At 39.4% G+C, this 72,089-nt stretch overlaps 1 long non-coding RNA gene, 1 other non-coding gene and 1 pseudogene across 4 annotated transcripts; 2 read left to right on the top strand and 1 right to left on the bottom strand.

Annotated features, from left to right (window-relative positions):
- Window positions 1–33,107: 33,107 nt before the first annotated feature.
- LOC132044409 (small nucleolar RNA R71) lies at window positions 33,108–33,213 on the top strand. The gene has a single exon (XR_009412178.1). It is a non-coding gene; the product is annotated as a small nucleolar RNA R71 (small nucleolar RNA).
- Window positions 33,214–37,868: 4,655 nt separating this feature from the next.
- On the top strand, window positions 37,869–42,774 carry LOC132044408 (uncharacterized). Of its 3 annotated transcripts, XR_009412177.1 has the most exons (7): window positions 37,872–38,190; window positions 38,652–38,689; window positions 39,190–39,312; window positions 39,716–40,232; window positions 40,912–41,148; window positions 41,623–41,722; window positions 42,388–42,774. It is a non-coding gene; the product is annotated as an uncharacterized LOC132044408 (long non-coding RNA). The 3 variants fall into 3 exon arrangements; XR_009412175.1 differs by having other exon boundaries at window positions 37,870–38,190; window positions 39,716–41,148; XR_009412176.1 differs by lacking the exon at window positions 38,652–38,689 and having other exon boundaries at window positions 37,869–38,190; window positions 39,716–41,148.
- A 6,295-nt stretch (window positions 42,775–49,069) lies between these two features.
- On the bottom strand, window positions 49,070–61,610 carry LOC132044407 (transcriptional corepressor LEUNIG-like; annotated as a pseudogene).
- Between the last annotated feature and the right edge of the window lie 10,479 nt (window positions 61,611–72,089).

Here is a 72,089-nt window from a genome sequence, read left to right as displayed (position 1 = left end):
CAAAAAAGAATAATCAATGGCACCTCCGGAAAATGGAGTGCTCTCAAATTAGCTACTAGCTCCTATGGGTCCAGACGTGCCTCCCCGCCAACCGGTGGGCATGAACACGGCGTCCAAAGAAAACGGACGTCAGTACGAATATTGTACTGAGTATGTAAGGCGTGAATGAAATGAACATAATAGAGGATTCATAAGACATAAGATGAAGTCATAACCTTTGAATAGATACATTTTATACTTATACCATACGTAACATATCATATGAATTACCATAGCGTGTACATCATCATACCATTCATACATCATCATACCAGTCATACATCATCATCGTTCACCCGCGTCCGGGTAACCATCATATGCAGCCCACTAGTGGTGTCATGCCCGGCCCTCTAAGCTCGGTGTAAACATAGCATCCCCCTTTAGCGGTGACATGCCCGCCCATCTAGGCGCGGTGTAATCGTATGCAACCCGCCGTAGCGGTGACATGCCCGGCCATCTAGGCGCGGTGTAATCGTATTATCGTACATATCATATACTTATCATTATTAGTCATCTCATAGGCATATCATGGTTTTATCATAATTTAACATCATTACACATTTATCATCAAAACATACATTAGAACTTGAAGGCAACTATAGCTATATCGGGGTGACATAAGGTCGTAACCCCGATTACGTTATGGAGTAATCATAGTCATTATATCTCACCTTGGAGGGACTACATTTTAAGGTGAGTGTACATGAGGAAAACATCAATGCATCGTAGTCAACATCATTAACCTTGTAGGTACATCATATCGTAATCTCTAGAATCCTTAGGCTTGAACTTAGCATTATCATTATCGCACTCGTAGCGTATTTCTTATCTCATATGACTATTCATGGACATAGGCTCTTAGTCTTTCAAAACATAGGAAATTCATGAAGAAAGAGGAAAATCATGCATAGGATTCATGCCTTAGGAAGAAAGGTCGAGCCTTACATACCTTTGTCGTTTAACTACTCTATTGCTTGCTCGTTCTCCTTTAATGCACTCATTTATACCTTCAAGGGAATTCGTATCGACATTAGCTAAACAATCATAAGAACGTACTTACTAAAGCTAGAGAAAATTGGGCAGCATTTCCTTTGTTTATACGACTTCCTCCATATTCCATATCAACTCCCAAACATTCATAATAACAATTACCATATCGTATACAATAATCATCATTCACTTGCATTTTTCACATTTCACGATTCCACTCCAATTCTCCATAATCATGACCGAAGTCCATTATCACGTTCTTTCTCATACAATACATATTCCACGTTCTAAATGTCATTTATAATGTGTTTATAATCTCAACATATCCATTTTCATGATTTATTTAACTACTACTCAACATTGATACTATTCACCCATTTATGACCCATTTTCTCTACTATTCTACAATCCGAGTGTTTCAACCTATAAATACTTCAAACAACATGGAAAGATCATGAAACTCACCTTAGATGATGGAGGAATAAGCCTTGAATGGTAATACACCTCTTACACCAAAACCCTATTTCACCTTTCTTGGGATTTCTTGACTTGGATGACTTTAATGGGTTTCACACTCTTGATTCTTGTTGGTTTGATGAAGTTGATCATCAATTTCCTTGGTGTTCTTATGGATGAAGTGTATGGAGTGTTCTAGATATTTCTTGAGTTGTGGAGATGAAAGAGGAAATGAATTAAAATGAGGGAGAGGTCCCTTATATTAATCCCAAACCTGTCCCGACCAAGATCTACGGACCAACATACGGTCAGTATGTTTTCTACTGGCCGTATGTCTGGCCGTAGATCTGGTCCAATGAGACATGTTATACTGGGCTGAATCTACGGTTGGACATACGGTCTGTAGATTTTATACGCGCATGTCCGGCCGTATGTTTGCCCGACTTTTCCGAGACTTGTTCTCGTCAACTCGTTTGATCTCTGATCCGTATGGAACCTTCTTAACACTTGTTTAACATCTCAATACCAATCTAAAGGACGTTATAACTCTTCCTCAAAGCATCATTAAAACATCATTAACTCGATACTCGTAAATCATGTCCGACACACGGCATGTGACTTGCTTTCCTTAACAACTTCCTCCCCTTATCTTGAATGTCTTTGGAAATCTTAATTAGGACCCTCAAATGCTATTTCTTGCTTATCGAAACACCGTATTCATCATAATCTTCGATGGCCTATTCACTGTACGCTAACGAGGAATTTTCCAAGGTGTAACATTCTTCCCCCCTTTTGGAACATTCGTCCTCGAATGTTAAGTCGTCTGGGATTCTAGGAAAATTTCGCCAGAGTTTCCCCTATAATATGGCGCTACCATCCTGTCACAACAACCCATAATAACATTGCCTCACAGGGACACAACACAATAACAATATAAATTGGCCACACACGACCCATATGCATAAAAGAAAAGCATACATACCTCATAATCTCGATGTCTCATCATAGATCTCTCCCGGGGGCTGAAATAATTGCGGATATGCGGATTTCATCTTCTCTTCCGCTTCCTAAGTCATGTCTTCTCGATTGTTATTTTGCCACAAGACTTTGACTGAAACTACTTCCTTATTCCGAAGTTTCCGTACTTGCCTATCTAGCATGGCAATAGGCACCTCTTCATAGGCTAACTTTTCTGTGATCTGAACATCGTCGACTAGTACAATCCTTGTAGGATCTCCAACACATTTGCAGAGCATTGAGACATGGAAAACTGGATGGACTAGTTCAAGCTCTGAAGGCAAGTCCAATTCATAGGCTACTTGACCCACCTTGCGAATAATCTTATAGGGTCCAATATATCGAGGACTTAGCTTTCCTTTCTTACCAAATCTCATCACCCCTTTCATTGGCGACACTTTTAAAAATACCCAATAATCAACTTGAAATTCTATATCTCACCGGCGGTTGTCCGCATAAGATTTTTGGCGACTTTGGGCTGTCAACAACCGATCTCGGATCACCTTAACTTTTTCTACAGCTTGTTGAATCAGCTCGGGGCCTATTAATTGCACTTCTCCGACTTCAAACCATCCAATTGGAGATCTGCACTTCCTTCCATATAAGGCTTCATACGGAGCCATTTGGATACTGGAATGATAGCTATTATTATATGCAAACTCGATTAGGGGCAAGTGGTCATCCCAACTACCCCTAAAATCTAGTACGCATGCTCGTAGCATATCCTCCAAAGTCTGAATGGTACGCTTGGCTTGTCCATCCGTTTGCGGATGAAATGCCGTGCTAAGCCTTACTTGAGTACCTAGACCTTCCTGAAAAGATCTCCAAAACTTGGCTGTGAATTGTGCTCCTCTGTCTGTAATAATGGATATCGGAATACCATGGAGTCTCACAATCTCCTTGATATACAACCTTGCATAATCTTCTGCTGAGTAGGTGGTTCTGACCGGAAGAAAATGAGCTGCTTTCGTCAATCTATCCACAACTATCCATATAGAATCATATTTGCCTCTAGAACGAGGTAGTCCCACAATAAAATCCATATTGATCACTTCCCATTTTCATGTAGGAATTTCCATCGCTTGTAATAATCCTCCTTGCTTTTGATGTTCTATCTTCACTTGCTGGCAATTTGGACATTGGGTTACAAATTTTGCTATGTCTCTTTTCATGCCATCCCACCAATACATCATCTTAAGGTCGTGATACATCTTTGTCGTTCCTAGATGAATAGTACCGAGAACAATGAGCTTCCTCTAGAATTCGGCGTCGTAACTCGCAACATTCGGAACACATAACTTTGCCGGTATCTAAGAATCCCATCTATAGAAGTTTCAAATGGAGACTCCTCCTTTGCATGAAACATATCTCTATAATGATTCAATTGGGGATCTTCATACTGTCGCTCTTTCACTTCCGTATTCAAGGATGAGACTGTAGGATTATTAATACTAACTCCTGCATTGCCTGAATCAATTAGACGTACTCCAAGATGAGCTAGCTGATGGAGTTCATGAATCATTTCTTTCTTCTCCGAGGGGACTTCACTTAAGCTACCCATTGATCGGCGGCTAAGCGCATCGGCTACTACATTTGCTTTTTCGGGGTGGTATAAGATATTCACATCATAATCCTTCAATAATTCTAACCACCGCTCTCGTGCATTCAACTCCTTCTGTTTGAAAATATATTGGAGACTCTTGTGATCTGTATAGATATCAACATGCACACCATACAAATAATGTCTCCACATTTTTAATGCATGAATAACTGCAGCCAATTCGAGATCATGGGTTGGGTAGTTCTTTTCATGTTTCCGCAATTGTCTCGAAGCATAAGCGATGACTTTACCGTGCTGCATCAATACACATCCTAACCCCACGCCAGAAGCATACTCATAAACATGCTGGCCCTTAAATCATGACATAAGCACATAATGAAAAAATTTCGGAAAACAAACATGTTGTTCATCTTTTTCAAAATCAAATAAAATCTGCAATAGTATGAAATCTGTAATCTAATGGATAATGATATATCGACCCACTTAGCCGCGTACAAACTGATATCATACACTCGACTCTGTCTGCAAAGTCTCTAACATGACCCAAAGTACCACAACTCTAACATTCGACTCGGCAAAGCACTTCGGGAGAAAATGGAGCTCGCCAATTCCATTTGGAACATCTTCACTCATCCGTATACACGTGCGGCATGAAACGCAGCCCCGAAGAAAGGGGGTCATGTACGAAATATGTCCGAATATGTGCGGGGAATAAATGATAACCATCGCACAATTTAGGAAAGAAGGAATCATAACCAACCCAATACCTGACCCATTCCGGAAGAAATGTAAATATGTACACAAAATCTCAAGCAAAGCTTCAAGTAAATAATTACAATCTAACTAACATTTTCAAAATAAATAATGTAATCTAACACACCTCCTTTAAGTGAATAATGCAATGCAACACACGTGCCGCTTCCGGCAAATTAATGATGGCTCCTTCGGCAGCCGGCTCGCAAAAACTCATATCAATAATGGCCCCTTCGGGGCCCGCTTCCGCTCTATATCAATAATGTCCCCTTCGGGCATGAATGCAAATATGCAATGTATGGAAATCTCTTTTAAAGAAAATCCATAACATAAACTAAGGCCATGTGTCACCTAGCACACTCAGACATAAACTGAGGCCATAGCACACTCAGGCATAAGCTGAGGCCATAGCACACTCAGGTATAAGCTGAGGCCATATATTATATAGCACACTTAGTCACGTCATGAAATCACCTAATAGCTTAGGCTCGAAAATCTCGCACCCCCTTCAGAGGGGTTTGGAAGTCTAAATAATAAAATCTCGCACTCCCTTCGGAGTGGTTTTGAAAATCGACTTTATGTTTCCTTTAGTACAAAACTAGTTTTCTTGAAATCATTAGTAAATCACAAAAACGTTTCAAGTAAATCCGGGTTAGTCTACGAAAGTTACGAGCTGTTGAAGTACGGAACCTAAAAACATTTCATAAGCCATATTTCGAAATTCAAGTATCATTCATATTAGGAAACTTCCGAATAATGATATGGACCAAATCAAATAGGGACTTTAAGATCATATTTACGTATCAAAATATTCATCAAAGACTTTAGCCATATCGATTTTCTTTCGAACAACATTCGGAAATATACCAACTAAAATCTTTGAACGTCATGTATATACATATCAAACCACATGGAGTATTTATGGAAATCAAAGACATCGGCCATCCTAGTGGCGCTAAGAATAAAATTTTCCTTAGAATCATACATATACGTTATTTGTTCATTTCATAAAGGTCATGCCAAAAGAAGGAAAGGTAGGCTCTACATACCTTATCCGCTCCAAGCTAACCGTAAATCAGATCCAGGGTTTCCCAATCTACAACAACATTATTGATATCAAGTGTTAACTATGGCGCGCTCAAAATCCAAAGCCTAAGCTAGCACGTTACTTAACAAAATTCGGGCAGCATTTCCCCTGAAAACTTAATAATCCTCGAGATTCCAATTCAGCCCAAACATTAATCAAAATACCAACAACAACAATACCAACAATTTCATATCAAACTAGAATTAAATCCATTCTTAAATCACTTCCAAAACAGCCTGATATAAATTCCTATACCGATGCTTGTATATACTTCTTTATTTTCGTATATACGTAGTATAACAACAAACACAACGACAACAACTACAACAACTTATACGATTTGCGGCATAATTTTCGTAGTTCTCATCCCACAATTAAGCTATGACTTGGGCGAAATTAAATATATCTAGGAGAGAGGATTTCTTGTTCACATTGCTACAACCACTCTGTTACCATGACTTGGCTCTCCAAGCAACATTACAAATAGGGATGTCTATGTGGTGTACTGTCTGCTTAAGAAATATCGAATCAATTAGGCAACGTGATTCATGGAGTACATGCTTGAGAGTGCTGAGGACACTTCCCCCACTGCGAGTCTTCTCTATGGTATGATCATATCTTGTATCTTAAAGGACCAGTTAGTGGATCTCATTGATTTTCCCGCAGTAGAGGTTAATTCAACTTATGATAATTGTTCTTTTGCAAGTATGAATTTTGTGTTCTCTAACAATGAATGGACCAAGAAGGATCTTTGCTTTCAAGGTGAAAACTGAACCAGATCAAGCCACTACTCCAATTCCAAATGTGACACAGGATATTGCTGAGGTGAAGCAACGTCGTCTTTGTAGTGGAAGAAAGCCTACAGAAGATTCAAGGCACTCTTGAGAAGGTGTTGAGCACATCCAAAGAAGTGGGTAGTGATGTTGGAAAGCTACGAGTCAGCATGGAAGGATTTCAAAGGTAAGGAGTAAGGACTGTGACCAGGCTGATAGAGTGAGTCGACTCTCTATCCAGAAGAGCTACAACCTCCAACACTGACCTAGCCATGGCTGTTCAGAACTCCTATTCAACTCTCTCTAGGGACATTGAAAGGTCCTACAATTCCTTCTCTGACAGAGTCATCAACACCCTCAAATACTTTTGGAAATGCTTCTCTTAAAACCCTATGTTTTGGGATGTACTTTTGGACTGATATTTGAACTTGTTGTGTTGTTTTTGCTACTGCTGAGGACTATGTATGTCCTCAAAACTCTGTTTTATTGTTATGTTGCTACTATTACGAACTGTTTGTGTCCTCGAAATCTATGTGCTTAGGACAGTGTTTAGTGTTACTATTTTTTTTTTTGCATATGTTGCTTGTTTCTTGTTTTTTGATGATGCCAAAAGGGGAGAAGTCAGAGTAGTACCAGCACAGGCTCAAGGGGAGGAACACATTTTTCAGGGAAGTAAAGTGTCACATTCCTTTTTGGTTGTTATCATCAAAAAGGGGGAGATTGTTAGCTTTAGTAAAGTCAAGTTATTGGAAGTGTTTTAATGATGACCTTCTTAATGTGCAAATAACCCAAAAAGGAAGAAGATGTATTCAAGAAAGCATCATACGAAAGGGGGAAAACCCCTAAAATGCAAACAACATCAAGGAATACCAAAAGAAGAAGTATACAAGGCAACTCTAGCAGGCAAGAAAATAAGTCAAATTCGCATCAAGAGTACAGAAGGAAAAGATACACAAGACAACTCCAAAAGGAAAGAAAATAAATCAAGTCCACCGAAGGTTCAATCATCAGGCTGGTGAACTGAAGGATGCAGATCAATCAAGAAGATTTTACACCATTCATAGCTAAGGAAAGGAAATCAAGACAACTCACTAAAGAGTCAAGCGGCGTCAACTACAAAAGGAATGAAGAAGCAAGATCAATCAGCGAATACTTAAAATCCCTGATTGAGAAAAAACTCCCTTAGGTTACCTTAGAGCAAGCAAATCAGAATCAATCGAATGGATAGATTGATTCATCACAACCTGTCATGATTTGGAAGCACTGAAAGCATTAAGTATAAATACAGCCCTTGCAAGCCGAAGATACTTACACCTTCACTTGAGCAATATTCCTATTCACTCTTGATCTTGTAACAAAGCACTATATTCATATAAGTTTATCAGTGTTAGAAAAAAGAAAGAGAGAGTAGGTCACTATACAAGTTGAGGCTGTCAACTCAGAATTCAAGAGAAAGGATACTCGGTTCATGCTTGAACCAACTCTGTAATCAAGTTACTCAAAAGGCTCTAAGGAAACCCTTGTAACCCAAGGGGACTGGATTAGGCACCACAACGGTGATCTGAACCAGTATAATAATCTATTTCATTTTATTCTGCATTACTTTACTTATCTTTATTTGTTTACTAATCAGTTTCTTCCAGACATACAGGGCAATCGACAATCAAAACTACAAGTCGACTCAGTAAAATTTAAAAGGATACCCCTCCCTCTTGTGTTTCAATAATATTCTCACCCTAATTCAACATTCAAGAAGCTAATTGTTTGGTACCATTCAAAAAGAAAATTTGGATCGTGTGTCATCCATATACAAATAAAAAAAAATTGCAAGAAGACTAACAAAATGCAAGTACCACCGTGCTGATAATTTTTTTTTTTTTTTTTTATCAAGACTACTAATAAATATTACTCTACTATACTACAGTTCTGCGTTAAATCCTTCTCGCCAAACACTTTCTTGACTCAAATTCAACAACGCAAAGAAAAGCAAACAGACGCTAATTCCACTAAATTTAAGAAAGTTAAACCTAATCACGGCATTTCCAAGAACCAACCTAATTCATTATAAACTAGAACCAACCTAATTCATTATAAACTATGAAAAATTGACTTCATCCGTTTCAATTTATGTGAATCTATTTGACTAGGCACGAAATTTAAAAAAGAAAAGAAGACTTTAGACTTGTGGTGTTAAATGAATCACATATATTTTATGTGGCTATAAATCATTGCATAAATGTAAAGTGTTTACAAATATAGAAAGGGTCATTCTTTTTTTACACGAACTAAAAAAAAAAATAGGTTCATATAAATTAAAACGGAGGAAGTATATGTTTACAAAGACTAATAAAGTGAAAACAAGAAAAAAATTATTTATGAAAAGTAAAAAACAGAATGGGTGGTGAAAAAGACCTCAGAGGGGAATTGGGCACAGAGGCGTTCGCACATGAAAATGGCGTTGCGGTGCATAAAGTGCCGCCGGCTGTTTTGCACGCACTCACTTAGTATGCTTTCCATTGATACTTGGACGGACTCCAATTCAAAGGATCTATATCTATATCTATTTATATAGAATAGGAGAGGCAAACGCATGATAGGATGACAAGTGTCATCACAAGATAAATTCTATTTTAAAAAAATTAAAGAATTAAAATAAAAAGACAAAAACAGAAAGAAAAAAATAATAAGAAAAACTATCAATTCAGTTTTTTATAACAATGTGTGACTTCAACTTTTGATAGTTTTTTTCATCAACCAATTGCCAGTATTTTTATGATAGTATTCAATTTTGCCATTACGTGTAGGTGTAAGTTTGAGGCTTATCTCTTTGCATTTTTCAAAAGGAGAAAGCTTCAATACCTTTGGATTTATTGAATGTGGATGGTCTCCTAAAGTCACAAAGCAAAACAAATTGATCGGTTTCCACTAGTAATGTCAGGTACTACACAATATTTTTTTTGCAAGTATATCTGCACGTTCAATTCATTGTTGAGAATAACAATGGAGTTTGACGTTTTCTTTATTCTTCTTTTATTTTCTCTTACCTTCGGTTTAATTTTCTCCCACTTCTATTATGTTAATTTACAAAGAGTTCTTCAGTACTAGGTTTTATGCAAGTTTATCTGCATATGATTCAGTCCGTTAATTGTTTCCTCAGTTAGAAAATAAGATTTATTGAGAAAATTTGGAGAACAGAATAATGACTTACCAAAGTAAAAATTGAATAATGACGACGTAACAAATGGTGGGAAAAAAAGGACGTAGCAAAAGTTAAACATGAAAGATTATTTAGGTGAAAGGTTCTGTCACGACCCAACTAGTGGGCCATGACGGATACCCGGAGCTGGCTACGGAGCACCTCTCATCATGCTATCTATCATACTTAACCTGGACATATGTCATTTTCAACATAAAAGTTGTCATAAACCAATTTCTAAATCTCCCCGAAACATGTATATATGCATAAGCCCACGAGGCCACAAAATATACACTGAAGAAGTCTCATAACATCTACAACCCACACACAGGTATCTACGAGCCTCTAACTGAAGTACTGAAGTCATAATGACGGGACAGGACCCCGCCATGCGCCAAATATGTGCACAAAAGAATATATCAATATGTAGCACCTCCGGAGTAGTGGAGTGCTCCTATGTAGCTGCTGGTAGGCTCCTATGAATTTGTACCGCCTCCCTGTCTACCTGTGGGCATGAACACAGTGTCCATAAAAGAAAGAACGATACGAACAATGTCGAGTGCCCATGTAAGGCATATATGATAACATGATAAGGAATTATAGAAAACATAAGAAGAAAGTATAACTGCAATTGCTTACCTCTTGAGGCGGAATCATGCATGCTCATTTTTACCTTTAAAACATAGCACACATACATATGTAAGCTGTATGAATCAATCACATCATTTGCCCGCGTCCAGGCCTCCCGCGTCCGAGGTAATCATTTCACGCCTCCCACTAGTGGTGTCTTCCCATGCCATATAGACACGGTGCAATAAGCTGCCGCCTTAGCGGTGCTGCCCGGCCATCTAGGCACAGTGTAATCATCATTATACGTTCAACATGAAGCATGGATAAGGGCTCAAGTAAAAGTTGTAACTCTATCGGAGTGACGTAAGGTCGATAACCTCCGATTATCTTATAGGACCATCATATTCATCATGTCTCGCCTTGAAGGAACTAGCATTATGAGGTGAGACTATCAATAATGAATAACAATCAAGGAAATCATACATCTAGATCATTGATCCCATAATAGCATCCTGCCATAAGCTTTAGAATCTCTAGACATAGAATCATCATTATCATTATCGTTATCATAATGCATCTCTATCTTTATCTCAGGACGGGCTCTTAATGATCATAGACTTGTAGCTTTCGGGATGTAAGAAAGTCATGGAAAAGGAGGGGAAATCATGCTGTAAGAGTCATGCCTTAGATAGAAGAGGGAATAGCCTTACATACCATTACGTCTCTTTAACTTTATCGACTAACACTTTCCTTCCAAGCTCACAATTCTACATACAAGAGAGTTCGTACTAAGGTTAGATCATAGAAAATACACTTAAGTTCAATTTAGAGCAACTAAAGGCTAATGGAATTTGGGCAGCATTTCCCCTATTTCTCTAACTTTCACCATATCATAAAACAACTCCCAAAGCATACTATTAACATACATAATATCATATTCGAGTAATTGTATTCGATTTAACATCAACTCCCATCAAAATCCCCTTTTTAAGTTGCACCATAGTCATCTTCCTCACTACAACACCCATGGCTTCTCCACTTTAATTCTTTTCCTTTCTAGGGGATCGCTAAACCTTTACATCCATCCAACCATATAAATAAGATGAAAAACACACCGTATATTCAAGGAATCTCGCCCAGCTCAATCCCCTTCAAGATCAAGTTCACTCCAACTTTGCAAGGAATCAAGAACAATCACTTTCCTTGGATTACCTTGGGGTGTAAATGATGATTCCCTCTTTAGATGGTTATGGAAAGGTGTAAAGTGGTATGGAACCTTCAATAAATCCTTGTAAATGTCCAGAGAGGTGGAGAAATAAATGGGAGGAGTTAGAAATGAACTTAGGGTAATTTGGGATTTAAAAAGGTGGCATTTTCGCCCCCCGACCGAGTTAGCGGAGAGTATGCGACCTTGCACACTAAGTGTGCGGTCGCACACTCTCCCCTCCACTTAGGGGAGGTTCTGGGCAGTGATATCTCCAATTTTGAAGAGTTGGCGCACAGTGTGCGGCTCAGCAGACTCAGTATGCGGGCGCACACTGCCCTATTTTGCCCGGTTTCGCGAAATCGTGCTCTCTTTGATTCGTTTGACCTCCAATCCTTATGAAACCTTCTTGGCACTTATATAAAACTTCATTAACCATCCAAGGGGCTCTATATATCTTCCTCAAGATGATGCTAAGCAATGCTTAACTCAAATGATGTGAAATTCTCCCAAACAAGACTCTGCCTTAACTTTCTTTGACGAACTTGTCCGCTTTTGCCTCAAATGTCTTTGGAATTTTAATTAGAAGTATTAAGTATCCTTTATTACTTGTAGGGACTTCAAGTACACCTTAACTTGCGTTAGTCTAATCACCTCACGACAACCTGAAGTTCCGAGGTGTAACAGGTTCCATGAAAACCCACTTTCATAATTTTCTTAGTGGAGAGTATGTGATATTAGTGCTCAAGTAGGAGAAAAATGAAAATGATTCAGATCCTGTTTGATAACCAAAATTCAAAGTTACAGACTAAAATGTGATCTATCTATCCCATATGAAAAAGCTGAATACTAAAGAATTAAATGATCTATCAGGTCTAAGAAAGGAGACAAGAGGAAAAGAATACTGGTTGTGAATAAAACTTCTTAATCACTCATTTTTTAGACTTTACAATTTATAATATATTAAAATTCTTCTTTCATTCTCAGAATTATTACAGTAATATAATATAAGGATTTGATTTATAAAAAGAAATGGAGATTTCGATTTCGATTTATTTTCAAATCAACACCTTATGATTATGACTCCTCCAGTTGCAAATAAGAGTCCCCTTGGCCTTTTTTATACCCATTAAGAAAATACTAATTCCTAGAATTAAATAGTTATTTTGAAAAAATTACCCTTAATTAAATACTACCTAATTAATATAGTTTTCTTAATACATAAAACCTCAGTTATCTAAATAGGGTTCATTTGGAAGAAAATAATTAATTTCATCTTGATTATATAAGTGCACACTTATTTTGAACCAAAATAAAAAGACTAAATTGACACTTATTATGAACCAGAGGAAGTAATTAACAAATGGCTTCTTATCGATTCATCTTGATAAACAAGATGTGATTTATCTGTATTTGTTGAGAGGTATTGAAACAGATTGTATAGAAGATTTTTATGAAATTTAACTCGGAATGACATAGCTATTGTTTTTTTCATTTTTTAAATTTAAAAAATGCAACAATTATAATTGCAAACCTGACCAAATGGGTAAAAAGAAAATTCTCCATAGAGAAATCTAAGTTATATTTATTATTTACCCCTATTAGGAAGCTGATCTTGAAAATAATTTTTCGCATATATAATTGGAAAATGAGTTGAAATCATAATTAGGTGATTTAAATTTAAAATAACTAATGAACTTTTTGTAAGTAATAAAATTTTCAAAGAATACTCTGGCGTTTGCTTAGCTACTAGCCTAGTATAAAAGAAATTGTAAGAAATACAAATTTAAAGACATGTGAGCATGTCGACAATTAGCTGATCTCAAGAAAAAAAAATGGACCATTGAATCAATGGTGGAAGTGTTGCACAATGATAAATATGAGTATAATCGAAGGTTATTCATGATGGACTCTTTTTATGTATATTTTAATTTTAATTTTATAATAATTTATTCTTAATTTTTGTCCAATATAAATTAATAAAAATAAAGATTTGCCTTAATAAAATTTCAATAGATTCTTTATAAAATTAATATTGTAGGTATCATAGCCAAACTATAAAGAATGTTTTAATATCTAAGAAAGCAAACTTATGAATTTTCATAGAGAAACTTGGTTGATGTTGAAGGGGAGCTTTGGCGTAACTAGTAAAGTTGCTGCCATGTGACCAGGAGGTCACGGGTTCGAGCCGTGGAAACAGCCTCTTGCAGAAATGCAAGGTAAGGCTGCGCATAAAAGACCGTTGTGGTTGTTTACCCCGAAATCGGATAATCAATTGAATTTGTAAGTGGGTATAAGATATGTGCTTGGATCTTGGTACGTATGAAATGGAGAGAGTAAATATTCAAGAGTTCTTTAGTGAAAAGGCTAATAGTGGCGATTTGTTTGTGAATATAGTCGCGTACGGACGGTATGGAATACTTGATGGATTAAATCACACTATAAACTTGAGCGAAACGACGCCGAATTAATCGAGGGAAAGATTGTATATATATGATCTATTTTATTACAAGTATTCTTTTAGAACACCAGAGCCAACGGCCTCCAAAGGAGGATGCCTATTTATAGTGTTGCCTCCATGGGCTTTGTACAATGTGAACTAATAAAATAATAATAACAAGGACAGCTTACGAGCGGATTTGGTGTGGGATTAGACCGACGGCGCCGTCGACACACGCATGGTTGGTGGGCGACCATGGCGGCGAGAGGCTACGGACGCGTGGATCTCGCACCCGCTATTCGGACTAACGGTCACTCGGGACGCTGACTATCCGGATCGACGGCTACGGACTCCCGAGAAGCGGTCTCGGCCATTTCAATAACGAAGAAGAGAGGCTCATTTCGAGACCCTTCCCCGGAAAGGATCGGGTAGCATCCGGTATGTCCCTACTTCTTCTTTATCCCCGGTTTGGGCCATATCCGGTTTTCACCGTATACAGATAGCCCCTCACTTCCCGTCATGCCGATCCATCGGAATAACGGGGAGTGAATAACTTTCGAAACCGGAGATTCGGCCATCTCGTTCTTATCTCTTCATTTTGGCGGGAGCCAACACGTAACGTTTCCCCTTTTATTGGCCACGCGTCCTTTCCCGAATGGTCGGCTCCCGTCAACCGCCTTTTGCCAGTCGTTTCGAGTCGCGTCTCATTAATAACGGGGCACGTGGCGAAATCTGGTTGGTCGCCCTCGGTAACCGTTCCTCTTTTATGCTTCGTTTTACCACTTTTATGCTTCGTTTTTCTCTAACTCCTCCTCATTTCTGCGTTCTTTTGTTTTCTCCATAAACAATCGATTTGCCGCTCGATCCATCGCTTCATATTTTGTGAAAAAAGAATCGATTTTGCCATCGTCTTCTCAAGCATTTTGGTTCGAGCATTGCCTTCTGACGTTCGCCGACTTGCCGATCCCGCTCTTCACTTCCTCAAGTTCTACATTCGATGCTCTTCTTTCATGTTTCCAAGATGTCACGGCTTCGGAATCTCACTTCCCTGATGCTCCACCGATGTCACCGGGTTCCGACTGTGGATGGGACACCCGCCCGGTAAGGGTTTTTGCACCGGGCCCGGACGAATCTATCACCGAGCACCGAGAGGGTTCTTGTTCGTATACCTACCCTTTTACTCTCAAAATCGATCCTCCGATTGATCCGGTCATTCTCGACATGTGCCGGACCTACGGTGTGACTTTGGCACGGATTGGTCGATCGTTTGGAGGGTCGTTGCACATCTCCGGTTTTTAGCCAACAACGAATGAATTCGTATTTGCCGTCACTTGATACGCCCCTCGTACCCCCGAGGGTTTTCGGGCGGTGTAATAAAACTTGTTAAGCGCAGCCGGAACCCGTTCTTTTCGAAGATGGACGAAGACCGGGACAGGGGCTGGTTAGAGCGATATGTCCGAGTGAAAACCGAGGATATCATCCCCGCCGGCTACATGCCCTTCCCGGAGAAATGGAACGATAAGCGTAAGTCCGAATCTTTTGGGCAATCGTTTTTACGCATTTAGCCCTTCTCTTGCCCTTCTTCGATCTCGTTGCCTTACTGCTTTCTCTTTGCTTTTATTCAGCCAACGGATACGTTCCTCCCGTTATTCGCGATCTGAGCGAATGGGTCACTGCGCTCCTCTGCCAGCACCCCTATGAGAATCGAACATGGGCTCACCTATCCCGCGGCCGGTGGGTGGCGCAAAATCATGGTAATACTTTTATTCCCTTTTATGCTTTGATGTGTTTTGCCCTGCCCTTGGCCCCTCCGAACTCACAACCTTCGCTCGTTTTGTCTTTCGGGTCGCCGAGGTTCGGTGGCCGAGGCTCGAATCGGGAACCGTCATTCCGTACCGCCATCCGAGTTTGACACGGCGGGTTCTTCTCGTGTCCTTGACGATGCTCAAAAAGGAAAAGGACCCACGAAAAGTTACCAACACCAAAAAGGAAGAGGACAGGAGCGTTGCCCTCGCCGGCGGGGAGAGGCCGAGCCCGATATAATCATTCGAGTCCGCTCGGTCCCTCCGTAGCCCCTATACCGGAGGGCGGTCCCCATTCCGCCCCTTCCTTCTATCGGCGAAGGTCCGTTTGTTCCTTCTCCACATTCGTGTGTGTGGAAGAAATACTTTCGCCGGTTCCTCTTCGGTCGATTGACTTTGTCGACATTTCAGGCGAAACTTCTTCGGAAGATGCTCCCTTGCAAAGGAAAAGATCCCGGAGAACGGCTCGAGCCGGGGCCGAGGCCGGAAAAGGGCGACTCGAGAACCGGAGATCGAAGCCCCTGCACGGGCGTTGGTCCGTCTCCCGGCATGAGCCGCGGGCCGTGGGTCGCGGAGCCACGGCCTTTGTCGAAAATATTGAGGCTGCCCAAGTTCGTCCATCCACCGGCCTCGCGTGCAGATGACTTCGACGATATGTTCTCGGGGACTCCTCCCGCCACCGCCGAAGCGGCGGGCCGGCTTCGATCATCTTCCTATTCCTCGGGCCACGAGATCGGCCGATCGGGCCTCCGAGTCTGGCGCCAGGGATAGTTTGGTGAACATTTTCCCGGCCCCGAGCGTGGAGCCAAGGAGAACCCGATCAGCAGTAGTCACCGTCCCCGAGGACTGTAGCTTCTTATCTCGTCCGGTGGGCGTGGCGAGCTATTTGCGTCCCCTCGCCTCAGATTCGGACAGACGCAAAATGGTCGGAGTCTCTTGGCAGTGCCTTATTAACGAGGGTATGCACGCGGGCAACCGGGTAAGATTTTTAGCCACTTCTGCTCATTTTACTCTCAAAATACCATCTTTTCTTCACCTAAGTTTTTCGGTTTGTTTCATCCGCAGAGCGTGGTGCTGGTTAACGAGGCCTTCACCCGTGCCCAACATGAGATAGACGATCTCCGGGGCCAACTCGATGCCCAGGGCCGAGAGACAGAGAAATATAGACACCTTCTTCGGGAGAAGGAGGGAGAAATAAAACGGGTGGCCGAGCTGGCCAACCTTCGCCCCGAGCTTGATGCGGTCAAGGAAGAAAACCGTCGTTTGAAGAATGATCTCTTGCCATGACCGATTACAATCGGAACCTCGAGGCCGACAAGATCTCTCTTAGCCGGGATAAAACCCAATTCTCCGTGCGGTTGGATGAACTCGAGGCCACGGTTTCCAACTTCGGGGGCCGGATTCGGTGAAGGTCGATGCTACGGGTTTGTCCGAGAGGAACCGGTACGCGAATCCGAGGTCGTTTTGTTCAAAGAGCGCAAGAGGGTTTTCGAGGAGAAAGCCGAGGAGCGGGCCCGGATGTGAGGTATTAGGACCTAACTCGAGGGGACGATTAAAGCAAATGGACCTTCAAGGCCGAGCCGGGATGCGGCCAACCATAGAGATGACCCGAGGAATCCGGGCTCGCTTGGAAGCCAACCGACTAAGGCCGAGGCCGATTTGGAGAATCTTGGAAGAGAGTGGAGGCGGCCGAGACTCATACCGCTATTGTCGCCGAGTACGAGAAGTGGAAGTCTCGGCGTCTCCCTTGACGAAGTTGAGAATGGCATCGAGGATCTTCCGCCCGATACCGGAGGCCAAAGGGATGGAGGATAGGGCTAACCGTGCACTCGGGTCCCGAGTCGACGACTCCCGATGGACGAGTCCGAACATTCATCCTCTCCGGTCGTATGGGATGGTTGTGGCCGTACTTTGGCATCTATCTTTTTATTTTTTGTCTTCATGGGACTTTTATTTTTCTTTTGATGTAAAGAACTTCCGTTGTATAAATGAAATTTGCATCTTTCCTGCTTCTTTGTTCGAATGTTTGTCATTATTTTTGCTGCGATCGTTGGTCCGTTTTCGGGACAAGTGACTCGTGGTCATTGATTCATCATGCCCATTTGGATTTTGTCCGATTCTTCGAGGGTTCGGTTGTTTTCGACCCCGAGGACCGTTTTATTAGGATCGACATTTTCCTTGGCTCTCTTTCGGGGCGGCGTCTTTTCGGCCTTGGCTAACAAAAGTGGCGCCCCGTTTGGGGTCTTATCGAGTTTTTGGTCGATTGCCTTTGCTATCTTGTAGAAGTACAATTTAACGGGAAGTTGCGACTTTGTGACTTTTGACAATTTTCCTTTTGTAAAACGTTTGTATATATGAGAGTTTTTGACTCTTTTCTTCCTTGCTGCAAGGGTGGCAAGTGTAAAGAATGGGACACGATTCGTTGTAATCGTTTTGGTCCTTACATTGGGAGGTCGTGGCCGGTGGCCGGGCCTTATTTTGCCGTAGCAAATTTTGGATGGGACACGATTCATTATGATCGTTTGGTCGCTACATTTGAGGCTATGGCCGGTGGCGGGTATTTTGCCGTAGCAAATGTTGGGTCTTCCGTCTCGCTTTGATTGGTGCCATCTTCGGCGTGGGCATGGTACTCCCCCAGCACTGATCCGAGCCTTGAGGTCGGGTGAGTGCTGTTACGTTTTTCGCATTTGTTCAGTAACACGTTGTACTTGTTGCCTCATTAAAAACCTTGTCGGAAAACCCATTTCGGGACAAAACCGTACTAAGGAAAAGACGACACGGTTTTCAGATCTAGATCCTAATTTGCCCCGCTCTTGACTTTACTCAAAGAGAAAAAGAAAAAGTTAACAAGAGACCATGGGGAGGCCATACCTTAGCAAGTAGTATCTCTTTAGATGGGCCACGTTCCAGTTATTGCGCAGTGACTCGGCCATCGACGTCTAATTTCTGGCGTACGATCCTTTGCACGTTATACCGGTTACCTTGTACGGGCTCTCCCGGTTCGGACCCTAGCTTTCCTTCGTTGGGGTTCTTAGTGTGCAAGGTAACCTTTCGAAGCCTTAAGTCCCCGACTTGGAAGTGCCGAAAGCTCGATCTCGGTTGTAGTATCTTTCGAACTGCTCTTTGGGCCGCTACGCGGATAGACGCGCATTCGCGTAGCTCATCCGCGAGGTCAAGCTTCACGACCATGGCTTCCTCGTTCGACTCCCCGGTGGTATACCGAACGGAGAGTCGGTTCACCGACTTCTACGGGGATAAGGCTTCGGCCCCGTAAACCAACGAAAATGGAGTTTCACCGGTGCTTGATTTGGATGTGGTTGTAAGCCCACGCACCTCGGCAATACGTCTCTCCAATGGTGCTTCGATGCTTCAAGCCTTTTCCTCAGATTTTGGATTATTGCTTTGTTCGTGGATTCTGCCTGTCTGTTTGCGCATGGGTGATACGGGGTTGATACGATTTTCTTGATCTTCAAACCTTCGAGGAAACTGTTGACCTTGCTGCCTGACTTGAGGGCCGTTATCACAAGTTATCTCGGCGGGGATGCCGAAACGGCGGAAGATGTGATCCCATATGAAGTTGATGACTTCTTTTTCTCTCGATTTTTTCAAAACTGTCAACCCACTTAGAGAAATAGTCACCATAAACAAAATAAAACGGGCCTTTACCTGGTGCCGGTGGTAACGGGCCCACGATGTTCATTCCCCGTTCATGAATAGCGAGGGTGGCGAGACCACCGGGTGCTGTAACCGGCCGGGATCAAGGGGTTGGGGCGCCGCCACAGGGACGAAATTCTTAGAGTCTTCATCCATCCGATTCTAATAACAGGCCCCGATGATTTTTTGGACGCAGCTTCGGCCGGAGTGGTTGCACGGGGTTCCTTCGTGGACCTCTCTCAATACGTATTCCGTTTCGCCGGGGCCCAAGCATTTAGCCGTGGGGCGAGAAAAAGATCGTCGATACAATTGACCATCTACCAAGCAAAATCGGTTGCCTTCGTCCTTAATGACCGCGATTCCTTTGGGTCGTTCGGGAGCTTGCCATCACTCAAGTAGTCGATGTACCTGTTGCGCCAATCCCAAGTCAGGCCCATTGTGTTTATCTCGGCATGTCCGTTTCCTATGGCCGTGTTTGATAGGTGCACTGTGGTACCGGAGTCGATCTCCTCCCCGTCAACCGAGGATCCCAAATTTGCCAAGGCGTCGGCCTCGGACAGCTCCGGTTTGTGCATGATATTTTTCAAAGGGTAAGTGGTCACTACACGTATAGGATGGCATTGAAAATAAGGTTTGAGTTTTCTGGAGGCGCATACCAATGCTAATGCCAACTTTTCCAAATGAGGATACGGCTTCCGCATCCCCCAAAGTTCTACTCACATAATAGGCAGGGAATTGCGTGCTCCGATTCTTCTCGGACAAAACGCCGCTTACCGCTACTTTGGAGACAACAGGTAGAGGAAAAGCGGCTCGTCGGCCCGGTGCGTGCAGCAACGGGGCCAGTCAAATACCTTTTCAACTCGCGAGCCTTCTTGACACTCCTATGTCCAAACGAAGTCGTTCTTCTTTCGAGCAAGGAGAAGAAACGGTGACACTTGCTCTGGAGGACCTCGATATGAAGCGACTCGGCGCCGCCATTCTTCCGGTGAGCCTTTGCACCCCTTTATGTTGTTCACAACCTCGATGTCCTCGATGGCTTTGATTTTGTCCGGTTGATTTCGATTCCCGTTTGACACCATGAAGCCCAAAAATTTGCCGGACCTTACCCCCGAAGGCACATTTTTCCGCGTTAAGCTTCATGTTGTATTCCGCGGAGCACATCGAAGGTTTCCCCTCAAATGCTTTAAATCGGTCCTCTTCCGGGGACTTAACAACCATATCATCAATATAAACTTCCATCGTTTTTCCCTATTTGTTCTTCGAACATTTTGTTAACTAGGCGTTGGTAAGTTGCACCGGCATTTTTTAATCCGAAAGGCATGACGTTATAACGTAAGTCCCATAACGGGTAACGAAGGATGTTTTCTGATCCTCCGGTGCATCCGGATTTGGTTATACCCGGAGTAAGCGTCGAGAAAACTTAACACTTCAACCTCGCCGTGGCATCGATCATTCGATCGATATGCGGCAACGGAAATGAATCCTTCGGGCACGCCTTGTTTAAATCTTTATAATCGACACACATCCGAAGTTTATTACCTTTTTTGGGCACCATCACCACGTTAGCAAGCCAATCCGGGTATTTTACCTCTCGGATGGAACCTATGTTTAAAAGCTTTGTTACCTCGTCTTTGATGAAGGCGTGTTTTGTCTCCGCCATGGGCCTCCTTTTTTGCTTTACCGGGGAGAACTTCTCGTCCAAGCTGAGTCTGTGCGACGCTATTTCTGGTGATATACCTGTCGTATCTACATGCGACCATGCAAAGCAATCGGCGTTAGCTCGAAGAAACTCAATTAATTTGCGCACCGAGCCCGGGGGTAAGCCCCGTGCCCGGCATACTTTCTGTCGTCAGTAAGAAATTGGAACGTGATGATCTGCTCCGGTTCCTCTATGGTTGATTTGGTTGCGTCCGAGTCGTCCGCATGACAAAAGACACGGGTATCCCGGGTCATCCTCTCCGTACACCGAATCCGCCCCGTACTCTTGATTGCTATTGGGGGCTCCCCTCCCAAGCATATACCCCCTTCTTTGTGAGCCGGTTCTTCAGACCGGGGCGTTGATTCTTCCACGGCGAACATCTCCTTTGCTGCGGCCTGCTTACCGCGGATGGTTTTCACTCCCTCTAGGGTGGGGAATTTCAGCAATTGATGCAGCGTTGAAGGTACCGCCCTCATGCTATGTATCCAAGGTCTCCGCTTCAAAGAGCGCATCGTACTATGTCCCCTTCGATCACATAGAACAAAGTTTGTTGAATGGCGGCTTCAATGTTCACGGGCAGTGAGATCTCTCCTTTCGTGGTTTCGCTCGCCATGTTGAACCCGCTGAGTACCCGGGTTGCCGGTACGACCCGATCGACAGCGTTCCAATTGTTCGACCACTCTCCATCGAATGATGTTGGCCGAGCTACCTGGGTCAATCAAAATACGTTTAACCTTAGTTTTAAAGATAAGTACAGAAATCACCAACGCATCATTGTGCGGTTGAATGATGCCCTCTGTGTCCCCGTCGTTGAAAGAGATGGAACCCCCGGGTAAACGGTCTCGGGTACGTTTTTCCCCAACAATGGAAATCTTTGTCCGCTTCATTACTCGAAACCGAGGGATGTCAATGCCCCGACTATCATATTGATTATATCGGTGTTCAACCGGGTTCGGCTCTCTCGACGACCTTCCCTTTCCTTATAAATTCGTAGATGGCTATGTTTAGGTCTAATGTCTTAATCCGATGATTTTGGTAGAAATTTGGTTTTTAGTAACTAATTGTTAAATATTGCTTTGGTTGTGAATTTATGGTAAAAGAAGCTAAGGTTGTGTCCCCGTTAGATAGAGTGTATGATCATGGGCATTGATCTTGATATACTTCTAATGGATCATTATATGAATGCACTTAATCCCTATATGAATCTCTACTATTTCCCAATAGATAAAGATTATTTCTTTCTTTGATTTTCCCAAATATAAGAAAGTAACTATGAAGAACGATTACACATGCCAAGTAAATTCTTCTTATTCCTAAGTGAATTTATTAAACAAAGTTTAAAGCTTTGAGTTCTTGTTGTTTATTCTTACCAACCCTAATTATTTTCCCAAATGAATCAAGGTTTATGGCATTAATCAATGTTTGCAACCATTAATTATGAATGAAGATTGAAGAATAAACAAACCCAAATAATCCATTATGTGTATATCAATCACAGCCCATTCACAAAACACCCATCAATTGGGTTCACAACCCTAGCAAGGAAAATTAGCTACTCATAGAAGGAGAAGAACAATAAGCGGTAATAGAAAACATAATGCTTACAATTGATTGTTTGGAATTGAAGAGAATTGAATTCTAATTGTTTGTAATCTCCCAAAAGACTTCAAAAATACGAGTGCTAATACTAAGGGAAAAGAAAACTCTATTCTGTAATGAATGATGATGCAGGAAACCTAAAACCAGGTATTTATAAGAGTCAAAGTCGTGCAAAACTGGACTGACAAAATTACCCTCGACGGACCAATGTACGGACCGTACTTTTTATACGGTCCGTAGAATCAATGGAAGCTTTCCGTGAAATCTCTCTAGTGGTCCAATGTACGATCAACTTTTACGGACCGTAAATATTATACGGTCCGTATAGCTTGCCCGTAAATCTCTTTGTCTTAGCAAATCTTCTGGAACCAATATACGGTGGATTTTTACGGACCGTAAATATTATACGGTCCGTACTTCTGCTCGGACATTTGCTTCATCCAAAGACGCATTCTGTTGAGCTTGTACGCTGGGATTTACGGACCGTGAATATTCTACGGTCCGTATCTTCCTCCGTATAACTCTGTCTTCAGTAGATTTCTCTTTCGGAACAACTTTTTCACTCCATTTTCACGACTTGCTCCCGAATCACGTTAAACACCTGCAACATGTCACAAACACATCAAAACGACCTAGACTCGCTCAAAAACAAGTAAAACTTATAGCCGAAAAGTATCGAATGTGCCATAATTTCACGGCACATCAACACCCCCAACTTAAAGTCTTTGCTTGTCCTCAAGCAAGTCATCCCAAACAATGACTCAATCTAACGCCTAGATATCATAGAATAACAATGTCTACATTGGTTTTAACTCTGAACTACCGGCACGCATGTTTACAAGGTCCGCCCCAATTTTCTCTTTTAAAGCAGCATACACAAGAACGCTATGACTAACAATGAGGCTTCAATGCATGACATTACCTTATCAAGTATATTATGATGCACACAAACGCTACTCTAGGCGGTCACTTCATTTGCTCAATTTTCATCCTTATGCCCTCACAAAGACCAACGAATGTCCCAACACACATATATACAATAAGAAGGGGACGAAGACGAAAGAGAAGAGAAAAACACTCACACTCAGAAAGAACTTCATATCTACACATGCAAATGCCATCGGCTTGCCCTTATTTTCTATGTTTTCATCCTAGGCTCGTTCGGTTGTGATCACATTAGGGCTTGTTTTGGCTTGTAATGTAGGCTTAGGGACGGGTAGGATACTTTTTGGATATTAGTGACTCACCCTCCTTGAACACTACAACATTTCTTTACCTTACTTCTCCTCTTTTCTTTCCAACCCTTTATTTTCTTTCAAGTTTTCGACCTCGATGTGATTGTGCTCCTAACCATCTTACAAATCTTTTTGTGTTACAATTTTCTGATTTTTTGTTCTTTTTTTTTTTTTTTTTTTTATATACGCCTATCACATCGAGTTTCCACTAGCAACCTCCACCATCCCAACTTATGTTTTCAACATCTATTTCACATTTAATTCACCCCCAACTTAGGCATTCTGCCTCATCTATCTCGTAGCATCAAGGAGGGAACGGGTGCGAAAATGGAATTATTACCTAAAGGGAACGGTTTCACAGTCGGCTAGTCAAGAAAAAGGTCAACAGGCTCAAAAGGGGAAACTAGGGACACTTTTACTTTTGGTAAGTCGTATTTTGGCAAAGTGACTATTTACACAAGGAAAGCCTAAGATCATTTCACAACCAAACTCGTTTCCGGATTTCAAACAAGACCAACCGGGCAAGTTCTAGATTATACATGCATAGACAGAATCCAACTAACAACTCGCACACACATTGGCATAAGGACAATCATTTTTACACTTGTGACCTCCCAAGTAGTCATTCATCACACACAATACCCCAATAATCATAATGTCATATAAAGAATCAATCATGTCAACCAATAACTGTTCTAAGTATGCATTTTTCAATTTTCGAGGGGTTCTAACATTTCAAACAACTCATAACACATGCCATCAGTTACAGAATAACACCAAATAAGTCAAAATTACTCTACTCAACCCTCAGCAACATCCTAAACATGCCAGTTTCAACACAATAAAATCCCCCTCAGGAAAAGAACTCTGGCAAAGAAAAGCCGAGGGGGGTCCTAAACACGTATTTACACCATACTAAAATTAGAAAGTCCCACCCCCAACTAAAGAATCATGCACTGCCCTCAGTGCAGCAGCGTAGGCATAAACAAGACAAGGGGTAGGAATACCTGAGGCACGCTATGTGCGATGCTCCGCCTGCGGAGCCTCCACCCAAATGGCCCGAGGCCGCGGAAGTGGGTCAAAAGTCCCGGCTCCTTCTGGCACCTCAATGGTAGGTACCGCCTGCTCGACAGGAGGATCGACACTGCTCGATGCCCCAGTGTATTGGAAGTCAACCAAAGATATCCGCGTGGCATGCCTTAGCTGGCGCTCCTCTAACTCCACAACGTCGACCTCGTCATCATCATCCTCGGACCGCGGCCTTTTGCCTCTGTCTTGGGCCGAGGGCTCCTCCCTAGATAATCGCACCACAGGCACCAAAGCTGCCAAGTCTATCGGCATAGCTGATTGAGGGGGAGTCTCCAACATGCCCCCCTCCTTTACCTGAATCGCAAGGACATCGTCTTTCAGCTGAGAAATCTCTTTCTTGACTGCATTCAGGTCCGCTGAAGACGAGACCTTCTCCAACTCCAACACTCGCCGCTCAACACCATCAATCCGTGAGTGTATTTGACGGTGAGACTGGGTAAGGGACTCCATTTCCTTCCGAACTGCCCGTGCTATCACCTCCTCTAACTCTCCCAATAGACTAGTGATCTGTCGATCGGCTCTGTCCGCCTTTACATAGGAGTCGTGGAAGTTCTGTCTGTTAAATGGAATCATTATACCCCCAGGAAGTGCCGTAGAGGTCGAGGTGACTCTAGTGGCAGGTGGTGCCGTCGTGGGAACCGGCTCAGTAGCAACCGTAGGAGCTGTGGAAGAGGTGGGGCCCGACGAAGACTCCGGAACCGCTGTCGGGACCGGTCGGCGTTGGGCAATCTCGCCTCGCCACCCTCGCCGAGCTCCTCTAATGTCGTGCCCTCGTCCTCAGTCTGGTCATACGTAGATGGCACAAATGCTGGGGCGGCCATGTCCGTTGCGCCTAATCTATCTTTCACTTCTTGATCTTTGCTCTTTATCAAACCGTAGACGTGCTTAGCCTCGTACTTATGGATATGGATGTCTAGCTTCTGCAACGCAGCGGTAAGGGGAGTTGCCCGCACCCGAACCTCATCCGCTATCAACTTCCCTATATTACCGGGTGATTTACAATGTGGTGAGCCGATTATGATGTTAGGGATATGGTGCTTCCACCGAAAGATCTTTCTTTTTTATCGGAGCACTGGAATTCGTGCGCCACACCGGACTTCCTCTAGCAATCACCGAGGCTACCCATGGTAATTCTCTCACCTGGTCAGCCCTGTTCCCTGCCAACCGGTAGTCTAACTCATCAGTGTTCGCCGGTGGTTCATAGGCGTCCCCGAAGAGATGGATGGCTTTGCTAGAGAAATCAACTCTCAAACGGATGTTTTGTGTACTCGTTATTGATCTCCGCCGATAGTTGAATTCTCTTACAATGGTGGATTCATAAGAGCCAAGTGGTTGACTAAGGAATCCCCATCCATGGTGATCAATGATGGCTTGGATGGCGGGGAAGTGTTCCAACCCGTTAATTTTAGATATAAACCCCGTCCTCCTTCCTTTGGTTCTAGTCCCTTATCATATATTTCTTTTGAACCGGGACCGAGAACCTAATAGCATGCTCGCAGCGCTCCTTCATTCTCGTTCTCATTTGCCGCCTCCGCCGCATCGCTATCCGGGCATTACTCTTACTCGACTCGGCAAATCAGAGACGGGACGAGTGCTCCCCATCATATTCTCTTTATCGACGGTGGATGATCCAAGTCCGGGCAAACTTTTCGCAACCGAGTGGTTCGGTAATTCATAGCCTCGATTGAACTTGGGTTTGGCCACGGCCTCGGCCCTGAACACGACCTCTTGTTTTAGCCATTCCTGTGGACGACATGTTAGTACTCGTAAAGCGGACAAAGAAGACAAGAAAACTTTTTTTTTTTTTTTTTTTTTTTTGATATGTACGGGTCGTGAAAAACATACGGTCCGTAAAACAGACCGTAGATTTGGAACAGAAAGACATGCTTAATCCTAGAGAACCTACGACGAAATTAAACGGGCCGTATAATTTATACGGTCCGTATAACTTGTCGTAAGTAATGGACAGAAAACATGGGAACTGAAGCAACTGTGTTACGACAAAAGTTACGGTTCGTATATTTTATACGGTCCGTAAGTTATGCCGTAAAACAGAAACAGAGAGATTCACTGAACAACACACATATATACGATACAGATTTACGGTCCGTATAATTTATACGGTCCGTAAATCCATCCGTATATATACCCTTTCTCTGTAGTCAGTCACCCCTGTTTCTCCCCGACTCTACGCATTCAACACTTGGTTTTAGACATGGAACCATATTATTTTGCTCGTACTTCACCCCAATCTACGCTATTTTCTCATTATATCGGACAACCGTAGGGCATCACAAACGGGTGCGACCTACACACACTCGCAATGCCCACCGACCCAATGGGAGTTTCGAACTTGTCGTTTCATGATTTTCTCCATATTTCAAAATCTTTACCTTCCTTAAAATATACGGATCGTAAATAGTATGAGATCAATACTAGGGTATAAGGGGATTTACAAACCTGGTAGGACGGAGATGAGTAACTATACTGATGAGAACTAGTACGAAAGGGTTCGCCTCGATGCATCCCTTGGTGAAGATGGTTCGGTTTACGGAAAACAGGGGAGATTTTGTGATTACACTATAGTAAATGTGAAAACCAAGAGAAACGGATGTTTGTGGGAAGTTGAAAAATAAACATTACACTTGCCTCTTTTGCCTCCCGAATTTAATCGCTTAACTTGATTTACGGACAAATATACGACCGTATAATTTATACGGCGTATACGACGGTGGTGACAATCTTTCGTCCTCGGTTCACACCGGAACATACTATCTTGGTATAACACGGTCCGTATGTATTGGCGTGAATCGAGGACGAAAGGGTCGTTGCCTCGATCGTCTCGCGTCCAAGACCGTGTAATATATCAACCGTATTCGGCGTAGATCAACGACTCATCCTTATCCTCCGAAATCATGCCGTATATGGTAGTGCTTCGTTGCCTATCCTTTGCATCCCGCACCAAAACAAACATTACACTATACTTTGAAAAAAGTCCGTAATGAAAAATAAACATTACCATCTCCCAAGAAGACTTTGATTTAACCGCGCCATGGGGTGACTCCCTAGTACACCATCATCGTTCCTCAAAACGTACGATCAACGATCCTATCCTCCGAAATCATGCCATGGGCCCATTCACCTTAAATGTCCGAGTACCAGACTTCAATTCAACCGCGCCATGGGGTGAAGCGCCCACCACCTCAAACGGACCCGACCCGGATTTAAGCTTTAGCAAACGAGAGTTAAATAGAATACGTAGTCGCCCTTGTAGAACTCTCGCTTCGAATCTTCTTGTCATGGTATTGCTTCATCCTTTCTTTATAAAGGGCCGCACTCTCATACGCCCGGTACCGAAATTCATCCATCTCATTTAATTGGAACAACCGCAGCTTGGTTGCTTCCTCCCAATCCATGTTCGGGCTTTTTCAGCGCCCACATAGCTTTGTGTTCAAGTTCAACCGGCAGATGACAAGCTTTCCCGAATACAAGCTTGAAGGGTGAAGTCCCAATTGGAGTCTTGAAAGCCGTCCGGTATGCCCATAGAGCATCATCGAGCTTGCGGGCCCAGTCAGTTCTATTGGCATTCACTGTCTTTGCTAGAATACTTTTGATCTCCCTATTGGACACTTCAACCTGTCCACTTGTCTGGGGGTGATAAGGCGTTGCCACCCTATGCTTTACACCATATTTCTCCATCAGTCCCGTGAACGCTTTATTGCAAAAGTGGGATCCACCATCGCTGATTATTGCCCTCTGAGTACCAAAACGAGTAAATATGTTCTTCTTAAGAAACCCCATAACACTCTTGGCTTCATTATTGGGTAAAGCCACCGCTTCAACCCATTTTGACACATAATCCACAACTACCAAGATGTATTTCATTCCACCAGAACTCACAAAAGGCCCCATAAAGTCGATCCCCCAGACATCAAACACTTCCACCTCCATAACAAAATTCATAGGCATCTCTTGCCTTCTGCCGATATTCCCTTGCCTCTGACACTGATCACAGGACCGCACCAAAAGATTAGCATCATGAAAGATAGTCGGCCAGAATAGCCGCACTCAAGTACCTTAGCTGCAGTCCGAGTTCCACTATGATGACCCCCAACAGAGAGTCATGGCACGCCTTTAGAATTGCCATCACTTCACTTTCCGGAACACAACGCCGAATGATGTTGTCGCCGCATGTTCGGAACAAATAAGGCTCGTCCCCAAAGAATCGCCGAGCATCCCGCAAGAATTTCTTCTTTTGGTAGGCTTTTGATATCTTCCGGAATTATACCGTAACCAAATAATTTGCAATATCAAAGCATACCATGGTGCCACCTCCATGTGCACAGCCAACACCCTCTCATCCGGAAAAGCATCATCGATATCAAGCTCATCAGAAGGTCGCCCACCTCCTCAAGTCGAGAAAGATGGTCAGCAACCTGATTTTCAGTGCCCTTGCGGTCTTTTACCTCAAAATCAAACTCTTGCAAAGAAGAAGACCCATCCGATCGCCGCGGCTTTGCTTCCCTCTTTGCCATGAGATATCTCAAGGTTGCATGATCAGTGTAAACCACAACTTTGGACCCCAACAAGTAGGCCCGAAACTTCTCAAAAGCAAACACAATGGCAAGCAGCTCTTGCTCTGTCACTGTGTAATTCATCTGGGCAGCATTCAGTGTTCTGCTTGCATAATAGATCGGATGCATAATTTTATTGTGCCTCTGCCCGAGCACAGCACCTATTGCAAAACCACTAGCATCACACATTAGTTCAAATGGCAGTGGACCCGGTCAGAGCAACAATAATAGGAGCAGTGGTAAGACGCTCTTTCAACTCATCAAACGCCTTTCGGCATTTATCATCAAAAGCAAATTTAGCCTCTTTTTCAAGAAGCTTGCACATGGGGTTAGCAATCTTGGAAAAATCTTTGATGAAGCGCCTGTAGAACCCAGCATGTCCCAAGAAACTGCGGACACCTTTGACCGAGATAGGTGGTGGAAGTTTTGCAATCACATCAATTTTTGCTTGATCTACCTCGATTCCCTTTTCGAGATTTTGTGACCAAGGACGATCCCTTCCTTCACCATAAAATGGCACTTCTCCCAATTTAGAACGAGATTGGTCTCTTCACACCTTTTCAAAGACTTGACCCGTATGGCCAAGACAATCTTCAAACGAATCCCCTACCACGAAAAAAATCATCCATGAACACCTCCAAGTAGTCCTCTACCATGTCGAGAAAATTGACATCATGCACCTCTCGAAAAGTGGCCGGTGCATTACACAACCCAAACGGCATCCCGTTAAATGCAAATGTCCCATAAGGACATGTAAAAGTAGTCTTCTCTTGGTCTTCCAAAGCAATATTTATCTGATTGTAGCCCGAATAACCATCAAGGAAACAATAATAGGAACGCCCCGCTAGCCTATCAAGCATCTGATCAATAAAAGGCATGGGGAAATGGTCCTTGCATGTGGCTGAGTTGAGCTTTCGATAGTCCATGCACACTCTCCACCCGGTCACAGTTCTCGTTGGGATCAACTCATTCTTTGCATTTGGCACCACAGTGATGCCGCCCTTTTTAGGAACACATTGGACCGGGCTCACCCATTTACTATCGCGATCGGGTAAACCACTCCAAAGCATCTAACCACTTGATGATCTCCTTCTTGACTACCTCTTGCATGTTCTCGTTCGGCCGCTCTCGATGCTCTACACTTGGTTTACTACCTTCCTCCAACCGAATTTTGTGCTCGCGCATCCCGGATGGAATACCCCGAATGTCAGCTATGGTCCACCCAAGAGCACGCCTGTACTCCCTCAACACTTCCAAAAGCTGTACAACCTGTTCCTCAGTCAGTAGAGCTGACACAATCACTGGCAATGTATTTTTCGGACCTAGAACTCATACTTCGTATGTGAGGGAAGTCGTTTAAGCTCCAATTTAGGTGGCTCAATGATAGAAGGCTTTCTTTGGAGGCGTCATTCTATTTTCCGTATCAAGATTCAGCTTCTTTGGTTGGTAAGAATATGATCCCAACCCAACAAGTGAATTTATCGTCTCCACATAACCTTCCATATCTTCAAAGATCAAAATTAACGAGAATACCCGCTAAAGCTTCACCCAAACTTTCTTCTTCCATCTTGAACTCCACTGCTTCATCAATAATGTCAACCGAATCAATTACCGAAATGCTCTCGTAAGCACTTGGTAACTTCATCCCTTTGCTGGCCTGAAATGTCACTTCTTCATCGTTGACTCGGAACTTGATTTCATTTTTTTCCGAATCCATCAGAGCTCTCCCTGTAGCAAGGAAAGGTCTCCCCAGAATAATAGGAATGTCCCTATCAACAGCACAGTCAAGAATTACAAAATCAGCGGGCAACATAAAATCACCAACCCGCACAAATACATCATCAACCACCCCAACAGGTCTCTTGATAGACCTATCAGCCATCTATAATCTCATAGTAGTCGGCCTTGGCATCCCCAACCCTGATTGTTTGTATATAGCAAGGGGCATCAAATTAATACTCGCCCCATTATCACACAAAGCACGAGCAAAATCATGGTGCCCAATAGAACAAGGAATGGTGAACGCCCCAGGATCTCCCTTTTTCTGAACAGTAGTAGTTGAGATGATGGAACTCACAGTGTGAGTCAAACTTACGGTTTCATGTTGAACCGTTTTCTTCTTGGTAAGCAAATCCTTCACAAATTTAGCAAAGCCCGGCATCTCCTTGACAGCATCCAAGAAGGGAAAATTAAGAGATAACTGCTTCAGTTGATCATGAAATTTCTCGAACTTAGCATCTTCCTTCTTTTTCACCAACCTTTGAGGAAAAGGTGGTGTGGATTTGAAAAGCTGAGTCAAGAGGCGGAGAGCCCCTTTCACAGTCGCTTGCTCGTGTTTTCACCGGTCTCGCAATCTCCGAATATCGCAACCTTCTTGTCGTAGCATTTTCATCAACAACAATGGGTGCTTCGACCGCACCTCATCCTCATCATCTATTGGCTCAAGATCAATCACCTTCTCATCAGCCCCTCGGATTGTTTTACCACTCCTAGTAGTGATGGCAAACACACTGTCTACACCGCCTCCGCCATTCTTTGGATTTGGAATAGTGTCACTCGGAAGTCCTCCCTTTTTAGGAGGGTGCTGCTCTCTGGATATATCCCTCATCTGCGACTCAAGCTTCTGAATAGCCGCTGTGTGAGAACCCACTGTTTCCTCGGCCCGGATAAAGTCCTTTCGTACTTCGATTGATTAGCGTAATCTTCTCAAGCATTGATTCAACTTTTGAACTACCCCGCTTCGATGACTGCCCTTTCGGTGGTATATAAGGATTGGAACTCTTGTTCCCAAAATTGTTGCTGTTGTTGTAGCCCCCTTGGTTCGCACCACCATAGTTATTGTTGTAGTTCCCAGAGTTGTTGTAGGCACCCTGACCTTGCTGAGGTCTCCATTGGTTCTGATTCTGATTGTGATAGCCACCCTGGTAATTTTGTCTCAGATAACCCCCTTGAGAGTTATTAACATAATTAGCATCTTCAACCTGCATAGGTGGCCCATCAAGGAACGGACCATCTTGAGCATGGTACATCCCTTTTGGTAGACCGGCATCATCCTCACAAACATTTACCTTTTTGATTTGAGATTCATCAAACTTCTTTGTCGCAAGGAAATATTTGTTGCAAGCTCGCCAAGGTTTGCCGAGTGGTGTCTTGATTCTCCTTCACTATATTCTCGGATCATAGCACTACCGTATGGTATCACATCGCATTGTTCGAGTGCCAAGCCCGATTATGAGTTGTCGCCTTGTTAAGTATGGTGGTCACCGTCGAAAGTCTTGTTCATAAAACACCCATCACCGCATTGTTAGCAACCGACCGCGTCACCGGATCTAACCCTCGGTAGAACTTTTCCATTAATATATTCTCCGAAAACCATGATTTGGGCTTTTCTGCAAATATTCTTTGAACCTCTCCCAAGCTTCATATAGTTGTTCCCCCGGTCGCTGCTTGAATTCATATATCTTGTCTCGAATCTCAGCCTTCTTGCTAGGGGGGTACCACTTTGTCAGAAAAACAGTTACCATTTCTGCCCATGAAGTAATAGAATTCCGGGGCAGCTTCTCGAACCATGTTCTCGCTTCTCCAGCTAAAGAATATTTGAATAACCTCAACCGAATAGCGTCCTGTGGAACATTGTTCTGGATGTGATTAGCACACACGTCCACAAAATTCTGCAAATGACGTTGAGGGTCATTTTCGGTAGAATTCCGAAAGTATCCCTCAAGTTTCAACAGCTGGTATAAAGTTGAGTCAATTTTCACAGTCGCAGCTCCAACTCGAGGTTGAACAATAGCAGATGCATAGTCTTCCTTTTGAGCAAGCTCAAGAAAATATTCTCCTCATCGATTCATCCGCTTGATTGTTCAAACGATTCCGCCGATTTAAACGATGATTTTGCTGATTTTGATTCATGATCACCTGGTTTACACAAAGTAGCAAACAAGGTGTGATGGATTAAGAAAAAGACTTTAATCAAAGCAAACACTTATTTAGTAATTTCAAAACCGTATTCCCCGGCAACGGCGCCAAAATTTGATACGCTCAAATTACACCTATTAATGGTATAACGCGGACGTTGTCAAATATAGTAACCCAACAAGGTTGGGGTCGAATCCCACAGGGAATAGGGTGTGAAAAGGTTACTAAATTCGTAGATGGCTATGTTTAGGTCTAATGTCTTAATCCGATGATTTTGGTAGAAATTTGGTTTTTAGTAACTAATTGTTAAATATTGCTTTGGTTGTGAATTTATGGTAAAAGAAACTAAGGTTGTGTCCCCGTTAGATAGAGTGTATGATCATGGGCATTGATCTTGATATACTTCTAATGGATCATTATATGAATGCACTTAATCCCTATATGAATCTCTACTATTTCCCAATAGATAAAGATTATTTCTTTCTTTGATTTTCCCAAATATAAGAAAGTAACTATGAAGAACGATTACACATGCCAAGTAAATTCTTCTTATTCCTAAGTGAATTTATTAAACAAAGTTTAAAGCTTTGAGTTCTTGTTGTTTATTCTTACCAACCCTAATTATTTTCCCAAATGAATCAAGGTTTATGGCATTAATCAATGTTTGCAACCATTAATTATGAATGAAGATTGAAGAATAAACAAACCCAAATAATCCATTATGTGTATATCAATCACAATCCATTCACAAAACACCCATCAATTGGGTTCACAACCCTAGCAAGGAAAATTAGCTACTCATAGAAGGAGAAGAACAATAAGCGGTAATAGAAAACATAATGCTTACAATTGATTGTTTGGAATTGAAGAGAATTGAATTCTAATTGTTTGTAATCTCCCAAAAGACTTCAAAAATACGAGTGCTAATACTAAGGGAAAAGAAAACTCTATTCTGTAATGAATTGTGATGCAGGAAACCTAAAACCAGGTATTTATAAGAGTCAAAGTCGTGCAAAACTGGACTGACAAAATTACCCTCGACGGACCAATGTACGGACCGTACTTTTTATACGGTCCGTAGAATCAATGGAAGCTTTCCGTGAAATCTCTCTAGTGGTCCAATGTACGATCAACTTTTACGGACCGTAAATATTATACGGTCCGTATAGCTTGCCCGTAAATCTCTTTGTCTTAGCAAATCTTCTGGAACCAATATACGGTGGATTTTTACGGACCGTAAATATTATACGGTCCGTAAAAGTTGATCGGACATTTGCTTCATCCAAAGACGCATTCTGTTGAGCTTGTACGCTGGGATTTACGGACCGTGAATATTCTACGGTCCGTATCTTCCTCCGTATAACTCTGTCTTCAGTAGATTTCTCTTTCGGAACAACTTTTTCACTCCATTTTCACGACTTGCTCCCGAATCACGTTAAACACCTGCAACATGTCACAAACACATCAAAACGACCTAGACTCGCTCAAAAACAAGTAAAACTTATAGCCGAAAAGTATCGAATGTTTGGGTCCGAGACAATGTAACGGAGTTATGAGTTCTTAGAGGATCGGTGGCCGGTAGGCGGCATTCTCTTGATCCACGGTGTTTTGTCGATTGAGCCCCCCTCGAGTTAATGGGGTTCGGGTCGGCCGGATTTCGCCGGTCCGTGGTTCGCTCCCCTCATTTTCTGCCACAATTTCGGTGTTATTAACGTGACCGGATTGTCCGACGTCAGCCATAAGTGAGTTTGGTAAAAATCAAGACTAAGAACTATTATCCTAGCCCCACGGTGGGCGCCAAACTGTTTACCCCGAAATCGGATAATCAATTGAATTTGTAAGTGGGTATAGGATATGTGCTTGGATCTTAGTACGTATGAAATTGAGAGAGTAAATATTCAAGAGTTCTTTAGTGAAAAGACTAATAGTGGCGATTTGTTTGTGAATATAGTCACGTACGGACAGTATGGAATACTTGATGGATCAAATCACACTATAAACTTGAGCGAAACAGCCTTGGCCGAATTAGAAACTGAGGGAAAGATTGCATATATATGATCTATTTTATTACAAGTATTCTTTTAGAACACCAAGGAGCCAACCCCTCCAAAGGAGGGGGATGCCCCCTATTTATAGTGTTGCCTCCATGGGCTTTGTACAATGTGAACTAATAAAATAATAATAACAAGGACGACACGAGCGGATTTGGTGGGATTAGACCGACGGCGCCATCTGACACACGCATGGTTGGTGGCTGACCATGGCAGGACGCTACAGACGCGTGGCTCTCATGCAACGGCTATTCGGACTAACGGTCACTCGGGACAACAGCTATCCGGATCGACGGCCACGGACTCCCGGAGAAGCGGTCTCGGCCATTTCAATAACGAAGAAGAGAGGCTCGTTTCACAGACCCTTCCCCGGAAAGGATCGGGTAGCATCCGGTATGTCCCTACTTCTTCTTTATCCCCGGTTTGGGCCATATCCGGTTTTCACCGTATACAGTGGTCCGGCCCTTCCCCGGACCCCGCGCATAGCGGGAGCTTTAGTGCACCGGGCTGCCCTTTTTAAACTTGGTTGATGTTGCTAAGGTAGTAACCTTTTGAAGTTTGGTCAGCTATAGTTTAGTTTGGTTTGAGTTTAAAGTGACTATCTATATGGTGTTTTTTGGTGAGAATTTTATTGCTCCAAACTATAATTTTCCTGCAAGAATCAGCGTTAGGATTTTCATTCTGTTTCTCGGTGACTCTTGTTGTTTCCTTTAAGTGATGTGTTGATTGAGTGGTGAAAGTTGAGCTTTTTGCCTGAAAAAATGGGGTTAAAATAGTTTGGTTAGTCTTGACTCTTTGTTTTGTTTGTATAATTTGGTGTTCTCAAAATCTGTTTTAAATTTTCATGTATATTCTCAGAAACAAATTAACGAATTTTCATTAAAATATTTTCCTTTCGTTTTTATTAAGGATTTAGTACTTAAGTGAGAATAGAAATATAAGATCTTCTCGAAAATTATCCAATTCTAGAATTGTCAATCTTAGGTGCCGCTTTTGTTTTTTTCCTGATGACTTATTTTTTTATCACTAAAACTAGAATACACATATTATTTGCTCAGATTTACACTCAAAGATGAGAAGTATGAGAAAATGTATTATTTTTAATGATTTTTTTAATACTGATCGCGCATCGTGCGGGTACGAATACTATTCTTCTATCTATATATAATAGGGGATAAGGCACCATTACCCCCTGAACTATACCCGAATTTACTACGACACACCTTACCTTTTCCTGGGCCCTATTACCCTCCTAAACTTATTTAAAATGGAATAATTACCCCCTAAATCGATGTGGCAAAGAAAGTGTGTTTCACTCTCTTTGAGAGAGTGAGAAACATAAAAAAAGGAAAACTTAATTTTTTTTTCTTAAAAATCTGCATTTTCTTAAAAATTTGAAAATAAATCTAGTCTTCCACATTTAGTTTTAAAAAACGGGTTTTCCACATGTTAAGAAAATAATTAATTTTTTCAAAATTTTATAAAAATTCAGTTTTTTTCACATTTTGACAAGAAAAACACTTTTCCGGATTTTATTTGAAAAATAAAAGTGTCCTAAGAAAATGAAATCATGAAAATCAAGATTTTTTAAGACATTTTAAAAAAATAATCAAGTTTTCCATATTTTTAACAAATCCATTTTTCCATATTTAAAAAAAAATAAATCATTTTTCAGTTTTTTTTTTCTTTTTCAAAAACGGGTTTTAAAAAAAAAACAAATTTTCAATTTTTTTTTTTAAAAGGGTTTTAAAAATCCTTTTTTTAAAAGAAAATTCAGTTTTTTAATCCATGTTTTTAGTTTTTTTTTTTTAAAATGGGTTTAAAAAATCAAATTTTCAAATTAAAAAAAAAAGACGGGTTTTAAAACTCATTTTTTTTTAATGAAAATTCAGTTTTTTATTTTTATTTTAAAAAAATGACACGTAAATTTGAAAAAATTTAAAAAAAAAAAAAACAAATAAATACACATGTGTGCAAGAAGGAGAGTGTATGTCACTCTCCCATATGAAGTGGGCGTCGGCGTTTAGGGGGGTAATTATTCCGTTTTAAATAAGTTTAGGGGGGTAATAGGACCCTGGGAAAGGTAAGGTGTGTCGTAGCAAATTCGAGTATAGTTCAGGTGGGTAACGGTGCCTTATCCCTATAATAGGAGAGGCAAAAGAACAATACATGACAAGTGTGATCACCACAAAAATCAGAATTTAAAAGTTTTTTAAATCAAAATAAAAAACAAAAATCACAACAGTAAAAAAAAAAAACTGCAATGAGTAAATTACTCAGCAAAGTAAAAAATAAAGAAACTGCAAAGGCAAAAGAAAAATGCAAGGAGCGTATAAAAATAAAAAAAATTCCAAACCTCCAAGTTAACTTCCCATGTCCCAAACCCCAGAAATTAACTTTCAGTTTCAACCGTCAAAGCCTCTCTCACTATCTCTATTGAAGTGAATAACTCTTTTGATTTCTATTGCTGTAACCACAATTTGGTGGGTATATCTTAGTTCCCATTCTTTTGGATATAACTTTTTGCTAGAAGCTTGCATGAACGTCAGTAATTGTAAATTATATTCTTCGTGTCTTTGCACTGTATTTTTGACCTGGTGTTGCGTTATTACTACTATATAAACCTTTGATTCTATATTTCTTAGAGATTACTGGTTTTGATGTCTTCATTCTACTTCTGAGTCTTGGATTTGTGTCTTTTTTCTTCTTTTCTTCTCAATGATTAAGTGTACCATTTTGTATTGTTTGATGGATGATACATAGTGTTTTTTTGGGTGTTTTTGTTCGTGTTTCTTTGTTAATTTTTGAGGAACTTGATAAATTGATCAAACACCTCTTATGAAAATTCTTCGTACATGGGTGTAGGTTCTACTATATGTAGGTTGTTTGATAATATGCCTAAAGTAACTAAAACAAGTTTTGTTTCTTTTCCTTTTTCACGCAGGAGTGCTATGACTTGCACATCATTCAACATACCAAGAGGTATATTATTTATTACTACTACACAACATCAGTAAGCAAGATGTCGTTACTTTAAAGAATGGCTTTTGACATAATTCTCATTTGCTTTCATGTACATTTCGATTTGTATTATCGTTGTCTAATACCTTTGTGTCAACAAAAAAACTTAGCTATAAATAAATGTAATCATGATTCCCATGTGATTTTGCATTGACAAAGTAATTTTGGCAAGAAGGAAGGAGATAAAGCCTAACTATCAACAACCCATGCTTAATTAGCAGATGACTTTTCACTTGATCTTTCTTTTATTAATGGATGTGAGAATATTATTTCTCTAATTATATGAATGCTATAAGTGTCTTCTAGATGTTTTTGTTACTTGATGTCTATGCTTTAAGCTTATATGTCATTTTTTTAATATTCTTTTGTAACAATGGAAGCTTGAAGGAAGCAGGAAGAAGTATCACTAATGTATACATTTTCTTTGTCCTAACCTATTCTATGATGTATAATTTTCTCAGGTGAACCAGAGTGGTGGCTAGCTAGAGGGAAGTAGAAATGTCAATCTCTTTCACCGGCGAAATCGAATGCTGAACCAGAGTATCAGAACCCGATTAGCCTTGGCACTTTCTCAGGAAATCAGGGTAAGTTCACTCTTCGCATATGTATATTCATGTTAATGTTGTAGATTTTTGGTGGAGAAACTAAACAATCTTGGACAATTTACTTTCATGAATCACTTTGATGTTTAGATCCAGACAAATAATGTTGAATTACTCAGTGACGACTATGCTGTATGTTGACTTTCTGTTTTGATCAATTTATTTTGTTTAGCATTCTGTGTCGTTTGCACTGTTTGAACAGCTTCACATAATGAGACTTGCAAAACTTTATCTCAAAAGCATCTCAATTTGATATATATTACTATATGACAAATTTAAAGCTATATAGGACTAGAATTTGATTTGTTGATACAACTACTGTATGCAATTTCTGTTAGTTCACATTTTCTCAAGTGATGTTTATGTTTGAAAAAATTTCCTACAGGGAGACCTTGCCCATAACACCAACATTTGGTGTTATTTACTCAACGGATATGAAAATCGTATACTAGCACAATCGAACTCCGGATGTGGGACGAGCTATAGTTCACTTTTTCTCAAGTGATGCTTATGTTCGAAAAAATTCCCTATAGGGAGACCCCTTGCCCACAACATCAGGATATCGTGATGTTTACTCAACAGATATGAAAGTCGTCTACTAGCACAGTCGAACTACGGATATGGGACGAGCTACAGATTGTAACATGACAATTTATTTGGAAAAACTGTGACAACTCCTGAAATAGAAAACCTGTCTTATTGTAATCTACTTGGCTTTAGTATATGAAATCTAGTAGATCTTTCATACGTAGACTACTAATTCTTGAAATTAAGAAAGCAAGGATGTTGTCTACCAAGAAGCTTTCTTTACACCTTGCAAAGCACCACAAGCAGCCAAACCACGGAATATAGTATGGGACATTCAAAACTTTTCATAAACAGCATGGGGACGACCCTAGACGGTACTGCTTCATCAGTCTCTCTACGTTTTGAACTATCGCAGGAGTTTTACAATTTCATATTGGATTAAAAAACATATGGACCCTATCTCTTTAACAACTTTTGAGTAAATTACAAGCATTTTCAATGAAGAGATACACTAACTTCTGAAATAGCTCCTAATTTTTAGCAGTTGTAACAGCTTTTCAGCTTACTACCAATTGCTTGGCTGCCGATGAGAATCCACTAGGAGTTGTTCTTGGAGGAATACTCTATGTTACTCCTTTGCGTAAAGCCTTATGTTGTTGACTTCTTATGTTCTCAATTATGAATGTTATTCTAATATTGCCTTTTGGCTCCTATGCCGCGTCTGAAGTCAGAAAAAGATGTCAATTAATCTTTCTGGTGAATAGGATTTATAGTTGAAAAACATATGAGTCAGATACATTAATACAAGCACACTCAGATATAAATAGTCACATAATTGGGGTCAAGAATCAGTTAGATTAGCTGTTATATGATATAGTTAATCTTTCTCAGGGGACAAACTTTATGTACTACAGCTGCTTTCCTAAGAGGGAGAAGCCTCGCATATTCAATAATAAGCGACATAACTGTTAAAAAGCTTTCTTGGTATATTATGCCGTTATACAAATTATATAAAGAAGAAGGAATATTGTGTAATTGGATATATGCCTGTAGGTATATCTATCTTGGACAGATTAACAACATGCTGGAAGCTGCAAGGTCTAATGATCATAACTTGACTCTCCCCCTCCCTTTTATGTTATGTCATTTACGCTTTCAACATTTACAGGACTTGGTATTTGGCTCAGGGCGTACATAACGCTGCTATAAAGTGCAATGGAAGGGCGGCAAACACTAATTTTGAGCTAAGCACATATAAGGGTGAATGAAGTTCCGAGGCTGATAATGGAGGTAGTATTTTAAGGCTTAACACATTTTGACTCCATTATGATTGTTTCCCCTTTTAATTCCTACACATATCGTGTTTAACGACATGTTTTGTCCATCCACGTGCGACTGCCATCCGTAATCTAATGAACTAAGGAATAGCCCCATCTATTTTACCTAATGAAGTATCTAGGGATGACACTAGAACTTCTAAGGAGTATAATTGGCTGAAAAGGTTGGTTCTTAATATGGCTTAAAGTTATGCACTTCACCGTCGTCGTAATTCTAAGAACAATTGCCATCCGCGAAAGTCAGATTCTGCAGCCCCAATGTAACAAGAAAATTATGTCAATATTAGATAGGTAACTATATCAACTGGATCACTATGGGGATTGTTCAGAATTAGATTTCCAGCAGCATTTGAGTACAATCCTTTCTTGATTCTGAAAATGATGTACATCTCTCACTGATATCTGCTTCTTTTGTTACCTTCTTAAGGATATGAGGCGGCAATCAAATGAAAATGGCAAGGCAACAGTAATATAAATTACTGTGTGGCCATAGTGAGGTTGAATCGAGCTCTTGCAAGAATGAGTCTGTAAGTAACCACGATTATAAGCTGCTTCTTTGTGATCAAATTCTTCGAGGATTGTTTCATCCTCTTATTAGCTATGCCATTTAAGCTATTTAGGAGAATTTTCTTTTTCAAGTGTTTCTTTTCACTATAAACTTTATCCTTTAAACTTAGCCTATACAAACAGCTTTTAATCAAAAATTGACCTCTTTTTTATCATGATTTAGCTCCCAAGTTGCAAATGATGCAGCACGATATGGAATTAATCAACACATAAACCTTACTTTTGAGATAGGAAATGAGATAAAGGTTTTGACTTTGTGCAACCAATGCTCACAAAGTTTCTAGCTATATGTCCTACCAGTCACAGTTTTAATAAAGTTAATTTTTTATGGATGAATAGTAAGCTAAATCCCAAATTAAGATAAGAATGGGTATTGGTAGCCACATATCAGAGAGATGGCTAATTGATGAGCTGACTAGGATGGGCATGAATGAATCATTTGTAAGAGTCGTCCTTACACTGCTTCACATATATGCCTTTTGCATCATATATACACTTAATTCTCCATTTATTTGATTTGGTGCCAATCTGACGACTCTCTTGGTAGTAAACCAGTAGATACCTAGATTTATATAACAATACTCTTAGACCTCCTTGTGTTAATACAAGTGATAAATATTTTTAGGTAAGAGGAGCACCGATAATTATGCATCAACAAGATGAAGTGGAAGTACAAACGAGAGTGGAAAGTCATAGTTTGAAAAGCCTAAAGATCGTACTACTTTGTAGACTTCTAAGCAAACTTTCAGCAAGTTAATTCCACAAGGACACTATGCCCACTCAATCAATCATCAAATCCCATGTAATTTGATGATCTGATGCCCTCACCGAAATCAAGCAGAAATATTTAAATTGCGGATTTAGTGTTGTGATACTGCCACACAACACCCATATACATTAGTTTGTATTGATTATTGAACTGTAGTGTCTAAAGGTAGAAATGCACATCCATTCATGTCAAATGGTTTGAATGATTTTGAGTCATCAAATATATTTTATCTGTCTAACTTCACTGAATGCTTATGTATTTACACTTTTTCTTAGGAATTGACTTTTTATATAATTGTGTTTCATAGTAAACTCTGTTACAGTGGACACTTAAGTTCCTTGGTGTAGCTTATTTGGGACTGGCGTGCGAGCAACAGTGACTATGCTATTTGGAGGTGAGCACTTCAGAATGGTCCAAAAAATTGAGAGTAAAAATTTCGCAATATGTAACACACGGTTCATATACATATATTTCTATTATATCTCTCCACTTTTAAAATTAAAAAAAAAAAAAAAAAAAAAAAAAATCAATCCGCGCATCGCGTGGGTACGTGTACTAGTATAAATAGTAGGATAGACAAAAAATTATTAGGATGACAAGTGTAATCATCATAAAAATTCAATTTTTAAACACACACACACAAAAAATAAAAAAAAAGGCACTCCACATTCATAAAAAGAGGATACTACAAACGTTTTTTACTCCTTTGTACCAACTACCCCTTATTTGGTTGCCAATTTTAAAACTGCTACAGAAAGAAGTAGTGGAAGAAGATACGTACAAGTAGAAGTTATCCGTCTTTCAATTTTACAACTAGAGGTACTGTACTCTCCATTCCTTTTCCCTTTCAGTTTCGGTTCATGTTACTTTTATTGTCTAGAAACAGATCTGTAGAATTAGAATTTTCTTTGGACTACTTTGGTATGTATCAATTTCTTTACTCTTAGTGCTTATCATTGCTGAATTTTAATTTAATTTAAGATAGTGGTAATATATTGAAGAAACATCTTTATTTTATTTTTTAACATTAATTCTCAGCGAATTGTTTGGAGTTTCGCACAAACAGCCAACTATATTTTACTGAATTTATTATGATTATTACAAGAAATGTAACAATCACTTCTTGGTTTTTCACTTCAAGTATACACATTGATACAACTTGACCGACGATTTGGTGGAAGGAACATAGTTTCTCCTTTTTATGCATCTCCATCAATTTCACAAAATGAAGATATATATTTATATTTGTTGTATTTTTAATATATGCAATCAACTCTATAAATATATATTACTACCAATACTTTTGAATTATTTCATCAATGGTAGAATAGTATGATTTTAATATCTAATTTCAGGAGAAGTATCTTCACTCTGGGGTACGAGTTAACACCATATATATTAACAAGGGAGAGGCAAACTTTTTACACTTCTTTTGCACAATATCCAAACATAATGATCAAGAAGTTATGCATAGGCATGATTATACATAAATGTACTTGGGACAATATTTTTATTTACTTACCAAAGTCAAAAACATATGTAAGAAAATAACTTATTTTACTAGAGATATTTTCCAAAAAAATATTTTATGTCGAAACATTTTCCTTCGCAGCAAACACACTTATTGATAACATTCATATTTTTTTAATACTTATTTAATTTACATTGATGTGATTTTTCTCAAATTCTAAACAAAACCTCAATAATGTAACACATACATAATTAGTCATTGTTGCAAAATCCAGAAATTCGTGCTTTTTTACAGTGAGCCATTTTTCTTTTCCGTTTTTCTATTTAGATTTTCGGTAAATCCTTTGTGGATATAAAAGTATTCTAGATTTGAAGTAATTCAAAAAAAATATTGGATTAGCTTATTTTATTATCTAGGTCAAGTGTAGGAGTGTACTATTAGGATTGAAATGAGAGACAATAGCTACGTGATGTATTATATCACTCTGATTTTTGTTGAAAAGTTCATGACTCAAGGATTCATTTCAAGGCGATTCAAACCAATATGCTATGAAATATGAAAGCGTTTATCCTGTGATTATCGCATGTTCCGTAACAAGACAACCTATATAGTTCTTTCTCTATGAAATTGTTGCTACAAAATAAAAAGACATGGTAAAATATCATCTATATATAGTTGCATTTCATTACTCAAAATTAGGATTGAAATAAGAGACAATAGCTACGTTATGTATTATATCACCCTGATTTTTGTTGAAAAGTTCACGACTCAAGGATTCATTTCAAGGTGATTCAAACCAATATGCTATGAAATATGAAAGCGTTTATCCTGTAATTATTGCATGTTCCGTAACAAGACAACCTATATAGTTCTTTCTCTATGAAATTGTTGCTACAAAATAAAAAGACATGGTAAAATACCATCTATATATAGTTGCATTTCATTACTCAAAATTAGGATTGAAATAAGAGACAATAGCTACCTTATGTATTATATCACCCTGATTTTTGTTGAAAAGTTCATGACTCAAGAATTCATTTCAAGGTGATTCAAACCAATATGCTATGAAATATGAAAGTGTGTATCATGTGATTATCGCATGTTCCGTAACAAGACAACCTATATAGTTCTTTCTCTATGAAATTGTTGCTACAAAATAAAAAGACATGGTAAAATACCATCTATATATAATTGCATTTCATTACTCAAAATTAGGATTGAAATAAGAGACAATAGCTACGTTATGTATTATATCACCCTGATTTTTGTTGAAAAGTTCATGACTCAAGGATTCATTTCAAGGTGATTCAAACCAATATGCTATGAAATATGAAAGCGTTTATCCTGTGATTATCGCATGTTCCGTAACAAGACAACCTATATAGTTCTTTCTCTATGAAATTGTTGCTACAAAATAAAAAGACATGGTAAAGTACCATCTATATATAGTTGCATTTCATTACTCAAAAGGGCTGTTAAGTCTGTTACTTTCTTTCAACACACCATAGAATAATAAAGAATCCTGGGTAGACTTTGCTCATTTATTTTGTTTTGTTCCCTTTATTTAAATTGCTCTAAAATGTGGTAGATATCATAGGTCACCGGTGAGATGTGGTGATGACCACGGGCTCCCGTTAAGTGGCAAAATGTTTTTATGTAATTGGAGCTCAGATACCATGAGTGATCTTTAACCATAATTTAAAGTGTGTGTGCCCATATATATATATATATATATATATATATGCAGTGTAGTTAGGCCGAGTGAGAAAAAATCACTTGACAATTTTAGGACAAATTTTAATTAGCTATATGATAACATCGATTTTAAATTTTAAATAAAAGATAAAGATGGTAGTTTTTGAATTTCAAATGGACAGCACAAATACAATTTTGAGCGATAAGCTATGTATCAAATATTTGACTCTATCCTGAAAGAGTCTTACACTTAAAATTAGGGGTGTACAAAGTAAACCGACAAACCGCACCAAACCGATAAACCGAGTCAAACCGAGAAAAAAACCCGACTAGTGGTTTGGTTTGACTTGGTTTGGTGTTAAAAAAAAAAAACCCGACCATAATTGGTTTGGTTTGGTTTTAACTAAAAAAAGTCAAACCGAACCAAACCAACCCGACATAAAAATATTTATTTGTAAAGTAATTTATAAATATTTCTTAAATTTTTTTCGTAATTTTTTATCTATTATCATATTATTCAAGCTTGAACTTAGAATTTTGAATGTCAATAAGTTTTATATCCTATGGATGTTAGTAACTCAAATAAAGTCCAAACCAAAACTAACTCAACACTAATCCTAACAAAAGAAATTCAATTTACCACTAGAAATGACAATAATGTTGGATATCTATTCTTTAGTTTTGCATAATTGATTTAGAGAGTAAAAATACATAACTTAAGTTTTTTTTCTTTGTCATATAATTAATACTTATTTTAGCATGACTTAGTATTTTTAGATTATGGTCATTTTCTTTTATGGCTTGTTAATTAGCAATATTTATTTTAACCGATTATATTAGCTTTTGTTGAATATTTTAATACAATGTCATCACTCTTCTCACATTTTGTATTATTTTCTTAAGAAACACCTTAATTGTATAATTGTATTTTACTAGGACTAAAGAAATATTTAAAATAAAAGTTATATGTTTTGTATCAAGACTATTCTGGAAAAAAAAAACCGAAAAATCCGAGAAAACCGAACAACTCGAGAAAACCCGAGGTTGAAAAACCCGAATTTTATTGGTTTGGTTTGGTGTATAAATTTTAAAACCCGACGCAATTGGTTTGATTTGGTGTTTAAAAAATCCGAACCAACCCGGTCCATGTACACCCCTATTTAAAATCAATGTTATAATACGATAATCTATAGTTCATTGAAAGAGTCTTGTCAGTGTTCTCTACTTTCAACAACATTTTCAGTTTGTAATGTCAATTAATAGCTAATTTTATATATTCTCCAAAAAAATAAGATAATGATAATGTAGGCTTATTTACTATTTAATCAGTCAACAAATCAACAAATTGTATCAATCTACTCTAATTATTAAAACTTATCTTTCACTAGAATTAGAGTTGGAAAAAGTATCTTTGATTAATTTAACATTTAAGATAAGTATTTTTTCTAAACATTTGTCATTATCTGCAATTTGAACTTAGAGTTTATAAATTAATCCATCTTTCAATTCATAAGAAAATAATCAACAGTTGACATGCTAATTAAATAAGGGGAAATGGTGGTTTTCATCCCTAAGTTATTGCTAATTGTGATTTTAGTCCTTGCGTTATTGCACTAAGCACGTTCAACCTTTAATTAAATAAGGTATGTAGTTTTAATCCTTCAACCTAATTTGAACTTAACACCGTTAACTTTGACAAACAGAGGAAATTTTCGACACAGTACTATCACAAGTAGAGATGCATGTATATATTTCCAGTAGGAGAGCAACTTGGTCTAATTTCAAATGCAAAAGTACATGTGAGATGTGACTGCACACATTGTTATGAGAATTCCTTAGTTTAAATAGAAGGATAGAGAAACTAAGTCAGACAGAAATAGCAAAACCATTGTCCATCTGCATATATGTAATTATACTACATTCAAGTGCACAAGTTTCTTGCTTTCCTATTTATTTATTTGTCGCTATCTTCTGCAAATACACTAATTCAGTTTTACTGAAAAGTGAGAAATATGAAATCAAACGTGAGCTTCTCCGTATTTGAAGCAGAATGTATATAGTAATATATTTGCCTAATTTTTGAGGTTCCATTTAGCTATAGCCTATATGTGTAGACTATAGTAATAAAAAAACCGGTTTTAAACCCGTGTTAAAGTCACGACACCTGTGATTCTGAGATTCATTTTGCTCTATTCCATATTTTTAAAGTTTTGGGTGAAGAGGTTAGCCACGAAGCGGGGAAAGGAAAGAGAGAGGGGAGAGATAGAGAAACAAAAAGAGATGGAGATGCAAGTTGAGTGTACACTTTCATAAGTATAAATGTTGTTCTTGTAGAATGATCGAAGTATACTACATTCAAGTGCACAAGTTTCTTGCTTTCCTATTTATTTATTTGTCGCTATCTTCTGCAAATACACTAATTCAGTTTTACTGAAAAGTGAGAAATATGAAATCAAACGTGAGCTTCTCCGTATTTGAAGCAGAATGTATATAGTAATATATTTGCCTAATTTTTGAGGTTCCATTTAGCTATAGCCTATATGTGTAGACTATAGTAATAAAAAAACCGGTTTTAAACCCGTGTTAAAGTCACGACACCTGTGATTCTGAGATTCATTTTGCTCTATTCCATATTTTTAAAGTTTTGGGTGAAGAGAGGTTAGCCACGAAGAGGAAGAGAGAGAGGGAGAGATAGAGAAACAAAAAGAGATGGAGATGCAAGTTGAGTGTACACTTTCATAAGTATAAATGTTGTTCTTGTAGAATGATCGAAGTAATTAAAAAAAGTATCTAAAGTTAACGGTGTTAAGTTCAAGTTAGGTTTAAGGATTAAAACTGCCCACTTTATTTAATTAAACGTTAAATGCGCTTAGTGCATAAACACAAGGACCAAAATCACAATTAGGCAATAACTCAAGGACTAAAACCACCATTTTCCCATTAAATAATCAAGAAGAGATGCCAAGAAACAACTGGATAATTTAAACAGTGACCACCTCTTCTATCAAGGAAACATTTATTAAGCTTATGAACAATATCAAAGTTATATTGGATCAGCAAAACTGATTCTAAAAACTTTAAAAGAATAAAAAACTATTTTACAGCAGTAAAGCTGTTTTCACAAATATAAGTGGTAATATTTAGCTATAACTTTAATAGAAAAAATCAGAGATCTGCATATATAGCTGAATCTGAAGACTCAACGATGATTTTATATCTTTGATAGTTGATACTTTGATATAAATTTTTGCTATAATCAATTCTTTTATTATCAACCCGCATCGCGCGGATACGAATAATCAGAGAAAATCTCTAGAAAATGGGAGACCTTTGCTTCTATAATGTGGACCAACGTAATTAGATTCTAATTGGTTCTTGTTGCTCAAAAGCCCAAGAGGTAGAATATCACTGTCTAGAGGATTACACGCTTATATCAAAGCAAGCAATATTACTCATTCACACGTCAACCATTTTACCAATCTACTTTCTTTAATAGCGTACAACCTAACATTACACAGTTCAATCCAATGGACCCTGATACTTTTCTGTTTATATGATATACATCGGTTGCTGTAAATGCAAAACATGATATTAAAACAGATTTTCAGTCTATGGACATTATCTATTCGTTCTTAGGTCAACTTCTTTGATAATAAACCCTAGTTGAACTTCACTTCCACAATCTGATTAAATTGTTGTCAGTGGCAGAAGCTACCAGACCAGCGGGCCGTGACGTTGCTAAGCTATTCACAGGTTCTTCAAGCAGAATCATCATCTTGTTCTCAGCCATATGCCAAAGCTCCAGGCACTAGAATGTTAAATCATATCATTAACGTCCATAAATCATAAGGCAAATACTTGAAACTTACACCTTATGTAAATTAAAAGATGCATCCTTTTCTTTCTAATTTTTCCTTAAATTTACAGCATATGTTGTGTGTTCTCGTTAAATGTAATGAACATGCAGTCAGGAACCAACTTGGCATATAAGTTGTGAACCTCCACACATGCATTCATGTAACAGGATGCAACTATTAGAATTGATGACATGAAAGAGAAAAACTGCTTGCCTGATATGAACCAACGACAAACACAGAAGGGTAACAAGGATGAAAAGTGCAGCAACGAAATCTTTTGCCTGTTACGCTTCACTCATGCACGCACTCTTGCTCTCCGCTAGAGCCAATCTGGAAGACTTGTACCATATCCTCACTGAGTGAAGCTAGATACTCACCAGAGCTGCTCCAGCATATAGCCCGGATGTTTGAGATGTGACCCTGGAAAGAAGTCATTACAACTCGACCAACATCCTAATAATGTACGACAATAAATGGGAATCTATAAGTTCATTAGACAAAATCTGCCACTCGCTGCTGATGAAGTGAGAGCCTATGGTTAACTAAAGAGCATACTTACCTCTCATAAGAAATGTTGAAACATAAAACTGTGACAAAATTTTACACTCCTAAAAAAAAAACAGATTAACTGGAAGAACTTCCAATAACAATTAATGTGTAGGTAGAAGCTTTATTGTTTGGACGGAAATCACAAGCTAAGAGAAAGACCGACTATGCTTAGACAGGACCACACAAAGGTACACAAAAACTATAAAAGCCTGGAACACTAACACACTGCACCATAATTAAGTATAGAAAGCCCTAAAATGCTTCAATCATTATACCATCCTGTAGCAAGCTTTAGTTAAGAATAAGAAGGTGCAAGTCGCTTATGGATACTTGACAACGAGGAAAAGTACTCAAACTGTGCTCATCACTTACTCTAATATCATTCCACAGATCACTACATTACGACAACACAGAAGCTAACACTCCTAAGGAAACTCTACATTTGTGAGCCCATGAGTCACAGGTTCAAGTCTCAAGTTGGTTATAACCTGAGCTATTTAGGGGAGAATTAAAGAAGAAACCCTCCACTCGACCTTCTGCCTTGCCTGTCATGGGATGCAATGTGTTTGGTTCAACTAAATACAAAAGACAGTGTGGGGCAAATAGGATGTTGGAGAAGAGGTTGTCCAACCCAATATTACATCAATTTTTGGAAATTTAAAAAAAAAAGATCAAATAACATCAGCAGAGGTGAATATAGGGAAGAGTTGAAGATCTAATCCAAGATAGAATTTTAAGAGCTTAGAATACATAACAATTTCAACAACTTAGTGAAAGGAATTCCCCAACCTTAAGAGGATATCTACGTATTTGGGTAGTCTCCACATCTATTAACAATATGCCATCCGCAACAGCAGCTGCAAGATACTTCCCACGATTAGGCTGAAACCTAACTTGAGTTGCACGAACCTGAAAATTTTGGGAGCTGATAAGTAGTGACATAAATAAAAAGATTCTATTACTGAAATAGGGACCAGAAATATCATCAATTTGCAGCTTAACCTACTAGATTGAGGAATCAAATATAGGTGTACTAATACCTTTGACACTCCTGCACAACTACCATTCTTAATGCTCCAGTATCGAATTGTACTAACGTTGTCACAAGAACAGATGAGGTCCTCCTTGGTTGGATGAAAGTCAAGTGACATAACAGAGGCAGAATGGCCAGTAAAACTTCGTATTGAGTAGCCTGGCTGCAAGGATATAACAAACTCTAATTTTGACAGGCTTCAACTCTACTTATCAAAATTCATTAAAAACAAACTAATCTAAGTGCATGTACAGATGAATTGACTGTGTGACAAATTCGAAAAGCTAGAAATCAGGAGTTAACCATCAACAGTCTTAAGCAACTTGGGAGGAGAAAAGCACAATAGTCTATTCAGCTTAGAAAGATCATCGAAAGAATAACAAAAACATAGAAGTTTCAGTAAGTGGTCAAAACTCTGGGGAAAAACTGTAGGTCCAATTTGAATGCAGATGAAAGAGAGGAAGGCTGTCGATTTAGCGTTCTTTGAAACACAGATACAAAAATAATGGATCTCTTTAATTTTAGGTACACTGATTTGTACAGGATCTGAATTCATATCTAAACTGAGTTTGAGAAGGAATTTCCACACAATACGCAAAGATTCATCTGAGAGAGTTTTGCCCTATCATCTAAGTAATGAAGACATAAAATGACTAACATTATGAACATCCCAAATTTTGATTGTCTTATCAAGGGAAGACGAAGCAAGTCGTGGCAATCTTTGACTAAAGCGAACATCTATGATTGCATCAGAGTGTTCCTCAAGTATATGCTTTTGCTCTCGTGAATCTGTGCACCATAGTACAACCTACAAAAGAGCAGAGAAGAAAAACTATAATACCAAAAGGGACTTGAACAACAATCCAGAATTCAAGATATCAGATCGAAAGAGCCTTGGATCAACTTGAATTGGCCAAGGTTCAAGAACAAAAAGATCGGTTGGCCGAACAGATTAGCCCCCTGATTGAATCAGAGAAGGCACGCCTAGTTCGAAGGTTGTGGCACCGCAACTTGGGTGACCTCCCATCACCAAGCAAGATGGTCCAAATTTTGAACGCTTCGCCAGCAAAGCTGCCTATAATCTCAACTCCTTATTTCACTTCTTTCAGACTGTTTCTTGAATACAAGACAATTAATCACCTCAAGTTCCTATATCAATACCTCTTTATCCCCGCCATTTGCTATCAGCTTTCCATCAGATGAAAGGTCACAGCAATTAACTGTACTGGAGCGGAAAGTCCCAATTTCCAAGAATGCAATATCTATATTGCAAAGAAAAGAACAAAAGTAAATAGCGAGAGTGGCAAGTGTCACATCCAGAGAAAACCAGTACATAGAGGTGAGCATCAGTTAAAAACTTTACTCTCTTTATCCCCGCCATTTGCTATCAGCTTTCCATCAGATGAAAGGTCACAGCAATTAACTGTACTGGAGCGGAAAGTCCCAATTTCCAAGAATGCAATATCTATATTGCAAAGAAAAGAACAAAAGTAAATAGCGAGAGTGGCAAGTGTCACATCCAGAGAAAACCAGTACATAGAGGTGAGCATCAGTTAAAAACTTTACTCGTGCCTAAGCACCCAGGGATTATGCTTTCAGTATCTGCATTGTCAGAATGGAAGGACTCTACAGAGTTATCCACAGACCCGTGGTTTATAAGAGGAACATCAGCCTGCATCCCCACACATATTTGCTTAGTTTAATTATGCATCGATAGAACCACCATCTCTTAATTAGGAGAAAGAATGAGGACATTTGATTGATATCATGATGATAAAGTATTAGCAGCCAGTTTAAAGTATTTGCCGATTTTGGAAGCACTAATTAAACTCTCCATGCGCAGATTCACTTTTGTGTTCAAGGAAGTTTGACTTAACTATCTCCTGGTGTGTGACACCAGCTGAGTTAAGATATCAAGTAAAGACTTTGCATGAAATTGAACATCAAAAATTGATATAACCCATAGTTGGATTAGCATTTCCTTTGTACCAAATGCACCCCTCAGAACATATATGTTTACAGTGTCTATTATCTCATTACAAGAATACTAAGAGAGAGACAGCCAGACATTTCCCGATGCACTACTTTTTTGGCATCAATTAAGGAAAATCAGAGTAAACCCCTTCCCTAGCATATTATGACATATTGATTAATACTATTAGATTAGTTAATTAATTGGAAATAAAGGGCCAACTAGTTAATTTCTGCAGAGTCCTCGATAAACTGTAAGCACAGGGATAGTAATCCTTACTGTTTGAGTTGATATCAACGTAGCTGAGCAAACTGCATCATTTCCATAAACACAAGCTTTAGAAGAATTATCATCACGAAGCAATGCAGGCATTGATATCACATCTTCCGCACTGGATATAGATGGTGTAGAAGGCGCTGAACTTGGTAACAGACTGGTGTTGTTCGCAGTTCCTATGCTGTTAGTCTGACCTGATGACATTAACTGCTTTCTCTTTTTCGTAGCACGTTTCTTTGAAGTAAACATGAGAATGAAATTAAATGAGGATAACATAGTACAAACACAAATATACATATCCTTCTCTATGCTTGTGCATATGTAAGAATATGATGGGTTGTCATGTCAGATAATAGCCAAGAGTATAGATCAGAAATGACATCATTTGAATCAGTAACACAGAAATTTATTTAAGAATAATTAAAGTAGGGAACCAAGGAAGAAAACCACTACGCTTTCAACCAGTTGTTTTCATTCCTTAAAGCTTACTGCTGGGTGAAGTAGAAATGTTTTGAATTCGTCGTGGCACCCATTACTTCAATGTCGTAGGAATAATCCATCAATGATAAAAAAAGATGAGAACGAAGATATTTATAGAAATCTAGTAGTATGAGTTAAACTGAAAGGAAATATATGACAAAAACTCATTCACAAAGTGCTTATTAGAAATTAAATGGGGAGAGTGGTGCAGGGTTTGTAGGAATGTTTGAAATTTGGAACACATTACACATAACAAGTGCACCTAATATTCTTATATGCACAAGAACTTATCAACAACTCTAACGCACTGGACATATAATGGGTCTGAGATAAAAGCTAACCTGATCATCACCTCTAGAGGTGTTGGACAAGCTAACTTCCATGGTAGTGCCGCCAGTAGCAACCCTCTCATCTTGCTGTTGGATGCTGGAACTTGGATTTTCTGGATGCACGCCAAGAAATGCAGGCTGTTGACCTTGTTCCAGACTTTGATAGATGTTCTGCACTTGCCACATAAACTCATCATTTCGTTTTGAACTTTTTTACAAGAATAGATAGTCTCTCTAAGGACATCAAATGCAAAGTACATCAAGTATAAACAGGCACCTTCATTAGCATAGCTGAACCTGCAAGAGAGAAAAGTGGGAGACCCACTTGAACTGGCAAATTTCTGTCCACAACTGTGTTCCCAGTGAAGTTTGATTGGTCACCTTGACTTATATCCATATACTGGTCACTAAGAAGCATTTGAATTTGTTGCTGTAGCTGCTGTTGGGAGGGATGAGACAGGTTGATCGTAGAGCTTTGGTGCTGAATAAGTCCAGATTGAAGCTGTTCCAGTCCCTATTTATGAGGAGATATTAGTCAATGTATAGAGAGTACTCCATGCCAGAGTCAATTCTAGACAGGTTACACATCGGAACTATGCAAATTTCCAATTATAATGATAGCTAACAGAAGCAGGATAAAAATGTTCCCATTTTCCATTAACTGCTTCTGGTCTTCTTGTGTTTCAAATAATATTTTAGGGTACTCACACAATTATACTCGCTAAGTTCAACTACAAATGAAATCTGAAAGCAGCAGGACAATTGTGCTTTCATTTCCGTCTGACTACTTCTGATCTTCTCGCAGTTCAGAAAACATTTTAGGGGACTGAACTGATTACACTCGCTAGAGTCTTCAGTTGCAAATTTTGGCTATGACTACAGATGGAAATATATGCAATTGTACAGTAAAATAAATACTTTCACATTCTTCAGAAAAATATCTTTGGGGTCGAGTGATAACACTGCTCTGAAAACACCTAAGATATCCTCATCTCCAACATCCAGAGGATACATGAAAACTCCAGCTTTAAAAGATAAGTGTCCATACGAGATTTATCTAAAGAATCACCAAATTATGACAACGTCACAATCTGTGGTTGTTTATGTCATCCGTTGCTAAAACTGTATCGCAAAATAAGCTTAACTCAAAATAAAAGCCCTGTGTTTATTTGGGATTTTCAGATAAATATTATTCCATCAATGCTTTGACCCAACCACATCCAAAGTTTCACTTTCAAGAGATGTACTATTTTTTTAAAACTAATTATCCTTTTGCCAATATTTTCTCTAATAAAAATCAGAACTTGAAAAGTTCTGGGGATGACTTATCTCCGCTGAAAGGCACATGCACCGATATCCCAACAGAACAAAATTGGTTTGACCTACCTCAGTCGTCGTCTACGCGTACGCAAAGGTCTAACTCCGTTCCTTCCCCAGCGGCCATTGCTGCGCTCAGGTACATCTACAACACCACTGATTCTCCCTCCCCCACCCCCCCCCCCCACCCCCTTCTTCAATCCATTCCTATTCGCCCTCCTCCAGCAACAAGTAAACCACCCATCACCCACACCTATAGTCGTCACTAAGGTTACCACATCTGTCCAAGCTCCTCAGCTATAGCCGCCCAACAGACTCGCTGCCGCCACACCTTCATGCTCTTCCATCGCTACCAAAATCAGCCACCCTTTCTCACCCAATGGTTACTAGATCAAAAACAAATAGCCTGAGGCCCAAGAATTTTCTTGCCAAAACCAATCTCTTACCACCAATTCCCGGTCCTACCACCAAGCACAACTATATCCCTAGTGGAAAGAAGAAATAAAAGCAGAATATGATGCTCTAGTCAGAAACCAGAGTTGGGATTTGGTCCCTGTGATCCCTCTCGTAATATTGTGGACTATAAGTAGTTGTTTAGAATTAAACATAAACCTGATGGAAGCATTGACAGGTATAACTCACCTAGTAGCCAAAGGCTTCACTCAAAGACACGAGTTAGATTATCATTCCACATTCAGCCCAGTCGTCAAGCCTGCAACAGTCCGCTTGTTTAAATAACAGAGGCAGCGCCATTTTCACAAGTTGGGTCTTGTTGCGGTCACCCCCAACTTGCAGCGGCGTATCAACGGATAATATTTGTTATCCATCAGTTTAGGAGTTTGTTATTAGTTTCCCATTTTCTAGCTTTCTGCTGATTCAATATTATCTAGTTAGTCATTTGATTTATTTAGGATTTTCGGTAGTTTCCTAAATGAAGGTAGCAGAGAGGCGGATCTTTGAGATGGATGTGCGGTCATACCAGGAGAGATAGGATTCGGAATGAAGTGATTCGGGACAAGGTGGGTGTGGCCCCCGTGGTGGACAAGATGCGGGAAGGAAGGTTGAGATGGTTCGGCCATGTGCAGCGAAGATGCGTTGATGTGCCAGTCAGGAGGTGTGAGAGGCTGGCAGTGGTGGGCCCGAAGAGAGGGAGGGGTAGGCCAAAAAAGGCCTGGGGAGAGGTGATTCGGCAGGATATGGTGCTACTTCAGCTTACCGAGGACATAACCAGTGATAGGAGGGTGTGGAGGTCGAGTATCAGGGTAGAGGGCTAGTAGGGGGCCGTGAGGATTTCTTTTCCACATTAGAAGTTTTATTATCTTTGTTCACTCGCTTATTTTTGATCTCTCATATAGCTTGCTTGTTTCTCTCTTTCTTTCTTTAACGTCATTTATCTTATTATATGTTGCTATTACTGCCTATTATTATTGTTGTCTTGGCACCTTTTCTTGAGCCGGGGGTCTATCGGAAACAGCCTTCCTACCTCCCAAGGTAGGGGTAAGGTTTGCGTACACTCTACCCTCCCCACACCCCACCATGTGGGAATACACTGGGTATGTTGTATTGTTGTATGTAGGTAGTTTCCTATATTTTAATTTTCTGTTGCACTGAATCTTATCACATTAGTTTGTTCCAACTTTTATGTATTTCAGTTCTGTATCAGCTTTATATAAAGAGCATATTATTCATGAATAAAATCATATTTCTCTTCTACATCTCAAACCTTTATGGTAACCACCATCTCTAGATACATATCATAGGCTTCAAATATTTAGGACCAAATATGCAGTTTTCACAACTATCGTAAATCTTCTCTAATGTTACGTATCCAATCAAGGAGTAAATGTCAAAAAGAACATGCGTAATTCTTATTTCACCCTAAGTGATAGATTCAGTCATGTCTTTGTTACTTTCACATACCACAGAAGTTGAACGTTCGACTTCTTTTGAGAAATGGCAAGTATATCATTAATATAGCACCAAGAAGGTATAAGATCTATTACAGCTTCACCGTCATTACAAAGCACTGTTTAAACCAAAAATAAAGCAAAAACATACAGTTCATTTGATCTTCTGAATGGAGTTTCCTTTGTCTTAAAAGCCTGAATATTTGACTTCTTCACCATTACATTTTGATGGATATTGGAGAAAGCATACATTATAACCTTACCATCAAGGGCCATCCTTTCAAAAGCAAACTGTTCACTCCATGATCTGATCCTGAACCAAATAAGAATATGAATTAGCTAGGCCATTCTCCTTTTTTACCTTTTTCTCTTTTAAATGGGGTGGAGGAGGGGGGATGGGGGGATAGAATGATAAACAACATACAACTGCACAATGGTAGAACAAACTCAAACTATCTGGATGAACAGTTAATAGCTAACTTACGCTGGATGAACACCAACCAAGTTTATTCATGTAAATCAAGACTCAAATTTCCAAGAAAAAGTGATGCTAACTTTTTCGGAAAACAGTAATAGTCTTCATAATTTCACGGTATAATCAATCTTCACAATTTCATGCTACAGTGCTCTACATAATGTTTAGAGAACTCAATAAAGACTTTATGGTATCATGGGCAATCCCCATTCAAAAGTCTGGCCAGGTACAGTACTGACAAGTTTGATTATTGTTTGAAGTAAATTTGCTTTCATTTAAAGCCCTCAAACAAGAAAATCATATGTTCAATAAAGGCATTGAATTGCTAATTGTTAATACCAGAAACTTGAGTGAGTGAATTACCTGACTCACCAGCTTTGAGAGTCACAGCAGGATTCATCCTATTTGTTAAGTTCTGGTCCAGCTTCAGACAATAGAAAAAATTAAGCAGTTAGAGAGAAATGTTGCTATCAATTGCCTTTCCACTTTTTTTTAGTTGCACACAAAATGTTTGTTTGTATTTCTCAGTTTTCTTAGTATTTGGCTTATATATTTCTCCTTATTTTTATACTACATTTGTTTTTTGGCAGGAGGAAGGTAGTTACTTGAGGAAGTGGGAGTTGCTGTGCTTGATCAGTTAGTGGAGGATAAAATCTTAAATTATCAGCAGGAAAACTGTGTCGCGTTTGCCTGAAATAAAACACAACACGAAGGTAAAGAGAAGTCCTGCCTGCCAGAAGTCATGGCTCAAAGAAAGTAAATTACCAGGAATGCTGGTCTCTAAAGGTTTCCAGATTTGCATCTAAATGCTGACCAATACTATCACTACTCCTTGGCTTTGTGAGAAATAAAAATGACAGAAAGAATGACTCAGTGCTCAAAAAGAAAGGCAGGAATGATAGAACTAATTGTTAAAATTTATTAGTTTCGAACACCTTCTTATTGGCCACAGACAGGGGATTTCTCTGAACTCTTTTGGTTAAAGCATTTGTTGTCCCTAGACTTTGTCTCCCCCTCAGAAGCTGAGTACCATCACCTGGCTGTTGTTGTTTTTGTCGGATAAGCTCTTGCATTTGCATTTGCCTTTGGACATCCTTCTGTTGCTGTTTCAGAAGATATATATATATACATATAGTATTAAAATGTGATGTTCATTGATATTTGGCACAAATATCATGTTTTGTATCATTTTACATCCTACTCTTATGACTTTTGTCGCTTAATCTATGATGAAATTGTCGTATTTGAACTTATGTCGTTATATTTCATGTGTATAGGTACGATGAAGACAAACGATGGAAAACCGGGCTAAAAGTGATTGATTTTGGAGCATATGATGATTACACGAGGTGACGAGTCGAAGACCACAAGTGATGAACTAAAAGGAAAAAAATTGAACTGAAGGTCTCGCTTTTCATCCGCATAGCGGAAGAAAAGCGGAACCAGGCTTGCGCTATCCTTCCGCGATGCGGAAGGAAAGCGGGAGGCCTCAGAACATTGTGCTTTTCTTCCGCATCGCGGAAGGAAAGCGGAACTCTGCGCGGTTCTCCCGATTCGACTAGGATTTGGTTTCCTTATATTTTATTTTTTACCCTAGACTATATATAGACGTTTTATTTTGCTGAGAACGTGTGCTGGGATTTATTCAAGGATTTGTAAGCCACCGTTCTCTTTTTCTCTCTCTAGGTTTCTTTTATTTTTCATCTTTTTCAACCCTAGATTATTCATGACTTCTTTTGTCTATGAACGAATCATGAGTAGCTAAACTTCTTACTTCTAGGGTTGTGGCGAAAGACTTGAAAGTTGATTTGATGACAATTATTATCTATTGATTTTCCATATTTTGGGTTGCTTATTTATTCTTGATCTTAATTGTTTGATTATCGGCCAATAGTTAGACACTATACGTGGTGCGTGAATTGGACTTGAGAAAGGAATTCACGTACGTAATAAGAATAAATAGAGTTTGTTCGATTTAATCGATTCGCTAACCGAGGATAGAGATATACCCTTTAGCCCTACTTAGTTGAATACGGAGAAATAAATGCGTTCTTGTTACCTCTAATGACCATAGAGATATAGGCGTTACGAATATCTACGAGAACTTGTGAGTAGTTCGAGAGAATATCATAAAGCATAATTAACCCGTCAACTAGTAACTCGGGGAAATAAGATAGGTGAAATTGTCCCGAAGATCAATTTGGATTGTCGAAAGCCATGACCTAGATCTTTCTCTCATCCGATAATTCTTACAATCTCTCGTCAAGATATTCCCGTTACAACAAACACCCATCACAAATTGTTTACTTTTCGAGTTGTAGTTTAGTTCAACAAACATCTTGATTTTCACTTTCTTGAATAGTTTCATCCGAATTTGAATTAGTTTAAAGAGAATCTAAGTTTCTGTGGGATCGATATCTGGACTTAACAGTCTATATTACTTGTACGACCACGTATACTTGCGTGTGCGTTTGGGAGCAACATTCATAAACATATGGATAGGGGAAACCAGGTGAAATCATATACCAGATTAGTGGTTGAAACAGGGGTCTTGAAGCGAGCAATGAAAATATCCCAAAACACTGACTACCATTCAAGAAGAAAACTACCTGGAGCATCTATAGCTGAAATTAAAACAAATGTCAACCCACCAATTATTCGAAAAAGCTAAACAATACATATATGTATTGACACATTGTATTACCGGTACGGTTGGTGACAACTTGTGCTTCAGCTTCAAATGTCCTTGCAGAAGCACCTAAGTTTCTCTTTATCAGATAATCATGTATATAAACATCCAACCTGTGGAGGAAATATGAGCTTTCAAATACTTAAAACTCAAGAGGTGATTTTTAGTCCCTTACAAAAACACCCATGACAACTTAAAACCCATATGATTAGACGTAAACCCACAATACCCATTCAAGAAAAGAAAAGAAAGAAAATCATCCAGATACAGAGGCCATAACTTTTTGTGATAGAAAGAGGCTAAGAACCAACTCCACATTCGACAATAGCAAAAAGATGGCTAAAACCCCATCTCCAAACCCACATGCATACATCTAAAGACGCACAAAAATGTTACCCATTTGAAGAACACAACGTCATCATTTAGGAACCATTTGGCTATGAGAACTATTCGCTTGTTTCCGGAAATATTTTGCTTTATTTGAAAATCTGTTTGGCTATGAAAAATCCAACCACAACTTTAAGTTGAACCAGCGTTTGAAATTTCGAAAACACCTAAAAACCTATTTTCATGTTTTCCACCTTAGGTATATTCAACCAAATATTTTTTTACAAAAATTATAACCAAATATAACTTTATGATCAAAATTTTCAAATAAAGTGAAAAATATTTGAATTCTATGGCCTAACGCCTACTTAATTTTCAAACAACCAAAAATGTATGAAGAGACACTGGAATTTATTATTATTATTACTCATAATATATTATAGTATTAGAAAGTCTCACATTTTATCAGCTTCCATGTTGGGATCTCAAAGACTGTGAAGAAGCATGTGTGCTCAAAGAAACTATATACATTTACTTCAACCTTTTCCAGCTGTGCCTGAGTAACCTTTTAAGTCTCTTTAAATGCTGGCTACTACTAGACAAAACATACACTAAACTAAAAGGGGAAAATCACAGTCCGTATTATAACATGCAAAGCTGCAACATGCTCTCTTTGGATTGTTATAAATCCTTTTAGGAAAAAGATTCAAATTTGATCCCAAATTCCAAGAAATAGCTTCAAGTTTGCCCTGAAAATGACAAAAATGGTCCCTTATCTTTGGCAGTTGGTTCAGAAAAGTCTCTTAAAGTATCACTTGAGCGGTTTTGGTCCTTTATATTTGCCAAAAGTAACCCTTTTGGTCTTCGTTGAATACTTACCAAACACTGATTGTTATTTTTAGTCTATTTTTTTGTGTCTGGTGTAGTTTTTTATGGTGCTGTTTCTAAAATTTTGATGGAAATTTTGGTGTTCTTGGTTAGTTTTTGTTCCACAGTTCTGGTTAAGTTTTACAATAAGAGTGTAGTAAATATTTGACAAGATCAAAAGTGCTCACTTTTGGCAAACTTAAAGAAACAGAACTGCTCAGTTGATACTTAAAGGATTATTTTAAACTTACTATCAAAGATAAGGGATCGTTTTTGTTATTTTTTTCTAATTTGTCCTTCATTGATAGTTAGGTCAAATCTACCTGTCATGCCTCAGAAAAAAGATGAGACGTGGCTGGCTTCCGATACCACCAACTTGCATCGCGTGAACCATACCTCAACTCATTTTATGTCCATATGCGTACATCATCATTATTTTTTGTAAAAAAATACCTAATTTAGAACATATCTAACAAGACCAAATCAAGTTGTTGCCCTTGAGCTCGAGGCGAAATTCCTATGACATGCCTTACAAATACAAGGAACTACTGACACACTAAACGTTTTTCTAAGTTAATCTAATAACTTTGACATCATGGGGTGCTCGAATGTCACACCCCAAAATCCACCCTAGACGTGATCGGCATCCAACGTCATGAACAACATCGAAAGAACCTAAACGACACAATAATAACACTTGAACCCGCCAGGTTCAACACTCGCCTCCAACAATTTATAAAATAAAGGTAAACAAATAATACGTATATGAATTAAATCAGCAGAAGTCTTTAGTAATCAATACTTGTCAAACATAACAACCTGCCTGAGAGTTAATCAATAACTCAACAACTACCCACAAGAATGTGTACTATGGAGCTTCTAAGATAAAGAAATAATAGTTTGACTCATCGGGACGCAACCCAAAAACTAATAATGAATGAACGAATAAATTGGGTGTCCCACGAATGAACGTGTGGGCTCACCAAATCAGCAGCAACAGCAAGTCCTTCCTAAGCGCCTGAAGTATCAAGAACCTGCTTTTCTTCGTTACCTAACATACCATAAAAAACAACAATGGTATGCCTGAGTACTTCGTACTCAGTGAGTGCCTCGGAGACAACAAATAATACGAAAATAAATTATAATAATACATAAAGAAATCAGTCCTGAAAAGATAGTATAAAAACAGTTATTCCACTTTGTGATTCTTAATATCATTTGTTAAACGAGTTTACAAGCCATTTCAAAATCCCAGTTTCCATTATGTTTTAAATCGATCAGGCATAAATACCAGTTCCATAATAAAGATGGATATCACAATCGCCCATATAGGCCCAACTCAATATCAACAACACTGCGCAATACACCAGAATATGGATTCACGGTGGCTACTCTTCCTCCCGAATAGCAAGGCCATTAATACACCCCAGGTAGCGAACCCGGAAGTGGCCACTCTTCCCCCCGAATGGCAAGGCAATTAATACACTAGGATCCATAGTGCCTACTCTTCCTCCCGAATAGCAAGGCAAAACACAACAACCAGTTTTCGTAGCATAGAGGCCAATTCATAATGCATTTATAAGGTAGCCACATCATCAATTGTCATTAAGGTTCATTATGCCATATCGAAAGAATAAGTCAACCAATCAATGTTTTGAAAACGTATAACTTCTTTACGAAAGATTTCCATGTCCCAATTCATCAATGAGAATGTCATTACCAACTCTTAACCATCATTATTAAGCATCTCTCATAGAGGAAAACTGTCACACCCTAATATCCCTAGGGTGTGATGGGCACCCGACCCTTACTTAGGGCCGAGCGAACCCTCAAACTCTTGCTGCACGTAAAATCACGTTAAACTTTTTAAATCAGAGAAGATAAAATGCATAGTAATTATTTTTTTTCAGAAACATTCTTTCTCGTAGCTTCCAAACCGAACAAACCTATAATCATACAAAATTCAGTATATAACGCAGACCCACATATCGGCTAACGGAGCCGCTTACAGACCGACAACCAATACCCACGACGCTGTCTGCAAAGTCTCTAACATACATCCGGAAATCATAACAAACAAACTCTGACTTGGCAGCCCTCCGAGAGAATGGAGCTTGCCATCTCTGCTGGAACACCTTCTATAATAACCCGGCTCATCGGGAGTACACGTGGCATGAAACGCGACTCCCGAAGACGGGGGGTCGATGCGGAAAATGTACCGAGCATGTAAGGCATGCAATACGTAAAACAAAACCATAAGCGAAACAAACAGGACTAAAAGATAAGTACATTAGTCAAAATGCCAGACGCCTATTTCTCAGACACAAACCAGACATACCTGTCCCATATACCAGAAGGAGTGCAGGAGGTAAGTAAGTCAGCCAGAGTACCAAAATGCTTATTTTACAATTACAGATCGCATGTCCGAAGAGGTACAGAAAACACAGAACGCACCGGTGACGTCACACGTCAGACGGAGAGCAGAACGTACAGAATGCTCAGACGAGGTCATATATCGGACGAAATATCGAACGTACCGAATACTCAGATGTCGTCAGATATCAGACGAGATACAGAACGTACAGAATGCCCAAATGATATCATGTAGCGGACGAAATACAGAACGTACAGAATGCTCAGATACTGACATATATCGGACAGAATACAGAATACACAGAATGCTCAGATGATGTCATAAATTACATATGCGTCTAACGTGTCCCGGCCCTCCCGTGAGGGACTCGGTGGATAGACTCATCAATGCATATCAAAATTATAGATCACATATGCGTATAACGTGTCCCGGCCCTCTGATAAGGGACTCGGTGAATATGATCATGTATAACGAATCATATGTCATATATGCAAATAACGTGTCCCGGCCCTTTGTTAAGGGACTCGGTAATATGGAACCATGCGTGTCGAATCATGTACCAAGTATACATAACGTGTCCCGCCCTCTAGCGGGTCTCGGTGAATAATCATTATATGCCATCCGCCGCCATCCCCATATCATCATAAGCATATACGGATAACGTGTTCCGGCCCGCGAGTAAGAGGGACTCGGTGAACAATGCAGTGGAATGCGCACGAGAACATGTCCTGGCCCGGGACTCAGTGAATCAGAATCATACCGTAGAGTACGCACGAGAACATAACATGCCCTGGCCCGGGACTCAGTGAAAGATACATTGAGCCATGCACGAGCAGAGTCGAGAGAAACCATATGCACACAAATCCAGACTCGATGAATACGTACACTTACCAACATTCGAAGGCTCGAAAACGAGTTTCGGGTTCTTCCGAGTTAGTATCGAAAAGTTATGAGCGTTTGAAATACAGAAACCTCTTCGGACTGTTTAAGCGATCCGAGATCGTACATAAAGAACATTAAGGCTTATAGAGCATACTCATCTTAGAATACTCGGATCAGACGACTCATATCCGAATACACATAGCAGAATACTTATATCGGACGCTCATACCGGAGTACTCATATCGGAGTTATCATATCGAATGCTTACACCAAAATACTTAGATCGAATACCTATGTCGAACACATATATATCGAATATTTATTTTTGAATACTTATATCGAATACTTATATCGAATATTTACATCGGAATGCTTATATCAAAATATTTAAATCGGATCATTAAATGCGAAGCATTTATATCGGAATAGTCGAACCGGAATTCTCATATCGAGTTACCGAGACACTTATATCAAATTCGGAAAAATAGTCAAAGGTTTCCTTAGTTATCTTACGGAAATAAGGCAAATAGAACAATACAATTAAATCTCTAAATTTTGTGGGCCCACCTCGGGTCTGGTCGGGTAACGAACATAAAAACGTGGTCATTATGTGCCATTGGATCATCCTCGAAGATTTCAAGGCATTCCGCTTTCATTTTCAAAAGTTACGGACGTTTGAACATTTCTTTACAAATAGCGTAAGTTATTTAGTTCAATTCTACTGAATGAAAAAAGGATAAATATAAGCTCGGATTTCTAAGAGTAGAGTCATCCCCGAGGCTCAAATCATAGCCTATCACATCTAGGACATGCCAAGAGAAAGAAAGGGTAAGCCTTACATACCTTTTCCGCTGCTTACGCTTCTCCAAATTCAAATCCCGTTTCCTCCAAAATCTACAATTGGTCACATTTACCAAATATCAATAGTAAGACTTTTAGAATTCAAATCTTTAATTCACTATTTGTCTACGAAATTTGGCGGCATCTCCCCGTAAATTCGCCGCCCCGAGAATTCAACTCGGCTCGATTACCAACAACCATACCAACAACAATGCTAACAACATCAACATCTAATACAAAACACATTCGACATAACTAGTCTTCTTTTCTTCATAGTGTCACAACTTCTACTCCGACTTCGTACTTTCAACTAATATCAACATTTTCCATATCCATTAACTAATTCAAAATTATTCAAACATATTTCAATAATATTCCAACAATATTCACGAATTCAAGTATTCCCGCCGAATGCCATATTCCATCCGAAACTTCTACAAACGCGACAAAACTACTAAATCGCATTATTTTCCTCCAAATTTATTAATGACAACAATAATTCTCATTTTTGAATCTTACTTCCACAATTACATAAAATCTTTATTAAAATCACATAATTTCCTATAATCATTTTCAACAATTTTCCATACCAACTTGAACCATTTTTCCTCCATTTCCATCACAAGGCTTCAACAACACAATTAATATAACAAATAAAATTTTAATCATCCCTTTCCATGCATACCATTTTCGGCCATACATATATATATATGTCCATAACACAAAATTTTCATACTCCACATTCCTTTCCACATTCCACAACACCTATATATATATTTTCCAAGACAAAGGAGTGAAATCTTACCTTTTTCTTCTTATCTTCTTCACTTGTCCAAAGTGTTAAATCGATGAAACAAGCGGTCTATCTTCCGAAACAACTATACCACGTTGTAGAGGACTCTTGAATTAGTAGGAATACCACAAGAAAATAATTTTTGGAACGAGACTTTAAGGGGCTGAAATTCCATGGTCATGGCTTGAATGGCCTTTCTTTTGCTCTTCAAGTTGTTGCTTCTTGAATTTTCTTGAGTTATGAAGAAATATGAGGTGGTCATCTTATTTATTTTGTCACATGGTATTAATTTACATGGGCTTGGCCCATGTTATTTTCCTCCACAACCGGCCACCACTTAAATTGGGCCTCTATGTTCCCTCTTTTTTTTTCAAGCCCAATTATTTGTGGCTAGTTTTCGTAATTCATGAAACCATTTTCCCAATTTCCAATTTTGCCCTTAGCCTCCCTCGACATTTTTCGCATCAATACTTCCCATGACCAACTTACATGTTAAATAAAAATCAAATATGGCCTTATCTCTTAAAAGCCACAATTATTTCAAATTTCCCGATTGTACAAAAATGCGGGATATAACAAAAACATTCATAATATCTTATACATATATAGGGTTTGTTACAATCTAGGTTTAATGTGGGTTTGTCCCCTCACACACATTAACCACCATTTAGACATGAATTAGAGTTCAAGAAATATGAAAAGATTACTTTTCCTTTCATTCATTAAAGAATCTTGAATAAAATTTATACTTCCACCAATAGTTTCAAAAAGTGATTTTCATTCAAAATAAGTTTTCAAAAGAGAGACATACAAATCACCTTTATAGTCAAAAATGATTTTAAAAGAGACATACTAATCACCTTTATAGTCAAGAATGATTTTAAAAGAGACACACCTTAATACGTTAAACAAAGTTTAACAATTCACTTTCCTAATGAAGGACACCCAAACCCTAGCTTGAATCACTTTGGGAAGAATTATGCTGCAAACCCTAGGTTTTGGTCACAAGAATTATGTTAAGAATCATGGGTTTGATGTTAGAATGGATTAGTAATGTTAAGGGTGTTCTTACCTTTGATTTGAAAACTTGGAGGAATGATTTTCGTCCTTAAGGTTTGGGAGGATGAAAAAAAATGGGAACAAAATAAGACCATACCCATTTTAAACCCAATTCTCTACCAGAAACGCTGAAAGTACGGCCACAAGTACGTCCCGTACTTGTAGCTCGTACTTTGGCTGCCAAAACCAGTGAGGAACGGAAGAAGTACATCCTAAAAGGACGTCCCGTACTTTGGGCGAAATCTCCAGCTTTTGTGCCCTTCAGTAAAATGGACATAACCTTTTGTACATAACTTTGCTTGGGCTGGGCGACCTACAATTGGAAAGATATTTCAAGTATCTACAACTTTCATCAAGGAAGGTTTTCCAAATTCGCAACACATTTTCATGAAAATCGCCCAGAAGACAGACCTACCAAAACTTAGGCGAATTTAAGAGCCCTTAAGAATTTCAATTGTTGGTTTGACTTCAAAACGACCATCTTCCACTTGAATTCATCAAGAATGGATTCATATAGATATAATATCATCTTAACACTAGATTTTTACATATTCACACCTAGTTCAAGTTTACGGGGTGTTACATTATCCCCCCCTTAAGATCATTCGTCCTCGAATGAGAATTGTATTCTAGGAAGTAATCACTAAACCACAAGTTGATTCAACAAACACAGATGATTCACCTAAGAATAGTTAAAACGCTAGCTCATACCTGTCATAGGGAACAAGTGAGGATATCTCTTCCTCATGTCCTCCTCTGCTTCCCAAGTAGCTTCCTCAGTATCATGGTTTCGCCACAAAAGCTTGACCGACGCCACATCCTTCGTCCTCAACCTTCTAACTTGACGATCTAGAATCTGAACTGGTTCCTCCTCATAAGATAGCCCTTCATTGATTTCAATCTCTTCATGATTCAACACATGGGAAGGATCGGGTTTGTACTGTCACGACCCAACCCCGTAGGCCATGACTAGTGTCCGAGCTGGACACTCATACTCACCTACCACTCAGAATTAGCATACTAATACTTGCACAAATACCAAGGGTCACACGTAGGCTCAAATTACCACATAAGAGCAAACAGATATCATAGAAGCCAACGAGGCTAACATAATGTACAAAATCTCGAAATATGCACAAAAGCAAGCCGACGGGGCTGCCTCGGCGGATGGGACCGCCCAAAATATATATCACACGAACACATCTGTACAGAAATAACCATAACCCACATACATGTCTACAGACCTCTAACGGAACAACATAATCATATGGCGGGACAGGGCCCCGCCGTACCCCTGAATGAATATATACATATGCAACGGAAGAATATATACCAAAATGTGAGCTCGGGACAAAGGAGCACTCGAGTAGCGAGAATAGGTGTCTAAATTTGGTGGATCACTAAGCGGGGCGTACGTACCTACGGGCGTGAAACGCGGCCCCGAAGAAAGGGGTCGATGCGGAATATGTCGAGTATGCAAAGCAAGAAATATAGTAACAGAATCATAATCGAAACAGAAGGTACAGAAAACAAGTACAATAAGCAAAATGTCAAAATATTTAATTTGAAAAATATAAATCATGCATAGGGCTCTTAGAACTATGGTCGCCCGCCTATCAGTGGCGCCATAACACATCATACTCCAGAAGATTTCATATCTCCGAAACCCGACATATCACATAACACACCGTAACGCCGTAACACATCATAACGCCAAATATACACGGTACCCGGCCCTCTAATGAGGGCTCGACGAACCGGACACATTATACTCCAGAATATATCATAGTGCGCACGAAACATAACCGGCTCGGGACTCGGCGAAGGATGTAACAACCGTATGCACGAGCAGAGTCGTGAGTAACCATATGCATAAAAATCATTATCATAGACTCAATAGATAAGTAAGAAGTCCACGTTCGGGAGTTAAGGCAATAGACATACCAAGTCCTTTCCAAATGTCACTAGAAACGAACATAGAAAGGTCTCGGGGCCCACGGACGGGTGTCAATCCCATCCGAGTCCGCCTATGAAGGTTGGGGGATGTTATGCCTTATGGAATCTCCTATGAACGTTTCGGGGCGATCCGAGCTCGTCTACGAAAGTTACGGTCGTTCGTAGTTACGGAGCCTTTTTAGGAGCAAAATGCTTTATATAACTTTTGAAATTCAATCATATGAAAACATAAGTGCCTTAGTTGACTACATTAAGAGAGTAAATCTTTAGAAGCGAATAAGAGTCGTTTACAAGCTCGGATCTTAAGAATGGAGTTACCCCGAGGCTCGTGTCATAGCCTACTTAACACTAGGACATGCCAAAAGAAAGAAAGATAGGGCTTTACATACCTCGTCTGCTCTCGAAACTAGTCCAAACTTACGTCGCGGACTTCCCAAGATCTACAATATGTCATTAAATACTAACATTAGCTAAAGACATTTAAGAACCCGATTCCAAACGAATACCAAATTTTACAGAAATCTGGGCAGCATTTCCCCTATAAATACAACAACCCCGAGAATTCAACTCGGCCAAATTCATCAACAACAATACCAACAGCCAAACTAACAACATCAATAATCACTCAAAACGCATTCTAACGTTAGTAGCTCTTTTCACATAATCCAATAACATTCATAATATTCAATTCAACTACTTACATTCAAACCAATATCAACGCTCATACGTTCAAATGCTAGTCCAAACCCACACCAACAATATTCAAGAACATTTTAAACAACTCACACAATATTTCAAACAACCCAAACAAAATACCATTTCACCCGAAAATTGCCCCAAACCCGAGAACAACACAACTACATTCCTTTCTCTCAAATCCATGAATTACACCAACCATCCACACTTTAACAATGTCATTTCCATAAATACAAAAATTACATAAAATTCACATTAAGGTGCCAAACGTCCCATATTAACTACAACTTCAACTTAGATCATTAAATCCTTATTATCAACATAGAATTCACTACGACAACAATCAACTTACTAAATAAGCTTGACCCCTTTCTTTGTCATATAACATGACCTATCTTCGGCCAACACCATACACACCCATATAGATGATTCTCATCCATTTCTTTACACTACAACAACCAAACATGCTAGCTAGGATTAATTCATAACGTTAAACACAATGTCACATGTACACGACCATATACCCATGCACACGGCCTCAACTTCAACATGGCTTATTTCATGAATTTCATTCATTTTGGCATACTACAACACACATACACCATCCATAACACATAAAAACAAGATTAAACCTTACCTTTTCTCTTCAACTTTACAACTTGACCAGAGTTGTGAATAATGAAAACGTGTGATCTATTGATTCCAACAACACTCCCACGTTAATAAGGACCCTTCAATTAGTTATTTTGCTAGAAGAAACAAATTTTTTGATGGCCAAATCTTGGTCTTGAATTCCTTGCTCTTGGCCGAATACCTTGGCCTTTTTTTCTCTCTCCAAGTTTCTTGATTTTTCTAGTAATGAAAGTGATGAACAAGATGACTAAGTCATCTTTTAATACCCATGTATAAGGCTCCATGTGGCCTTGGCCCACATACCACATGGCCGGCCACTTCCCCTTTAATTCATGAAATTTTTATCTTCCCTTTAATTCACTTTTGACCCCAAAGTTCTTTAATATTTCCATGCCAATAAAGTCATACACACTTATACTTTTAAAACAAACAAAAGTCTCTAATTCGTATCCCGGAATGGTCTTGTCCCTAGCTTATTGTAATTAACTCAGATTGTCCCGTTGTTCAAAATACGGGATATAACATGTACAACCTCAACGTTGAAATTTGAAACACAGGATGCACCATGGCCATATCGGGAGGCAACTTCAACTCATAAGCCACTGTCCCAATCTTCTTAACAATCTCATAAGGACCAATGAAACGAGGACTAAGCTTCCCCTTTTTACCAAACCGCATTACTCCCTTCATCGGAGACACTTTTGAGAACACCTTGTCCCCAACAGAAAACTCTAGCTCACGCCGCCGCCGTATAAGATGGGACTTAAATACTACTTCCGAAATTTGTCTTGAGTCGTTGCACAATAAGATTAACCTTCTCAATTGCTTCATGTAGGCGAGTCGGGGACCCAACATTTCTACTCCGGTTGGTTCAAACCAACCAATTGAGACCGACAACGCCTCCCATAAAGAGCCTCGTAAGGAGCCATGCGAATATGCTCCAGCAGTGCCCGTTGTTGTACGCGAATTCCACAAGAGGTAAATATTCATCCCAATTTCCTCCAAAATCTATAACACAGGCTCTCAGCATATCTTCTAGCGTTTGAATAGTTCTCTCTGCTTGCCCGTCAGTTTGAGGATG

The sequence above is a fragment of the Lycium ferocissimum genome, unplaced genomic scaffold, assembly GCF_029784015.1.
Source record: "Lycium ferocissimum isolate CSIRO_LF1 unplaced genomic scaffold, AGI_CSIRO_Lferr_CH_V1 ctg4444, whole genome shotgun sequence".
NCBI lineage: Eukaryota > Viridiplantae > Streptophyta > Magnoliopsida > Solanales > Solanaceae > Lycium > Lycium ferocissimum.
This window is presented reverse-complemented; position numbering and strand designations above follow the sequence as displayed.